At 38.0% G+C, this 72089-nt stretch overlaps 5 protein-coding genes across 15 annotated transcripts; 4 read left to right on the forward strand and 1 right to left on the reverse strand.

Moving 5' to 3' along the window:
- The first annotated feature begins 371 nt into the window (after positions 1-371).
- On the forward strand, positions 372-8826 carry LOC117902950 (inhibin beta chain). Its single transcript, XM_034814572.1, has 6 exons — positions 372-525; positions 1494-2630; positions 4281-5291; positions 7364-7620; positions 7683-8328; positions 8392-8826. Exons 2-5 carry the CDS (start codon positions 1607-1609, stop codon positions 8325-8327), a joined length of 2937 nt encoding a protein of 978 aa, XP_034670463.1. The 5' UTR covers positions 372-525; positions 1494-1606; the 3' UTR covers position 8328; positions 8392-8826.
- A 7507-nt stretch (positions 8827-16333) lies between these two features.
- On the forward strand, positions 16334-28962 carry LOC117902971 (apolipophorins). 2 transcript variants are annotated; one of them, XM_034814628.1, is made up of 8 exons: positions 16334-16432; positions 16573-16678; positions 18613-18638; positions 18705-25882; positions 25950-26170; positions 26233-28351; positions 28417-28537; positions 28597-28962. In XM_034814628.1, the coding sequence occupies exons 2-8, from the start codon at positions 16599-16601 to the stop codon at positions 28917-28919; spliced, it is 10068 nt and encodes a 3355-aa protein (XP_034670519.1). In that variant the 5' UTR covers positions 16334-16432; positions 16573-16598; the 3' UTR covers positions 28920-28962. The 2 variants fall into 2 exon arrangements, with proteins under 2 accessions (XP_034670519.1, XP_034670520.1); XM_034814629.1 differs by having other exon boundaries at positions 16573-16674; positions 18609-18638.
- A 12590-nt stretch (positions 28963-41552) lies between these two features.
- LOC117902942 (lipoma-preferred partner homolog) lies at positions 41553-49521 on the forward strand. Of its 4 annotated transcripts, none has more exons than XM_034814552.1 (8): positions 41553-41727; positions 43427-43668; positions 45420-45858; positions 45917-46209; positions 47880-48183; positions 48243-48591; positions 48656-48776; positions 48842-49521. In XM_034814552.1, exons 2-8 carry the CDS (start codon positions 43447-43449, stop codon positions 48971-48973), a joined length of 1860 nt encoding a protein of 619 aa, XP_034670443.1. In that variant the 5' UTR covers positions 41553-41727; positions 43427-43446; the 3' UTR covers positions 48974-49521. The 4 variants fall into 4 exon arrangements, with proteins under 4 accessions (XP_034670443.1, XP_034670442.1, XP_034670444.1 ...); XM_034814551.1 differs by having other exon boundaries at positions 41553-41723; XM_034814553.1 differs by having other exon boundaries at positions 41553-41723; positions 45471-45858.
- A 1576-nt stretch (positions 49522-51097) lies between these two features.
- LOC117902927 (calcium/calmodulin-dependent protein kinase type II alpha chain) lies at positions 51098-63996 on the forward strand. 7 transcript variants are annotated; one of them, XM_034814510.1, is made up of 16 exons: positions 51098-51380; positions 53596-53785; positions 53844-53938; positions 54035-54094; positions 54158-54212; positions 54574-54899; positions 55005-55099; positions 55159-55281; positions 55335-55461; positions 56059-56151; positions 57427-57483; positions 60159-60224; positions 62631-62709; positions 62782-62876; positions 62934-63048; positions 63106-63996. In XM_034814510.1, exons 2-16 carry the CDS (start codon positions 53721-53723, stop codon positions 63248-63250), a joined length of 1596 nt encoding a protein of 531 aa, XP_034670401.1. In that variant the 5' UTR covers positions 51098-51380; positions 53596-53720; the 3' UTR covers positions 63251-63996. The 7 variants fall into 7 exon arrangements, with proteins under 7 accessions (XP_034670401.1, XP_034670402.1, XP_034670404.1 ...); XM_034814511.1 differs by having other exon boundaries at positions 51099-51380; positions 62634-62709; XM_034814513.1 differs by lacking the exon at positions 60159-60224 and having other exon boundaries at positions 51099-51380.
- A 2520-nt stretch (positions 63997-66516) lies between these two features.
- Positions 66517-68944, reverse strand: LOC117902939 (ATP synthase subunit beta, mitochondrial). The gene is made up of 3 exons (XM_034814546.1): positions 68810-68944; positions 67846-68160; positions 66517-67775 (listed from the first exon to the last, which is right to left on the reverse strand). Exons 1-3 carry the CDS (start codon positions 68871-68873, stop codon positions 66634-66636), a joined length of 1521 nt encoding a protein of 506 aa, XP_034670437.1. The 5' UTR covers positions 68874-68944; the 3' UTR covers positions 66517-66633.
- Positions 68945-72089: the final 3145 nt, after the last annotated feature.

Raw genomic sequence — 72089 nt, forward strand, 5'->3', positions numbered from 1 at the left:
TGTTTTTAAATTTTAGTAATTTAATAAATAAATAAATAAATCATGAATCATGAATTAAGAAACTAAGGTATAATACAATAATGTTATTGGGCAATAGGTTTCCGTTTCTCAGAAATTCACAGGCATGGCATAAACAGTGATTTTTTACATTAACGGCCGCTTATAACCTTTGGAAACGTTTCTACAGTGACAAGTTAGTCTATGATTTCAGATTATTATTAAGTCTCTTAAATATCGAATATATGTATATCGAGTATTCGAATTGACACTCTGACAAAAGCTCGCAGTCATGAAACGTTCATTGTCATATACCCCGCAAAGTATGCAATGTCATTTAGTCGCAATAAAGTCGCGTGAAATGTTACTTGTACGCAAGAATATTAATTTCAATTTCTTTGCTCTCTTACTTTTTCTCTACTAAATAATAAATATAAATATTTGTGATCGTAGGATATGAGTAAAAACTAAAACTGGAATTGTATTACAGTGTGTGTGGCTATGGCTTTTCCACAAACCCCAATAAAGGTGCAAGCTGATAATTTTAAAAAATTTAATAAGCATTAATATTTCTCTGTGCTCGACTTGAATGAAAATAAATGCAATTAAATTTCGTAGCTACGTAACGATTCCTTGCCGTCGCCGATGTATTTTTTACTTACTCTTTCCGCTGACACTTATACTGGCGTCGCCAATGTGTCTGGGGCTTCAAAAGCTCTTTATTGTGTCTGGGTGATTGTCTGCGAGCGCTGTCTGTCTGCTTGAGCTTCCATGAGACACGTAATAAAAGGATAAATAATGCAAGGAAGGAGACTGTCTGCTTCGGGAATAAAGCTGTTCAATTTGAGAGTATACGTATTGAATTTAAATATGTTTACTATGGGCGGGAAAATACACATGTACATATGTATGTATGCATGAATGTATAGATTAATAAAATAATATGATGTAGTGGAAACATTTCTGAATACGCAGTTTAGATTCTGATAAAAAACGAACCTAAAATGTTGATATAGTGTCCAACATATCATGTCCCTCTGATCTTTTAATGGATAATTAATGAATGATAAAGTTGATAGAACCGCAAAACTGTTTCAGTAGTCGGCTCTATTAATTAATAAGGGGTTTGCCTATCGTAAATTTTTCTGAAAATATGAGAAACAAAGATTTATAAGTTGTTTGAGTGTCTTCAAAACCTGTTTTTGCAGCGATCTTTTAAACCTACTTATGTGCATACATACATACATACATATGTATGTACATAAATATGTCTGTACTTACATACAAATATTCCAAATATTTATGTATAGTTTTGTAAATGAGCTCAAATAAAAGCACACTGACAGGCGCGCATGGAATGGCATCACATTGCATACTGCAGGGGCATAAAAAAAGTAGATTCCTACATACATATATACATACATATGTACATAAACATACATACATACATACATACATTTATATTATTATTATTTTTATTTTATTATTTTCTTCAGACCCAGAATGGAAATTCTTTTCGATGGAATGGTAGATGTTTACCAGAAACATAAAAGTATCGATGGTTATAAACTAATATAAGGGAAACCGCTCCATAAGTAACCAAACTAAAATGAGGTTTGTCCTTGAGCCACAGCATTCGCAGTCAGGGCGATTAATAAATATCAACAGATGCTTCTACAATTGCCCATGCCTTTGCTGCCGCCAGGGATGCTGTGTCATTGTTGTAGGCTGCTGTTGCTGCTGCGTCAACATCAACAACTCCTGCAACAAATGCAGCTCGAGGACCAGCTACTGTTCACCGCCACTAGCGCGTAAAAAAGCTTGTGGTCCTGGTGGTTTGGTCGTATCCATTGTAGTGGGTACAATTATTGCGCTCGCTCGTTGGACTACGGCTATAGCAACACTTATATCAAGCTGCGTGTTACTAGAGCTCTGCGGAAGTGGAAGCTGTGCAAACAACAAGCCCGTTCCGGTTCCCGTTACAGTTCCTACTGCAGCCAGCGCCACTACCAGCAGCAACACGGATGCCAAGCTTAAGTCCCTATATGGCCATAGTTCATACGATATCACTAATGATCAGCAACTGAAATCGAAGAACCTTTGCAAAATGTTTTGCAATAGTCGCAATCGCAAGCGACAGCGAAGAAGGCGACGACGACGTAGGCGGCGTAGTAGGCACAGCCATAACGGTAGAAGAACGAGTAGCAATAAACAGCAGCAGCAACAACAACACCAAACGCAACAGCATGAAATTATATTCCGGCAAAGACTTACTCATAGCCTTAGCGCTGAGACATGCGCTTCCATAGATGCATTAAAAGCGATTAACGCAACTGTATCAAAATCGAATCGTCTACGAAGCACGCCAGCAAGAAACGTTCGAGTATCCTCTTTAAAGGCTATTATTTCGTCGTGGCCATCGGCGAACAGCAGCACAATTCGTCACTGTTCCAAGATTAAACGTAATCGAGCCAATCTCATCTGGCTGCTCATTGGACTTGTCTGGTTTGAGGTAAAACTAATTAACTGCAATGCTATCGGAAGCAGCAGTAGCTATGTCTCAAATTTTGTGACTCATAAGGGATGCACCATATGTCATGAGGAAAGCAAAGCCAATTTCTACAGCGATAAAGGTAGGTATCTGACCCTAAAAATGCGTTTTTATTGAAATTTCCACTTTATCGTTTCCATTGATATCTACCACTGAAACGAAACTTAAAGTATGGGGATTTAATTAGGAAAAGGCGAAAAAATGCCATAGACAAAACAAAACAAAAAATTAAAAAATTGTAATGCCCCAAATCTTCTATTGAACGTTTGTGTGGTTCCTTGAGGGAAAAAAGTTCGATTTTGTCGAGAAGTGTTATTAGTGTAATGGAACAAATAGGCAATAAGACATAAGACGTCTCACAGACGGTCATTTGAAATAAACTTACGTAACTTTTGATTCAAAACCAAAACGCTTGCTTAAAGTTGTACTAAAAAATTCGAATAAAATATTACCACTCGGATATTGACGTAATTTGTTGTAAGGTTTTGTCGTTATATCTGAAAAGTTTAACTAATTTAAGTCTCTTTTGCAATCCTTTAAATTATTTCTCTCCATTAAACTCTTATACATACCTACATAGATTACACCAATACTTACTTTTAAGAATATGTAGTAAGAAACATAAACTGCTAACTAGATTTTACTCTAGAACCAGTATTATAATATTTTTGCAGATAAATTGTTAATGGCAGTTACAAGTCACCTAATTATATCCGGTACTCGAAGAGTACATACAATACAATATACCCGTATTTGTGCGGAATAACGGTTGTATGCAACGCACAGAAGGAAACGTTTCCGACCCCATAAAGTGAATATATTCTTGATCAGCATCAATAGCCGAGTCGATTGAGCCATGTCTGTCTGTCCGTCCGTCCGTCTTTCCTTCCTGATGAGCGTCTAGTACTCAGAGACCATAAAAGCTAGAGTCCCCAAATATTGCATCCAGACTTCTGTATGCTCGCACTGTTACAAGTGTATTTCAAAAACGAGCCCCGCCCCCGCAAATGGGCGAAAACCTCCTAAAGCTACAATTTTGAAGATAAAAGTGGCTAAAGTCACCTCGTCCCGCAGCTTTTATTTGTTTTTTGCACATTCTCTTATTCTATGCAGTGCGTCAAGGAGAGGAGGTGAGCTAAAGGAGCGTGTTAGCGTGAGAAGTGTTGTAGATGTAGATGACAGATGAATAAAAAATTTAAAATTTTATAAAAACCGCTAGGGTACAGATGTTGAACTGAGTACCGGGTACAAAAGTTGCGACGCGTAAAAAGCGCCTCACACGTCCCTTCTCGTTTTATTTTTCTTTTTATTTTTTATAAAAAATTGTATTTAGAAAGTCAAAATTGTCTTACGACGACATGTTCTTTGACAGATATACATATTTGTACATACATACATATGTACATGTATGAAAAGTGATCAGTATGATCCGATTGGGAACACTCGATACTTAGATTACGTTTATGTATGAAACGGCCTGTTTCTGCGATTGGTCTACGCAAACCATTTTGGCGATGAGGTCCGAACCTTATGTAGGTCCAAACCGTGCAGCTGTGAGCTGAAATTTAACGATCGCCTGCACGTAGCTAGCCTAGCCTACCCCTTGTTAGCTGTTTGAGTATCGACATATTGACTTGAAATATTGTTTATATCATACACCCCATTCAGTACTCATAAAACAAAAAAACTTTTGTAACTTACATAACACTTTACAATTATCACATTTACACAGATAATCCACACACAGACTACAACAGCTACAACAAGTACAATAACAACAATTATTTCTACAAAAAAACTAATCGCCCCCATAACAATATTGCACCAAGCGACAGGGTTCGCTTAGAGTCAATAAAACGGCAAATTTTGACGAAGCTTGGCCTTACCCATAAGCCAAACGTATCGCACCCTTTACCCAAGCAATTTATTTGGGAAACAATTTATCGGGCGGACGGTGGAAGGATGGTTTCTAACGATGCATTTGACAGCAGCAGTAGCGATTTCGGTCAGCGTTCACGATTGCAGGAACTATCCCCATCCGAAATAAATAGGTTCAATGAACGAGACGGGACGGTTTTTGCCACTAGTGATCCAGATCCTCATCAGGATCGATATCGCTCTCCGGTTGCAAATAATTTTAACATCAGTAGAAGCCCTAAATATGAAAAATTCATGAGAGATCGAACAGCGATCCGAGCCATTCAAAAGAATCACGAAGACGATGTGAAAAGTATAACCTTTAAAAATTGGCCAGATATACGCCAGTTTAAAATGAACTCTCGCAGTGGTTATATGTCTACACACCAGCCAAAGAATATCCATACCACTACCATTGCCACTAAACAGCGGAGAAATGGCCATGGCAGTGACAGCAGGAATAGCAATGGAGTCGGTGACAGAAAAGGCACTTCGAATGCTTTCAGCAAATCTACATATCTGATAGATATAAATCGTAGTAGTGATAGTAGGGCCAATACTGGCATGAACGGCGGGATCAAACCAAATGATCATGTTTATTTTAACGATTACAGTGTTCAGGTCCATGACAAAAGCCAGTATGAGTCCCTCCATGGAAGCAGCTACAGAAATGGACAGCATCCAATAAACATCGACTTTTCCAGCGGTAATAGCGAGGATGAAAAACATAAGCGGAACGATGACTCGGTCATGTCAGACCAGGAAAACTTTGATCGTGAAGACTTCTTTGGGAACACTCAGGAAATAATTACGTTTGCTGAAGAAGGTAAGTGAACAGAAAATTTCTAACGGGCTTGTACTCGAGAAAACGAGTCACTTTTTCTCCTCCAAAAGCTCACCAATCGTGAAACCTTTCACAGCTGTGTCTACAATTAGTCTACAATCTACACCAATAGCTGGTCTTGTCAGCAAAATTTCATTTTATCATTCATTACACTGTCCGACATTCATTTTGTATGTTGTATCTATTCTTAACAAAATAATCTACTACTAAAGGTAACATTTAATTATTAATTCAACCTAATTTTATATTGAACCAAATATGCTTGTTCTGACATTTTTGAATTTAACGTGTGGCAATGTTTGCTAGCTGATAAAATATGGTTGCTCTAATAAAAAAAATTCGTACCTTCAGCATTCTTTGAAACATTTTAATGATTAGTAGCTAATTTTGGTCAGAATGGATGCCATTAACAAGCTCACGTCTAAGATAATGACCATGCCATCCAAAAAAATATTTTAAAACAATTGTCAGCGTTGAAGAGACGTTAACGTTAATAGAAAGACATCAATATTGAGTTGGCATATATTCAAGTGAATATATCCATTCTATTACCACGAACCAAAAATCCTGTAGCAGGTTTGGTAAATAAATATAAAAGCGAGAACAGTCACCGAATCGCGGTTTTATGATTTCTTCAGAAGATCTAGGAGGTATATTGCTAATTCTAAGTATGAGGAATTAAGCTACTCCTCGAGGCCTACAACCTAATGTCTCGGGCAAAGTACATTCAAAAAGTTCCCATTTGTCATTTATTTATTATATTGGGCAGCCTCTAGCTAGCTACATATATATGTATGTATATGAGCCCCTTCTTAAAACTCTAAGTAACATACTTATTCATAGACCCTATAACCGTCGCCAACATTATGCGAAAACATACTGGCATATGTGTACATACATATGCTTATATGTATGTATGTATGTATGTATGTTTCTTTCATGGGAAGTACATACGCATATGTGTGTATGTTTGTATGTATTGGAAGTACATACGCATAAATACATATACATATGTATACTCTGTCCCCATGCTCATTTCAATGTAATATCAAATGTCAGTTTGTCGCCTCTTATGTAAGAACGTCTGCATACTGACTAACACCGTGACAACCCTTAAAACACTTACGCCGTCTAAGTACTTAGTTATTGCAGGCAGAGACAGTGTCTGTTGTATGATGTTTGGTGAAGTACTTTTACAATTGTTTTAAGAAGTGAAAGGAAAACCATTCCATCAGACAATTAGGCTTCATAAAATTTTGCGAGAAAGTAGAAAATGATGGTATATATGTACATATTTACATATGTATGTACATATGTACATGTGTTCATATACTTATTGGGCGCTTAAATGGAAAAATTATACAAAGATATAAGTTATTAATAAGGTAATATAATTTATTTGTTAAAAAGCTCACCCGGTATACCCGGTACTCGAAGAGTAATTAGGGTATAATGTATTTGTGCACAAAATTTGATGTACATATGTAACACACAGAAGGAAACGTTTCCGACCCCATAAAGTATATATTCTTGATCAACGTCAATAGCCGAGTCGATATAGCCATGTCTGTCTGTCCGTCTGCCCATCCGTCCGTCCGTCTTGATTGTCGGCTAGTTCTCAGAGACCATAAGAGCTAGAGCCACCGAATTTTGCCTCCAGACTGCTGTATGCTCACACTGATACACGTGTATTTCCCCTTCCGCCCCCATAAAACGTAAAAATCTCCGCAGCCAAAATTTTGAAGATAAAAGAAAACTTCCGTAGAGGGACTATGTATATCTATCAGATCACCGAATGGGGATCAGATTTTATTATTATTATAGCCAGAATGAAGAAATTAATTTGCAGTGGCTAAACCCACCCCGTCCAAAGAGCGTCTTGGCGTGAGAAGTTAGGTAGATGTAGATAACAGATGTAGAAAAAATGTAAAATGTCAAATGAAAAATTTAAAAAAGAAAAACAATAAGGTACAGATATACTGACTGAGTACCGGGTATAAAAGTTGGGACGCCTAAGAAGCCTCTCACACGTTCCTTCTCGTTTTATTTTTTAGGAACGCAATATAGACAATATCGAATATTGGAATTTTCTCCACAAAAAGAGCGTGTCCCTAGCCAGAAACTATACATACGCAGTGCTCAGATACACATACGCATCGATAAGCCACCCAGTTACTGGGATGCAAAATCTGAGCAAGATTTACATATTGAACATTTGGCAAATACTAAACGGAAGTGGCAAGCAAGCTCACACCATAGAATCAAAATCTGGGTGTTTCAACTGACAGCAGGAATTAATATTACTGAGAAAGTAAGTTTAAAATACACTATAAATATGCACATCAGATACAACACAACACTTACCAATTTCAGGGAATCGACCAGGCGTTCCTGTTCCGTGCATCGTTTAATGTTGACACCAAGCGCCTGGGATGGCAGAAATTCGATCTTACTGAGACCATCCGCAAATGGTATAGCCAAAACAGAGAAGAGAATCTACGACTTTTAATTGACTGTACCGGCTGCGGGCGCCGATACTCACTTCAATTATTTCGAATTTCGATGCCAAGTTCTAACTCTAAAATTGATAATTCAGCCCATATAAATCCTAATCCAAATCGACCATTTCTCGTGCTTCATACTGAATCAACCAGGAACCGACGCGTAAGGAGACGAGCAGTGGATTGTGGGGGTGCTTTAAGTGGTCAGTGCTGCAAAGAGTCATTCTATGTATCCTTTAAGGCACTGGGCTGGGATGACTGGATCATAGCGCCAAGAGGATACTTTGCAAATTATTGCAGAGGTGATTGTACGGGACCGTTTAGGACACCCGATACCTTTCAGACATTTCATGCCCATTTTATAGAAGAGTATCGAAAAATGGGACTACTAAATGGCATGCGACCCTGTTGCGCCCCTGTCAAGTTCTCCAGCATGTCGTTAATATATTATGGAGATGATGGTATTATCAAACGTGATTTACCGAAAATGGTCGTCGATGAATGTGGCTGCCCATAACGTAAGTACCTATACAATACTGCTATTTACAAACGTTAAATGGATAACATCTTCTTGTACATAGCTTGCAACGATATTTGCCTTCAATTACTCGATTTTCCGTCCGGTAAATTTTGGAGCTTTCTGTCGAATTTTATGGCAATTAATAAAATCATGTGTGCTCCTATATTATATTCTTAAATCAGAACAATCGTATTGTTATTCAAATAGATTAGACTCAATTGAATTGTATTGTAAGTTAGAATAATGATGACAATATATGTATGTATTATGTATATATTTAATATCTTATTCGAAATTACAAAAGTGCCTAAATTAACAACAAACAAAATAACTAGAAGTGCATGCAAATTTATATTCAAAGAATTTACTGAGTTTGGTGAAAACGCTATCTTGGCACTGAGAAGTTTACTCTTATATCTATAACACATTGGAGTCTTAATAGAATACTGACAAAAAATACTATTAAACAGCATACACAATAAATTAACACAAACAAATAGCCGGATTTTTTTAACGTCTACATAGAGTCTACAAATGACACTCTTTTACCTATCCTTATCTATAAATGGCAGCAATTTGCCCACTATGCGTTGCACTTTTCCTTTCATTTTTAATGTTGAACATAATTACTCATTTCTTGCCGCAGTATTATAAACTTTTTATCTTGCTCCGTAGATTATCTTGAATGTACAAATGGTATTTAAGAAGAATTTGGATCCTAGATCTGTGCCGGTGACCGTTAAATACTTAGTTCGGGTGGTGTTTCAAATTTAGGCATTTTGTTTTTTCCTGATACCCATCATACTTAGTGCTGTAAGTACTTTTCTTTGTAGGTGTTATTTACATATGTATATACCGTCGCTGTTGTCTTCGTTCCAGTTTTCTATGATGATTTTATTTACTTCATATTTACTTCACTAACTATTTCCTTAGGGCATATTTTTCCATTCGCCAAAGCATCCTGCATCCTGTATCTTGCATATTTCCGCCGCGAAGTCAAACAGAACGGAAAAAAATTTGTATAATCATCGGTTTTCTTGGCGTATAATTTAAATGTCAAGTTTTTGTAATACAATGGCTTCATGGCATATCTCAGGTGTTTTCTCAGAAAAATATTATTTGTGATCTTTAATATAATTTAAATTAACTTATCATACATATGTATATGATTATTTTACTAAATTTCGTTAGTGCAGTTTATTACGAAAAAACAAGGTGGAATGTTGTGAGACGCATCGTACGCGTCACAACTTCTATACCCGGTACCAAGTAAGTTTATAGATTCATATTGTAAATGTGTTATATGTTTTTCGAATTTTACATTTTACATTTAAAAATTGTTCTTTATCTGTCATCTGCTTTTATATCATTTATTCTTCTTTCAGGCCATAATAATGATCCAATCTGGTCCTAATTCGGGGAATGGTAAATATGGCCGTTCTATACGGAACTGGCTAGGTTTTCTCGAATCTTTAAAATGTAGAAGAATGTATCAGATTTTCTCAATTTTGTATGAGCGGAGGGGGGTGGGGCGAAATTTTGAAATACACTTGTAACAGTGTGATGTCACAGCAGTCTGAATGAAACACTTGGTTGGTCTATGGTCTGAGAATTAGCCCACTCGGCTATTAGTTCTGGTCAAGAGTATATGTATGTATGTATATACTTTATGGAGTCGGAAACGCTTCCATCTGTGCGTTACATACATCCACATCGAGCACACATAAAATATATCCTATTTACTCTTCGAGTACCGGGTATAAAAATATATATATAAATTAACTAGGTGCAAGCCCCCTCTCGCTTACCAAACGCCATTCTTTTTTTAGATATCATATACTGATGAAATGGTATATTCATCAAAAAATAAATACAAATAAATAAAAATAAAAGCAAAAAAATGCATTTCGGCTAATTATTCATATCATAATAAGCAAAACTATTTTATATCGATCAAATACATTCAAACATAAAAATGATGTAGGTTTACATAAACAACGAGGAGGGACGTGTGAGACGCACGGTACTCAGTCAGTAAATCTGTACCTAAGTGGATTTCTAATTCTAAATTTTAAAATTGTTTAACACGCTCTTTTATCTCTCCCCCCTCCCCTGAAGCCGAACACTGCACGAAGCAGAGTGTGGAATGAGAGAAAGCCTTTACAAATGAATTTCTTCATTATACCCGGTACTCGAAGAGTAAATAGGGTATATTGTATTTGTGGGGAATAACGGTTGTATGTAACGCATAGAAGGAAACGTTTCCGACCCCATAAAGTATATATATTCTTTATCAGCATCAATAGCCGAGTCGATTGAGCCATGTCTGTCTGTCCGTCCGTCCGTCCTTATGAGCGCCTGGATCTCAGAGACCATAAGAGCTAGAGCCACCAAATTTTGCATCCAGACTTCTGTATGCTCACACTGTTACAAGTGTATTTCGAAAATGAGCCCAGCCCCCTTCCGGTCTCGCAAAAGGGCGTAAACCTCCCAAACCTACAATTGTGAAGATAAAAGAAAACTAAAAACGCCATTCCGTAGGGAATGACCATATCTATCAGATCACCAAATTGGAATTCGATTGGACCAATATTATAGCCAGATTGAGGAAATTAATTTGCAGTGGCTAAACCCACCCCGTCCCGCAGCTTATATTTGTTTTTTAACCATTCTCTCATTCACACTCTGCTTCGCCCAGTGTCCGCACACTGGCCGCCGGCCGCTGGCTCTGCCTCTGCCGTGAGTTTGCAGTGTATTGCTCTAGGGGAGGGTGGCGAGCTAAAGAGGCGTTGGCGTGAGTAGTGTTGTAGAGGTAGATGACAAATAACCTCTAAGGTGCAGATTTAGTACTGAGTGCCGGGTATAAAAGTTGTGACGCGTAAGAAGCGTCTCACACGTCTCTTCTCGTTTTAGCTATAACAATGATCACATCTTATCTCAATTCGGCGATCTGATATATATGATCATTCCTTGCAGAATTGTAGATTTCTCTTATCTTCAAAATTGTTAATACAGCAGATTTTCGCCCTTTGTAGGGGCGGGGCTTATTATACCCGGTACTCGAAGAGTAAATAGGGTATATTGTATTTGTGCACAAAGTGAATGTATGTAAGGCACAGAAGGAAACGTCACCGACCCCATAAAGTATATATATTCTTGATCAGCATCAATAGCCGAGTCGATTGAGCCATGTCTGTCTGTCCGTCCGTCTTGTTGAGCGCCTGGATCTCAGAGACCATAAAAGCTAGAGCCACCAAATGTTGCATCCATACTTCTGTGTGCTCACACTGTTACAAGTGTATTTCAAAAATGAGCCACGCCCCCTTCCGACTCCGCAAAAGGGAAAAAAACTCCCAAATCTACAATTTTGAAGATAGCAGAAAACTAAAAACGCCATTCCGTAGGGAATGACCATATCTATCAGATCACCAAATTGGGGCATTATTGGAGCTTTATTATAGCCACAACCCACCCCGTCCCGCAGCTTATTTTTGTTTTTTGCACGTTCTCTCATTCACACTCTGCTTCGCGCAGTGGCCGCACACTGGCCGTCTGCCGCTGGCTCTGCCTCTGCCGCTGGCTCTGCCTCTGCCGTGAGTCTGCAGTGTGGGGGTCTAGGGAAGGGGGGCGAGCTAAAGGAGCGTGTTGGTGTGAGAAGTGTTGTAGATGTAGATGACAGATGAAGAAAAAATTTAAAATTTGACAAATAACCGCTAATGTACAGATGTAGTACTGAGTGCCGGGTATAAAAGTTGTGACGCGTAAGAAGCGTCTCACACGTCCCTTCTCGTTTTTTAAATACACTTGTATCAGTGTGAGCATACAGCAGTCTGGAGGCAAAATTCGGTGGCTCTAGCTCTTATGGTCTCTGAGAACCAGCCGACAAACAAGACGGACAGACAGACATGGCTATATCGACTCGGCTATTGACGCTAATCAATAATACATATACTTTATGGGGTCGGAAACATTTCCTACTGTGCGTTATTCATCGTGCTCCAAGCTATATATTTCATTCATAAAATGTAAAATGTATATATATTTTTTAATTGATAACACTACTTGACACGATTTTGTCGCTTTGATCCAGACTAACTTTTTCTGAATGATATGGGGCTTAGAAATGGATTCATGATATATTTTTTTTCTGTCAGAATTTGTAGAAGAATTATTCAAAATCTGGTATTTTTTCTTAACGCTTTAGGTAAAATTTGAACAGTTTTAGCTCATCCGTCTTTCCATAGATTTTGATGAGCAACACCTTAAGCGCTCAATTAATGCACCTGTACATAAACAAATAGAGGACACTTTTCCGAGTTTTTAAAGTCAAAATGTCGTAAAAAATACCTATCAAAAATCAAAATTTTTGCACTTTAAAGTTTTATATTTCGTAAACGGTAAGCTAAACCCGAAAAGGGTATACATTATAGGGTATACATAATAGATGCATTTATCAGCTTTATAGAATGGCTAAGGGCACTACAACCAGATGTAAGATACTCAAGTTGTGTAAAAAAAAGAAGCGCTATCCCTAAAAAAAAACATTAAAATGTCTGGCATAGAAACAAAAAATTATTATCAAACTTTTTCTAAGCCCCATAGTTTTCATAAAAAGCTGGTCTGGATCGCAGCGGCAAAATCGTGTCGAATAGTGTTGTTGTCTAAAATAGCATAATTAACACATCTACATAAAGAAATAATAGAAAATAAATTATAATAATAAATATAAATATAAACGGAAATAATAATGTAAATAAATAAAAATGTGAGAATAAGCTAAAACTATTGTCTAAACTAACATAATTAACACATCAACAAAAAGAAGTAAGACTGTACTGTTATCATCATAGACTATGAAAATAGATTTTGTGTTTCCTAACAAAGTTTGTCATCTTCATGTTATCTTATAATCTAATTTGAATGTATCCATCTTGAAATATTTTCCAGAAGTCCCACATTCTAGTCATAATTCCAAATTACATTCTTCTGAGCCGAAAATGTGCATTATTAACCTTCATTTCAAAGAGAAATTGATTGAACAATATTTTTTGTCATTCCGTCGTTTAAATTCAATTGCCACGTCGTTTCATTCGTGGTTAAAAAACATTTTCTCCTATAAACTTTCTATGCAAAATGGTTGCTTCGATCATATTTTTCAAAAATTTTTGTTTTCCCAATCTTGTGCCATTATTTAGCCGTGGTTGGTTAAAATTTCCAATTAAAATAACCTAGTTAAACTGACTCAGTTCTCAAAAAATTTAAAAACAGGCAAATATAGGATTTCAAACACATATGTATGTACATACATACATATATACATACATATGTAGTTGTCACAAAAAGTACTAATAAGTAAAGCAAATCATTTCGCAAATGTTGTAACTTTTTCACGAAAAAGTGACATGCCCATATGGATATTTATGTTGCCTTCTTTTATCGGCTGCCCTATCTGTTCGACGGTGCAACCGGAACCTTGCATCTTGCTGGAAATGCTTACACAAACAAATAAAACTAAATTAAACAATTAAAAAAGAGAAGGGACGTGTGAGACGCTTCTTACGCGTCACAACTTTTATACTTGGCACTCAGTACTACATCTGCACCTTAGCGGTTATTTGTCAAATGTTACACTTATTCTTCATCTGTCATCTACATCAAAACCACTACTCACGCCAACACGCTCCTTTAGCTCGCCACCCTCCACTAGAGTCACACACTGCAGAGTAAGGGCAGAGACGCGGCAGAGGCAGAGGCCACAAACTGCGCGAAGTAGAGTGTGAAAGAGAGAATGTGTAAAAAACAAATGTAAGCTGCGGGACAGGGTGGGTTTAGCCACTGCAAATTAATTTCTTCATTGTGGCTATAATAATGATCCATAATGATCGGATCCCAATTTAGTGATCTGGTCATTCCCTACGGAATGGCGTTTTTAGTTTTCTTTTATCTTCAAAATTGTAGATTTGGGATGTTTCCGCCCTTTTGCGGGGGCGGAAGGGGGCGGGGCTCATTTTTGAAATACACTTGTAACAGTGTGAGCATACATAAGTATGGATGCAAAATTTGGTGGCTCTAACTTTTATAGTCTCTGAGATCCAGGCGCTCAACAAGACGTACGGACGGACGGACAGACAGACATGACTCAATCGACTCGGCTATTGATACTGATCAAGAATATAAACGGAAACGTTTCCTTCTATGCGTTACATACATTCACTTTGTGCACAAATACAATATACCCTATTTACTCTTCGAGTACCGGGTATAAAAATACAATATACCCTATTTACTCTTCGAGTACCGGGTACAAAAAGAGATACATACATACTATGTATATACACACAGACGAATATTATTTTATGTCACCTACCTAATATGCAACAAAAAGTTCGAGGACGAGAACTTTAAATATATAAATATTAGTGATTAAAAATTATATCATAAATATAAATATCATTAAATATTAAATGCAAATGTCTTATTTCCGTGCATTTCTTCCATCTTGGTATCAAAACTACTTCTGAATCAATATTAATCAAAAATCAACATTCTTTAGATACCGGAAAATTTCAATCTCAATGGTAACACATAGCATGAACATATGCCGGTCTCTAAGAAAAGATAAACATTTCTAAATACTTTAGATAAACAATATTCAGGTGTATTTTTACTCGCACTCGAGTATTTTATTATGACTCTTTTAAGATGTTGTGATTCACATGGTAGAAGGTGCATCAACATATTGTTATCAAAAGTAATGATATTGTAGGTGATATATAAATATACAAAATAAGTACACCATTCTAGAAGTAACATTTTTCCGAACTGTAATTTTTTCTGTCAGGTACACACACTCGGTCATTTTGCGGGCTTATCGAGCAGCATTTTGCTTTCAAGCTACTTTTAATTAAAGATTAAAGTTTCTTATCAGGCAATAACTGCAATTCATGTACATATGTATGTATGTACAAACAAACATCACATAAAAGCGATCCCAAACAGTACATATGTATGTATGTACACTAAATAAGAGAATTTGTCCAGCACAAAGGCTCAAAATCGGGGACATATGTATGTATATATGTATGTATGTATGTTCGCCTATGTAGTACATATGCACGATATATATTTTATAAATTTAAAGTATTTGGATATATTTATTTTGCACACAACGTAATTATTCGGAAAGTTAATCTTTGATGTGCTTTAAAATTACTTGTTTTAAAACCACAAAAATAGCTTGGGTAAGACAACACTGGTGTCTAACTTCTTACATACAATTTTCATAATGCAGTTTTGACATTTTTTAAACAAAATTTTCAACAATTTAAAAAATTCATGTATTGGTATGTTTGAAGACAATATACATACATCATATTTTTATATATGTATGTATGTATGTATGTACATATGTATGAACAAGTTCATTTATATTTCTTTAAAATTATTACAATCCTTTTACTGGTAAAACGCCTTCGTACATTCAAACATCTATGTACATATGTACATTACGAATGAGATTGATGAAAATATAAATAACACTTATCGGTTTTAATAAAACAATAATATAATTTCAAAAAGTACAATTATACAGCCTTATCTATTAACTTTATAGAAGATAGAATAAATGTAAAGGTACTAAGCTAGGGTCGAGTATCGAAGTCCGACTATTTTGAGATAATAGAAAGTAATCGCCCTTTTCTGGTGATAAAGTCATTTTTCTGTGCCTTAGAGCTACATACATACATACATACATTTGTATGTACATATAGTGTCTATTCGCAGCCGCATGAGACTGCTCGGATCGAGTGGGGAGAATTACCCACCCAGAGCGCACACCAACTGTGCTCATCTTTCCATTCTCTGTACATATGTACATATGTACATGCTATTCATTTAGCCTACGCATGTGAGCGTACTCTCATTATGTACATATTTCTCCGGATGTGTGAGCTCTCGATTTGAGGTATTTAAAGTGAGTGTTTTCAAGAAATCCGGCTTAATTCGAAGTCAGTCGCCATCGGATCCGTACAGAGTCCATAACGGGGTCGTGTGTACATGTGTTTATCAATTTAAAAAGAAAAGTGCAAGTTTAATTGGTGCTTAAGGTATTGAAGTGAGATTGTCAGCTGGATCTGACTAAGATATTCTCGTTTTGTGATCCTAACAAAAAGACAGTTAACAAAAGTTGAGAAGTCTCCACATTCGTATGTCAATAGTGCTCACAGACATTTCCACTTCCTCCAGGAAATCCCTAAGGGGCTCCACACGATGGCCAGGACCACATATGTGTGGCGTTTGATTGCAGTCCTTCTAGCTCTGCTATTAACAGTAGCTGCAACAGATGGTAAGTACTTTTGAGAAACCCTGTCTGAATGCAAGAAAATATACTAAACACACATACAAATGTAGATGATCGAAGGTTAAATGTTATAGGGATTTTTTGATGGGACTTATTTGAATAGTATTTTTATATCTCCTATAGGATATATAGAGATATATATGTATAGAGATATAGAGCCTATAGTTTTAATTTTCTCCTGAGTTTGCAACTTACAGAAGAAAACATCTTTCTTTAAATTCAATGATTAATGTTCAATGTTTGGGTTCAAGAGTATGGATGGGGTCGAAGTTTTTAAAAATAAGATATGAGAATATAAATACATATTCAATTCATTGCATTCATCGCTGTCTCACTTTTAATCCGTTAATCCGTTCACAACTATGGATTTTGTGCTTGCTTTATTCTCAACGTTAATATTAAAAACAAACAACAAAATACTTATGCACATATTTAAAGAATTACATTTAAAAATATGAAAACTGGGAACAATGGGAATTACATATGTATCACAGTCAAATTATCACTGACTCAGTTCTAGAATGTCTCTATAGGCGACATGAATAGAGATGCCGAGCACTTACCGGAAACTATAAAGGTTAACATAGACACATAGATCTTTCTTTAAATTTCCGAATTTCCTATGCGAAGTTTCCCACTGATTGCAGTGTAATTTTAATTTAAAAGTGAATTTCAAAAATGAAATTGAAGTCAGTCTACACTAATAGTGTCTGATATTTATATATACATACATACATACATATGTATGTACATACATATGTGTAAAAGTTCATACACTATTTTGTAGGAAGTTTATTCTTGGTATTTACATATGTATGTATGTATGTATGTAGATTCGGAATTATAAATCATAAGTCCCCCACTTACCGGAAACTATAAAGGTTAACAGATATATACATAGATCTTTCTTTAAATTTCCGAATTTCCCATGCGAAGTTTCCCACTGATTGCAGTGTAATTATACCCGGTACTCGAAGAGTAAATAGGGTATTTTGTATTTGTGCACATAACGGTTGTATGTAACGCACAGAAGGAAACGTTTCCGACCCCATAAAGTATATATATTCTTGATCAGCATCAATAGCCGAGTCTATGTCTGTCTGTCTGTCTGTCCGTCTGTCCGTCTGTCCATCTGTCCGTCCGTCCATCTTGTTTGTCGGCTAGTTTTTAGAGACTATAAGAGCTAGAGCCACCAAATTTTGGCACCAGACTGCTGTATGCTCACACTGAAACCAGTGTATTTCAAAAATGAGCCACGCCCCCTTCCGCCTCCGCAAAAGGGCGAAAACCTCCCAAATCTACAATTTTGAAGATAGCAGAAAACTAAAAACGCCATTCCGTAGGGACCTTATCTATCAGATCACCAAATTGGGATCCGATTGGATCATTATTATAGCCACAATGAAGAAATTAATTTGCAGTAGCCAAACCCACCCCGTCCCGCAGCATTCACACTCTGCTTCGCGCTGTTTATGGCCTGGCCCCTGACACGTCACTGCCTCTGCCTCTGCCGCTGCCTCTGCCGCGACTCTGCAGTGTGTGTTTCTAGGGGAGGGTGGCGAGCTAAAGGAGCGTGTTGGCGTGAGTAATGTTGTTGATGTAGATGACAGATGAAGAAAAAATTTAAAATTTGACAAATAACCGCTAAAGTGCAGATGTAGTACTGAGTGCCGGGTATAAAAGTTGTGACGCGTAAGAAGCGTCTCACACGTCCCTTCTCGTTTTAATTTAAAATTGAATTTCAAAAATTAAATTGAAGTCAGACAAGTCTACACTTATAGTGTCTGATATTAATACATATATACATACAAACATATGTGTAGGAATATGTATTGTAGGAAGTTTATTCTTAGTATTTACATATGTACATATGTATGTAGATTCGGAATTATAAATCCCATGTTTGCTTGAACTTTCAGGTAGCAGTTGCAAAAAAGGATGCCCAAAATGTAAGTAGTTTTCTTTACAATTTCTAAACGAACATTTAAACATATTTTTGTGATCATTTTTAATAGCTGACAATGGCCTATTGAAGTATACACCCGGAAATTATTATGAATATGCATTCGATAGCATTTTAACGGTTGGATTAAGTTCCGGTGCAGTTAGTGAAGCCGATGACACCAGCCTCAAGGTGACAGGGTCGGCGAAGATATTTGCGGAGGGAAACTGTGGGTACACGCTTCAGGTCGGCTCTGTGAAAGTTACCAACACCAAGGAGTCCGTAGAAAAAAAGATACTGAGCAGCATTCAAAAGCCAATTTACTTCACCCTCGTTAGTGGCCACTTGGAACCGGAAATTTGTTCAGACCCTAATGATGCTGCTTACTCTCTGAATATTAAGCGAGCCATTATTTCACTTCTGCAATCGGGAACCGATTCGGATTATGAAATTGATGTATTTGGCCAGTGCCAAACGCACACATCATCTTCCAAAGCGGGTAATGCGGAAATTATCACAAAGGTACGCAATTTGAACAGCTGCGCCTACCGTGAGCAGATAAACAGCGGACTGGTCTCGGGAGTTGTCAATGCGAAAGCTGGCATAACGTCAAGCTTGCTTTTGGATGCCAATTACATTAAAGAATTGAAGATTGGAGGAGGCGTTATTGAAAATGTACAACTGGTGGAGACATATAAATTTATTGCTTCTGCTAGAGGAAACTCTGAGATCAGTGCCAAAGCTATTACCAGCCTTAAACTGAAAAATCCTGCCGGTACAAAGGCTAATGCACCGGCGACTGGAGCAACTGCAAGAAGCTTACTATACCAAAAGCCCGAAACATACGCATCCAAGAACATAAATTCACTAAAAGCCATACTATCGGATCTTGTAGACTCAACCACCGACTATGTTAAAAAGGACAGCGCCAAAAAGTTTGTTGAGTTTATTAGATTGCTCCGTCAATCGGACAGTGATACCCTGCTAGAACTTGCCGCATTTCCCCACCCGAACAAGGTATTGGCTCGCAAGGTTTACCTAGATGGACTTTTCCGCACCAATACCGCTGAGTCTGCTGTGGCGATTCTTAAACAGCTCTCAAAATTGGGTGAAAAGGAGCAAGCTATAGCCATACTATCATTAAACTTGGTAGGGTCTGTTGACAAAAATACTCTTAATCAAGCTGCTTCTCAATTGTCACCCAGTGCTCCTAAGGAGTTATACTTATCAGTTGGTACTTTGGTGGCCAAGTACTGCGCCCAACACGGCTGTCAGGCAGGAGAAATCGACCTTATATCCAAAAAATTTACAGATAGTCTTAAGCAGTGTAAACCAAATACCAAGAAGGAAGAAGAACGCTTTGTATATATATTGAAAGGCATCGGTAATGCACAAATCCTGCCTGGCAGCACTGCAGCCGCTCTAAGTGAATGCGCGTCGACAGGGCGACCGAATCGTATTCGTGTTGCAGCTTTGCAAGCATTTTCAGCTGTCACCTGCGACCCAACGCTGCAAAATAAATCCTTGGAGCTGCTAAAAGACCGCAATGAAGATTCAGAGCTACGCATTGAAGCCTACTTGTCTGCAATTTCGTGCCCTAATCCTGAAGTGGCTAACGAAATATCACAAATTGTGAACTCCGAAAATGTATATCAAGTCGGTGGCTTCATTTCGTCTAATTTAAAGGCGATTCGAGATTCCACAGATCCCACTCGGGAGCAACAAAGATACCATTTAGCCAACATTCGTGTGACTAAGACATTTCCAAGAAACTACAGGCGATATAGTTTTAACAATGAGGTTTCCTACAAACTGGATGCACTAGGCTTAAGCGCTAGTTCTGACTACAAGCTAATATATTCGCAGCATGGATTTCTCCCTCGCTCATCCCGCATAAATGTGACTACAGAAATCTTTGGGACTAGTTTCAATGTGTTCGAGGCGAGCGTGCGTCAAGAAAATTTAGAAACCATTTTGGAGTACTATTTAGGGCCCAAGGGTTTGCTTAACAAAGATTTCGATGAAATTGTAAAGCTCATTGAAGTTACTGGAGCTGGAGCCGGAGCCGGAGCTGGAGGACGTGCCAAGCGTTCAATTGTTGATGATGCTGCTAAGACGTCGAAAAAATATAAAACATATGGCAGTAAAAATAAGCAAGATCTTAATTTAGATCTCTCGCTGAAATTTTTCGGATCGGAGTTGGCGTTCCTGAGTTTAGGCGACAACATGCCAAGTACAATGGACGATATCATTAAGCATTTCTCTGAGGCGTTTGATAAGGCTAAGAATGACTTGTCTTCCTTCGAAAAGCAATTTGCTAGTCACCATCTATTCCTCGACACAGAGTTTTCGTACCCAACCGGCGTAGGCGTGCCTCTTGAACTTACAGCTCAGGGATTCGCTGCTAACAAAATCGATTTCGCCGTCAATGTTGATGTAAACGCTATTTTGGAGCAAAACTGGCAGAGGGCCAAGTACCGTCTAAAGTTTGTACCCAGCATTGATATTAATGTTAATATTCAAATAGGGTTCAATGCTCATGTACTGTCCACTGGACTTCGCGTAGCATCTACAGCCCACTCGGCTACGGGAAATGATGTTACACTATCGTTTATTAACGACGGGGAGGGATTTAATGTTGACGTAGAACTGCCAAGAGAGAAACTAGAACTAATTGATATTAAAATAAACACTGAATTCTTTGTAGCTGAACAAGACAAGCAAAAGTCAGTTTTACTGAAGACTACCAAAAAAAAAAAGAATTCACAGCCCAGCGAGCTATGCTTTAATCAATTGGAAGTCGTTGGCTTGAACGTGTGCATCGAAAGCTCGACTAGTCTCAGCGAAATTCAAGCGGGATCTGGTAGTGGTTCCGAAAAGGGTCAGACCCTTTTTGACCAATTCTATTTATCACGACCATTAAGCTTTGCAATCTATTTATCGTCAGAGCGAAAGTTGAATTTTAAGGGTGTGCACTCAGTAAAACCCTCCGGAAGCCAGCAGTGGAAACTGGACTACAGTACTCCCGGCTCTAAAGTTTCCCACGATACCACCGTATCCTTCGAGCTAGGCTCAAAGCCACGTATATATGGGCGGTTAGGTTTTGATAATTCTCAATACCACTTTGGAGTAGAAACTGGAATAACCAATGACAATAACGAATTGGTGGTCTATGGACAGTATGAGCAGGATAAGGATATACAAAAAAGCAAAATCGGGTTTAGCAAGAACGGAAACGAATACAAGCCTTTGATTGAAATACATGACAAGACTGGCGTCACGAACAGCATTAACGGATACCGGGCCGACGGAAAAATCGTCGTTCAGAAAACCAATGACAAGCAGGCTCGGTATAACTTCGAAAATTTTCAAGTATCAAATTCCAATAACGAACGGATCACTGTAAATGGATGGACTGATGTTGGCCCAAGTTCAGTTAATGCCGAACTGCACATTGCTTCGGGGCAGCAGTCCCACCTAGTAAAGAGTAATTTCAAGCTGGAAAATGGGTTTTACGCAGCGGGTCTCTTCGTAAACGACGAAAGCTCGCCGGAAAATGTATATGGAAGCTCCGCACAATTGACAGTTAAGGATCAGGCATATGCTCTTACAATAGCTGTAAAAGCTGCAGCATGGAGCATCGACAGCGATACCGGGGTTGAGTTCGAAAAAGTTGACAACTCAAATTCCGTACGTACTGGCACATTTTCACAAAAACTATCGGTCGATCACAAGAAAAAACCAGTCGGTTCAGTTAGCGTAAAGTCCACTTTTGACGTGAATAAATTCGATTTCACTGCTGAAGTTTCCGGTGATCACAAGGTGGGATCGGTGACCGTCAAATATCAGAGCAACCAGCGATCCGTAAGTGATTATGCCCTCGAGGTAAATGGAAAGCTGAACAAGCATTCCGTTGATCTTGTATCGAAGTGCGAACTGAATGGAAACATTTACGTTGTGGACAATGTTGTCACTACTAGTTGGGGTACTTCTCTGACTGCGAAGGGTGAACTTGGCCAACGCTACACGCTCCAAGACGTCCGCATTGATCTTCAAGGTAACGTTCAGTTTAGTGGAAAAGACAAGCCTACTCAATGGACACTTAAAGTAATCGGCACGCCAGACAAAACCAACAGCGAGTTTCGGGTTAGCCGAGAAGCCGCTGAGCTGCTCAAATTGACTGCCGAGTCCCAGCATCCTCTGGATAAGATTTCTGCAGCTAAGGTCAACTTGATTGTAAAGAATCTCTTGACCGCCAAAAGCGAGTTCAAGATTGCAAAAAATGGTAAGGGGGAGTTAACAGCCATTATTGATACCCAAAAGACTGAACCCAAGCACAAGCTAGAGCTCGAGTCCAAGTTCCATATTCAGGCTCCTAAGTATGATATCGACACAAGCTTCACACTAGATGGCGACAAAAAAATGCACTTCAAATCGGAAAATAACCTGGATAAGCTCAAGTTCTCCACTAAAAATACAGCAGAAGCGAGCGACAAGAAACTCTTATTTGAGGCCAATGGCAATGTTAAGGGTGACTGGCGAGCAAATGGTGAAGTTCAGGGTGGATTTGCCTTAACTACTCCCGATGGTCGAGTAGTCGACGGTGGCATCCATCGCAAGGTTACAGCCAACGTCAAGACAGGAATTACCCAAGGAAGTATGGACGCCCATATTAATGACCAGCCATCTGGCAGTAATAATAAACGTTCGGTGACATTAAAGGGAAAGCTGGATCGCCTAAACATCCGGACTAAAGAATTTTCTGTTAATAGCCAAATTGTATACACATCATTGGATGGGCAAAAGTCGGAACTAAGCTATAAGATCAAGCAACAACCAAAGGGGGAGGGCAAGAGTCTCGACATAACTCTTTCTGCACATGGTAGTTCTCTGAGCCAGCCCATAGAGATCTCGGTTGTTGCGGATGAGTACAGTACTCACCAAGCTACTGGTCGCATTAATTGTAAATATGGCGAGCTTCTGTTGCTAAATCTGAACGGCAATTATCATTGCGCACAGAACAATATACCAACTACATATGAGTTCCAGGCTGATATTCAAGTCCCAAAATCAAGCCTCAAGTCATTGACTATTAACAGCCATGGAAAGCTGTTAAAGACAGGTACCGCTAATAGTGCCTTCAATGTTGAGTTCTTCACAGATGCGAAGACAGGTGATGGACAATTCGTTCGCGTCAATACCGACTGGAAGGGCACACCAGAAGAGGGAAGTTACGCTCTCGAGGCACAAAGCACCCACATGGGCTCTCCCTTAAAAATCAATGGTGACTACCATCGCGAAAAATCTGGCAGCTTGAAGGATGGCGACGCCAGGGGCAAGCTAAAGTACGGATTCAATGCACTATATGGAGACAAGTATGTAAAAAGCGACGCCGCCCTTGCCTATAGCTCTGAGACAGCAACACTGTCTTATACATTAGATTCAAGCTACGAATCGGCCAAGAACATCGAAATAAATATTCGTAGTCAGAAGTCTGTAGAGGAATCTTACGTTGTGGCCGTGCAAGCCAAGCAGGCGGGTAAGTCCTATGGATTAGACACGAAATTGTATCGGTCTGCGCACAAGAAAGGAGTTGATATTCGTGTTGACTTGTCGAATGGCCAGCCGATTGTTCTAACAAGCATTGCTGAAGTGTTGGGTGAGCGGAAGGGTAAAGTGAGCCTGGAAATAGAAAACCTAGCCGACCTAGATTTAAAATTGAGCAGCGAAGCTTCGTATGTTAGCGTTGACGACTTCTATATTGTTGGAAGCTGGAGCTCCAAGAAATTAAAACTTGACGGCTACGAATTGGATATACGAGCCCAGGGCAAAAGCATTAAAGCACAACTGAAGAATATACAAGGTCTGGTATTCTTAGGCACAGCCACCTATACCCTTAAAAAGGAACAGAGCAAGGCCATCATTGAGGGTCAAGGCCAAGTTCAGTATCAAGGAAAATCACATTCGGGAAATTTTAAGCTCGCCCGTCAGCAATTTAATTTAGACACTGATAAGGAAATTGGCTTTTCTTACACCTTTAATGGGAATTTTGGACCCAAAAATAGCGTGTCTACGCTGAAGATAACCAATAAGGAATTTAACACAAAATTGTCTCTATGCGAGGAAAAGAAACAGTGCACAAATGTACAACTTCAGTCCATTGTAAATATAGACGAGCAACAACTGGATTCTGTACAACACTCCACTCTCATTCTTGTGGATCTACGTGAGTTGGGCTACCCATATGAATTTGAATTAAAGTCGCAGAGCACACGCCAAGCATTTAAGTATCAATATCATCTAGACAGTTTCATTATTTCGGGAAACAATCTAAAGTACCAACTTACCGCAAGCGTCCAACCCACATCATCCACCATCAAGCTAGCATTTCCCAAGCGTCAGATTTTGTTCGAAACCTCGCAAAAGACTCCTGAAGGTAGCATTTTTGGTCATTATGAACAATCAGCTGCATTCTACATCGATAAGCTTGAACGCCCCGAGAATGTCGTTCGCGTTTCAGCTATTCTAGACGTATCAGGGGTCGAGCAAGTCGCTTTTAATGCCAAGGGTCACCTTAAAGTTGAGCATCCCACTATTCGTCCACTCAGTATTTCGGGACACGTTGATGCCAATCGCGAGCATCAAATCGCAAGTGCTGAACTCGTATTTGACATATTCCGGTTGCCAGAACAAAAGATCATTGCATCCAGCGTCATTAAAAATACAAGAGCACAACAGGGTTTCAACATTACAACCACACAACAGGTTAATTCCAATGGACTAAAGTTCCAGTATGAACTAAATGGTCACACAGCCGTCAACACCGAAGCCCAAGAGTTCAGTTTTGGAGTAGACCTTCACAGCGGCAACGGTAATGTAAAGGTCGGAGCGTATGCATTGGCCAATAAAGAAAAACTGGAGATTTCTGTAGACGCATTAAACGAAACGATTCTTCGAATCATTGGCGACTTCAACAAGCAAAAACGTTCTGCCAAATTCAACTCAAAGCTTCAAGTTTTTGATAAAATTCCAATTGAAATTGCTAGTGAGATCCAACCCACTTTTGCCAGAGTTTCACTTAAGCGCCAGGATCTAATTGATGCAAATACAGAAATAAAATTGGGAAAGGAGTTAAAATTCGATATTTCTGGTCGTGGAAAATCGCTTTTGAATGGACGAGTAGCTTTAGACGCTGCAAACTTCCTTCAAACCACATACAAGTCAAATGATGATGATGTGAAAGCCTTCTTGGTAAGAACAAGTTTATTTACACACTCGTATAAGTTTCAATGATATATTTAAATATTGTTTGATACAGCTGATTGTTGAAGCGGAAGTTAAAAAGGACACAAAAGACATTACTGAGAAGCTAAAGCAGCGCTTCGAAAAGTTAAGACAAGAATCCGAACAGATCTTAAAAACTGCTAAGGAAGCCCAACCAGATTTCTCGAAACTGAAGACTAAAATTGACGAAAATCTTAAAACAATTGTTCAAGAGCTGGAAATCGACCCCTCCTTAGCACCTATCATCGATGGCATGTAAGTTCCATACAGAGCAAGACCTGATAAAAGTTATTTATTATTTTTGCACTTTTTTCTAGACGCACCGTGGTAACAAAAATCGCAGCTATTACTAATGACTTGGCCAAGACGACATCAGTGTTTTACGAGAAAGTTCAGAAGGCATTGACTGAGATTTATGAAAAGTTGCAGGCCCTTTGGAATGACTCACTTTCGAAGGCATGGGAGGAATTTATAATAACTGCCACTGAAGTGATTGGTCAGCTGCGGGTTGAGATAGTCAAAGTTTACACTAAAGCATTCCAGGATCTGCTGGGTCTCCTCGAAAAGTATGGACCAGCACTGAAAAACTATGGCAAAGCAGTCAACGAATTTCTGAAACCAATCAACGAGGCAGCTCAAGAATTCATTAAGGTGCTAGTGCATTCGACTGAAGAAGTCATTGAAGAGCTTAAACAGTATGCTTCCAAATTCCCTACGTTCGAGAGCATACGCGCAGAGTTCAACGAAAAAATGCAAGCTTTGAAACTGGTCGAAAAGACGTTGGAGATCGTTAACAATCTGTTTGATCAATTGCACATTTTACCACAAACACAAGAAACATCAGAATTTCTACAGAAGTTACACGATTATTTAGAAGCAAAACTAAAGCAGCAATCTGTCAATGATGAAAAATTGCTAGAAGAATTAAGCAAGCTTTTAATTAAGGCCGTCCGCTCAATTTGGGCCTCGATCGAAAACAGCGCTCCAGGTGCTGCCGCTCCAGTGGGTGATTTGCAGACATGGTTTGCTTCACTTCCTCACTCTGTAGACCAGCTATTCAAACTTCCAGTCTTACTTTCATTCCGTTCCAGTTCTATAAACTATTTGCTAAACGAGAACTGGGAACAAATTTTCACAAAAGACGTATTAAAATCATGGGTGTTCTTCAAGGACTTTGAATTAAGAGGGCATGTCGTGGATGGGCAACACGTGTTTACTTTCGATGGACAGCATTATACGTACCCTGGCAACTGCAAATATATATTGGCACAAGACAGTGTGGACAATAATTTTACCGTCATTGGGCAGCTTACCAATGGAAAACTTAAGGGCATAACAGTTGTAGATAGGGATGGAAACTACGTCGAGGTCGCTGATACTGTTGCGCTAAAGGTAAATGGTAAACCAGTAGAATACCCGCAACATTTGCCCGGAATTCACATATGGCGCCGATTCTATACTATACACTTATTTTCTGAATATGGCGTAAATGTTGTGTGCACCACAGACCTGAAAATTTGTCACGTTAACGTGAACGGTTTCTATACTGGAAAAACACGAGGTCTGCTCGGCAATGGGAACGCTGAGCCATACGACGACTATTTACAAGTTGATGGTACCCTAGCAGCCAACTCTGCTTTGTTAGGCAACGATTATGGCGTTGGAAAATGCTCAGCTGTTCTATTTAACAATGAACAAATAGATAGCAAAAAACGAGATGAAATATGTGAAGAGATATTCGGAATAGAGTCCCCCTTGGCGCTCAATTATTTGACATTGGACTCTAAACCATACCGAAAGGCGTGCGATATTGCGCTCGAGAAAACTGCCGAAAAGGATAAGGAGGCAGCTGCGTGCACTTTTGCTTTGGCATACGGCTCCGCAATCAAACAAATTAACAAGTGGGTATTATTACCACCACGCTGCCTCAAGTGTACAGGTGCACCTGGCCAACGTGACCTCGGTGATGAGTTCACAGTCAAGTTGCCAAATATCAAGGCCGACGTCGTGTTTGTCGTTGACATAAATGTAACGCCGGCAGTTCTAGGCAATCTGATATCACCGGCCATCACAGAGATTCGCGAGTCACTCAAGAGCCGCGGCTTTACTGATGTGCAAATTGGCGTTATTATATTTGACGAGTCAAAACGATACCCAGCCCTGCTTACAAGCGATAACGGAAAAATTAACTACAAAGGAAATGTTGCTAATGTTCAGCTCAACGGACCAAAACGATTCTGTGACAATTGTGTGGAGCAAATAATTACTGAAAAGAAAGTTCTTGACATTTACAATGCACTAGAACGTCTGGTGAAGAATCTTGTTCCTCAGTCGGATGAAAAGGCCTTCCATCTGGCCTTAGACTATCCATTCCGAGCTGGCGCTGCGAAGAGCATTATTGGAGTGCGGAGTGACTCTCTACAATATAAAAATTGGGTAAGCATTGTTTTTCTTAATTTCAAAATATGTTAATGGAAACATGCATGCTTCTCTGCCCACAGTGGAAGTTAGTACGAGCTCAAATAACTGAAGGAGTTACCAAGTTTGATGGCGCCCTGCTCCATCTCGTAGCACCAGTAAAATCGCTTGCATTGGAGGGAGTACCAGACGAAAAATTAGTTGGTAAATATATTTAAGCTACCTCATCATGAAACATATTCACAATGTTCTGTTTATTACAGGCTTTAATTCTCGCTTAGTTGCAACTTTAGATGGTAAAGATAACAAGAAGCGTACTAAGCTCCAATTTGAAAGTGACATGGGCATTGATTTTGTTCTCAACAATGGTGGATGGGTGTTTGCAACTCAAAACTTTGACAATTTAAAGGCACCAGAGCAAAGGAAATTCCTAAACCAAATCACATCGTCTATCGCAGATACTCTCTTCAAGACCGACGTCATTAGTGATTGTCGCTGCCTTCCGGTTCATGGACTACACGGCCAGCATAAATGTGTCATCAAATCGTCGAGCTTTATCCCAAATAAGAAGCCAAAGACCGCCTAAAATTTCGACTTCGCGTTCACCCATAAATACGTTTGTAATTTTTGTACGTAATATGTAGAATGTAAATAAAATAAAAAATAAATTATTAAAAATGTAATTAGTAAGGCTTTTATTTTTTAAAGAAAATAAAAGAAAGTCTTTAAAGGAGAAGTTGTCTTAGCGTCTAAGACCAATAACTAAGAATAAGAATAAGATAACTATACTTTATGGGGTCGGAAACGTTTCCTCCTGTGCGTTACTTTGTCCACTAATACAATATACCCTATTTACTCTTCAAGGACCGGGTATAAAAATGTTAGAGTATTGAAACGTCAAGTTCGTCAAACATATCGTCTTCTGCAGCTGAACTTAAGTAAGTCAGATTGATCTCCTATCTTCTTTGGCCATTCTGCTCGTACTTCATTATTATGACAAACAGCTGATTCCCAGGAAAGCTACCCAGGTCATGTGTATCCATATAGTTTACCAAGCATGAACGGCATTTTCTACCCTTTATTAAATGAAAGCTCCCTACTTCATGATCTTCAATTAGTTAAGCCGGTATATTCACCGGGCCCTGAAGGAGTTCCCGGCTGTGTACTCAGGTACTGTGCCGAGTCACTGTGCGGACTCTTGCCTAAACCTTTCACTCTATCCATCCATTCTTCTTGCTTTCCCCCCAATCTGAAAGGATTCTTTTATAATTCCTCTCCATAAGAAAGGTGGCAAGTCTGACGCAAAAAACTATAGAGGGATATCTAAGTTATCCGCTATTCCTAAAATGTTTGAGAAAATTTTAACTCCGTACTTGCAACATCTCTGGAAACCACTTATATCTCCAGCTCAGCACGGATTTATAAGGCGGTGATCAACAACCGCTAATCTTTTAGAATTCACCTCCTTTGCCAATAAAGGCTTCCAAATTAACTTGCAGACGTATGTTATTTACACTGATTTCAGTTAGGCATTCGATTCTGTAATCCATTCTATTCTTGCACAAAAGCTCGACCTTCTACGGTTTCCGCCTAATCTTTTGAGATGGATTTCTGGCTACCTGTGTTCCAGTGCTCTTCAAAAACTCCTTATCTTTACCTGTTATGGTTACTTCTGGAGTACCACAGGGTAGCCATTTAGGAAATCAGATCTCAAAAACTTTCAGTCATGGTGTTGTGTTATATGTTACACCTTAACGCCTCGAAATGCAAAGTAATGACTTTTCATCGCTCCAGCCCCTCACTGGCTCCTTACACCCTCTGCGGTAGTTCTACTGAGAGAAATTCATTGTTTGATGATCTTGGTGTTAGACTAGATCCAAAGTTAAAGTTTTCTGAACCCATTTCTACCATGGTGAATAAAGCCATGGGTGTGCTTGGGTTTATAAAGAGGTGGTCAAAGGAATTTGTTGACCCCTATATAACGAAGACTCTCTATATCTCGCTTGTTCGTCCGATTTTAGAATACGGCTCATGTGTATGGTGCCCTCAGTACAACATACATCAGGACCGTATTGAATCAGTGCAGAACAACTTTTTACTTTTTTCCCTGCGTGGTCTCAACTGTAGTAGACTCCTTCTAATAAACCTTCCATCTTTAGTTAATCGTAGAAAAATGCTTGGTGTAATTTTTATGCATAACTTGATCAAGGGGGATGTAGACTGCCCTGACTTGTTGAGCCGCGTAAACTTTACGATTCCCATTAGACCCACTAGAAACTATATTCCTTTGTTCCTTCCACTGTGTAAATCGAATTATGCCTTGCACGAACCCTTTAGGGTTTTATGCTCGGATTATATTTCCCTCTCTCACATTATATCCTCGACTGACTCCCTTCCTCTTCTTAAATCTCTTATACTAGCCTACCTCTCCCGTAGTTATTTTAATTTTAGCTTTGTCTTGTTTCTGACTTTGATAAATTTGCTTTATTAGCAATAGTTGCTCTAGTTTAGTTGTGTTTAGATCTAATTTTCCACGAATATAAGCCTAACACCTATCTTTCCTGCATGCTCGCGACGGTTCCCTCGGTCGGAGGGCTGCGTTCAGCTGGGTTCCGCGCGTAACAGGCTTTGGCTTGGTGTCGCATGGGCCACTTGATGGTGCAGTCATTGCATATCAACGTCCAGACAGAAAAGGAGAAGCGCATTACTTTAATATGTAAAGCGAAATTAGAACACCGAGAAAATTATATTTAAGCCTTTAAAAATAAATTTAAAAAGCACTTACCCACATACATATGTACACATGTATGTATGTACATACATATGTATATGTATGTATTAACTCTAAAAATAACATATATAATGAAATATTACAATTTAGAATGCATGCATTGATTGTTTTTCTTCGACGAAATTAAGAAGTGAAGTTTTTAATTTTGGTGTCAATTAACAAACAACAAAATTAATTACATTGGTTGATGATCTAGCTAGACCCCAAGTTAAAGTTTTCTGAACACATTTCTCCCATGGTAAATAAAGCCGTGGGGTTGCTTGGGTTTACAGAGAGGTGGTCAAAGGAATTTGATGACCCCTATCTAACGACGACTCTCTATATCTCGCTTGTTCGTCCTATTTTAGAATACGGCTCATGTGTATGGGTCCCTCAGTACAACATACATCAGGACCGCATTGAATTATAAACTAGAAACTTTTTTCCTTTGTTGCTTCTCGTTTGTAGATCGAATCATGCCTTACGCGAACTGTTCTGCTCGGATTATAATTCCTTCTATCACATTATATCTTCCACAAACTTCCTTCCTCTTCTTAAATCTTTTATACTAGCCTACCTCTGCCGTAGTTAGTTTCATCTTATTTTTGTTTTGTTCCTAATTTTGGTAATTTGGCTTGCTTAGCTCTTTTAGTTATGTTTAGCTCTAATTTTCCTCGAATATTAGCCTAACATCTATCTTTCCTGCATGTTCGCGACCGGTTCGTATTATAATTATAACTATAGTCGGATATATATATATATATCGGATTATAATTCCCTCTATCACATTATATCCTCGACTAACTCCCTTCCTCTTCTTAAATCTCTTATACTAGCCTACCTAGCCTAGTTAGTTTAATTTTTGTTTGTTTTTTTTCTGACTTTGATGATTTTGCTTGCTTAGCTATAGTTGCTGTAGTTAAGTTGTTTTTAGTTCTAATTTTCCTTGAATATTAGCCTATCATTTATCTTTCCTGCATGCTCGCGACCGGTTCGGATAATCGCGCCGCGCGTCATGCGGCAGCGCCCCTCGGTCGGTTGGGCGGGAGGAGGGCTGCGTTCTGCTGGGTTCCGCGCGTAACAGGCTTTGGCTTGGTGTCGCATGGGCCACTTGACGGTGCAGTCATTGCATATCAACGTCCAGACATAATCAAAAGAAGTTGCGTGCGGAAGAATATAATCACTTGCGAGTCGCTAAAGCCTAGTATTCAGATCCGAAAACACGTTTGATAGCAAACTGTGCAATTTATTTTGCTAGCAGCATAGTGTGACCAGATGTGAAAACCGCATTCCGTACGGTTACACTTCTCAGGAAGCCGTTAGGCTTTGTTTACTTTTTGAAAATGTGTGAAAAGTGAATAAAAGGTTAATAAAACAAAGAAAGCAAAATGGATCCATGCAGGAAATTACTTTTAGTGGAATTGACGGCTCTTGCGTTACCGGAAGAGGAGGAAAATCAACGAAATAAGCGCCGAAAACTTTGATTAAACCCATATCTGCAAGAAGGAATCCAGGATGGTCGTTTGTCCCTACATGTGAGTATTATAAATCATATAAATATGTGTAAATGTATGGAAACCCATCGAACAATACCGCTTGCACATTCCGCAGTCTGAAAATATGACATCAGTATTCTTTGAGAATTTGTCATAAGGGTGGGAATAACATTCTGCAGCCTTCTTTGATTGGTGGAGCAGCAAGGTCGCGCCAAGGAATATTTGCGCCCGTGCCGATGTTGTAAAACGGCGCCTCCAAGTACCCTAACTAATCAAAATTGGATAGTTTCTAGTCCAAATCGTCGCAATCGCCCCTTGGCACGACCCTGTGGAGCAGTACTTGGTCCCAAAAGGAAAACATCTTAAAACATTTGGTTAAAGCCTAGTGCTCAGATCGAAAAAATGGGGTCGTATGGAACCGATAAGAAAATGTTGTGCGCACAAGTTACTTTCTAGCGGCTGTACTCAGATCGACAAAAAAAACAGGACGAACAAATCTAGAAAGTCAGACGATAGTATTTTGTGGTAGCGATAATAAATAAATAAATTCAATATAGTCTCATTAATCTATAATAATTGTTTCTTTTTTTGCCGTTTGATGGCCTTAAGCTCGTTTAGAAGAACGGTGGTCATATCTCTTTCAACTTCAGCGGCATTGTTGCCTCCATTTGATTGAGACTTTACTCTCTGTTTGCTAGGTACCCTCTCGGAAATTAAAATAGATCTATATTTTTCGAGCTGCTAGCAACATATCAACGAATACCACACAAATACTATCAATATCACAAAATACTATTGTCGATCTGAGTAATGCCTGGCGTACAGCCGCTAGAAAGTAACTAGAAAAATTCTAATCGGTTCCACACGAATATCATCCCTGATTTTTTTAGCGACCCCTTTTTTTCGATCTGAGTAGTAGGCTTAAACGCCAAAAATACTATCGATAAATCAAAAGAGCATTTAATTTAATCGAGTTTTATACTATCACTGACGAAATATTTCACAATATTTGGCTGTCAATTTGACGCTAATTATGAAGTTCCAGCATAAGCCATAGGGACCAATCTGACTTACATAAGTTCAGCTGCAGAAGACGAAATGTTTGACGAACTTTATAAGTTTTCAAAAGTACTAGATTAAATAGATAAAAATAAAGTTTCAATACTTTAGCGTTTTTTTAGCTGTCATCAAAATTTTCTGGCTTTTACTACTGTTGGAAGCTGCCGAGCTTTTTCGGCAACTCTGACTCCACATTTACGACAATTATTCTCCGTATTTAGTTTTTAATATTTATGTATATTATTCGACGATTTTATTTAATTTAAAGGGGCGTGGCCGTGAACTGCGATTCGGTGTGTTAAACTTTACAATAGTTGAGAGCTCGATTAAAGTAACGGGTTCGCGTTGGACATATGTATGTGGAAATAATTTGGACTGCTCGGCGACGCGCGGCGATCAACAATATTTTAGACTGCAACTATAAAAGGGCAAAGCACTGCAATATAAACAGTACGAAGGGTGCGCTTCTATGCACTGTAAGAGGGAGCGATGAGCGCGACAATAGCAAACTAGTATAAGAGCGTATAAAGAGAGTATACATGTAAACAAGGCGAGCTGCTCTTAGTAATTATGTAGCTGCTGCTGCTCCGAACATACTCCCCCCCGTTGAAAGACCAGGGCTTTTAACAGGATCCTCAACGGGTAGGACGCACAGCTTGTTGACAGCTCGTCGAGTGGTTCCGGATGGTGTCCGCAGGACGGCGACTCGCACAGTCCCATCAGCTCCAGCGATGACCTCGATCACCCTGGCCAAAGGCCTCTTCAACGGCGGCAGGTTCTCATCCTTGATGCAGACGACGTCGTTGACTTGAATGGAAGGCTGCGGTGTGCGCCATTTGGCACGTTGTTGGAGTAGAGTCAAGTACTCCTCACTCCAACGCTTCCAAAAGATCTGCTGTGCACAGGCGACTCGTTGCCAGCAATCCAATCTATTGAAGTTTAGACCCGTTACGTCTGGCTCGGGAAACTCCATCAGCGGACGACCAATTAGAAAATGTTCTGGTGTGAGGACGCCAAGATCTTCAGGGTTTTCTGAAATAGCAATAAGAGGTCGAGAATTGATTACTGCCTGGATTTGGTAAACCAGGGTCCGCAGCTCATCGAAGGTAAAGAGGGAAGATCCCATGGAGCGATACAAATGCTTCTTGGCCATCTTCACTGCTGCCTCCCATAAGCCACCGAAATGGGGCGAGCGAGGTGGTATACATTTCCAATCAAAGCCGTTGTTGATGCAGTGATTGTGCACTTCATCACGATGCTTCTCGCTCAAAAATAGCTGCCGAAGGTCCTCCAACTCTTTCCTTGCTCCCACAAAGTTTGTGGCATTGTCCGACCAAATACACCGGGGAATGCCGCGAGTGGCAACGAACCGTTTGAGGGCACTCAAGAAAGCAGCAGTTGTCAAGTCCTTCACGAGTTCTAACCAGACGGCCTTTGTTGCAAAGCAGATAAAGACGCTGATGTAGCATTTCATCAGCGATCGACTGCGCCCTTCTGGCTTATAGTAGAAGGGACCGCAGTAGTCAATTCCACAAACGCTAAATGCAGGCGAATCCTGCACTCGATCCTTTGGTAGGTCAGCCATGATGTGTTCAACTAGACGAGGTCTGGATCTACAGCAAATAATGCATTTCCGCAAGGCTCGAGATACGGTTTTCATGCCGCCGATGGGCCAGAACTGCAGACGAATCGCTCCAAGTAGCGACTGTGGACCAGCATGATGATGTTTTCGATGAAAATGATTTATTATGGCGAACGTCAAAGGATGATCCCTGGGCAAAATGATTGGGTGACGAGCATCGAAGTTGAGAGTTGAGTGTTGTAGACGGCCACCAACGCGAATGAGACCAAAGTCATCTATAAACGGCGACAGCGATGATATACTGCTAGTGGACTCCACGCAACTCCCCTTTCGAAGAGCACGGTATTCAGGGTAAAGATGGGCGTGTTGAACGATCCGACATAGCAGATGTGCTCCATTTCGAAGGTCTTCAGAAGTGAGGTCCGGTGACTTCTTTCCTCTGATGAACTTGTGGACGTAACCAAAGATGCGCATCATGACTCCGAATGAGTTGATGTGCTTAAACGAACGCGAGATGTCGAACCGCTCAGATGACAGCAATACCCGATGTCGAATTTCCGGAAGGTTGACTTCTGGCGAGCACCTTTCGGGCCAACAACTTCTTTCGCCTTGCAAGAAGGATGGTCCATGCATCCACAAACTCGATTGCAAGAGCTCCTGAGGTGCTGCTCCCTTTGATAGAATGTCAGCCGGGTTCATTTCAGTTGGTACATAGCGCCACTCCATGCCCCTAGTAAGTTGTTGTATGGCAGAGATCTTATTCGACACAAAGACGTTGAATTTGGAAGACTCTTCTCGCATCCAAGACAAGACTACAGTGGAGTCCGACCAACAATGGATTGGGCAATCGAAGGTGCTCATTTTTCTTATTTCGCGAAGTAAATTGGCTAATACGAACGCTGCACATAATTCAAGTTTAGGCACTGTGAGGGTCTTTAATGGAGCAACCCTAGCCTTCGAGCAAAGTAAATGAACCTCAACGGCAGTATCCGTAAAGGATCGAGCATAGATACAGGCTCCATAGGCTTGGAGGCTTGCATCACAGAAGGCATGTAGTTCGAACCTTGATTTAGGTAGAAGTATGTAACGTGGGAATGAAGCGTGTCCTACAGTAGCGAAGTCCGAGCAAAAATCCGCCCAAGCCGATTCCAAAGGCTGAGGAAGACTTTCATCCCAATGCAGCTTGTCTCTCCACATGCGCTGCATGATGATTTTCGCTTTTGTCAATGTAGGCCCGACTAAACCCATAGGATCATAGCATCGCGCAATTGTTGATAGCACCGAACGCTTAGTGTGCTTGCCAACACCGATTTGAGGAGCAAATGTAAATAAAAAATTGTCCTTATGTGGCTCCCAAATGAGTCCAAGGGCTTTGGTTACATCGCTTCCATCATCCAACTTCAAAAAACTTTCCTTTTCGGAATCTGGGACCATACGAAGAACATCAGGGGAGTTGGAACACCATTTCCGCAATTGAAAATTGCCTCGAGCGAAAAGATCCTTGGTTTGAGTCATAATTTCCAACACTTCCTCGACCGAATTGCCTCCAGAAATCATGTCATCCACGTAGAAGTCTTGTAGGATGGTTTGCGATCCTAATGGGTACGACGAAGACTCATCCATGGCTAGCTGATGCATAGCTCGAATAGCTAAAAACGATGCAGGCTTAGTACCATAGGTGACTGTGTTTAATTTGAAGACCTGTATGACGTCGTCCAGAGAGTCCCTCCACAATATGCATTGGAGCATGGTATCAGGCATAGAGACACGCACACACCTATACATTTTCGATATATCACCAGTAAGAGCAATAGGAAATGCACGAAAACGGATAAGGGTGTGAAACAGCTTGACTTGAATGGTGGGACCTGACATAAGCAGATCGTTTAGCGAAAGACCAGATGTGGTAGCTGCAGAGCCATCGAATACGACTCTCAGCTTTGTTGTGGAGCTGTCCCTTTGATGACGCAGTGATGATTGGCGCTTTTGCCTATCTTCGCTGGGCACCAGAGACATACATATGGCCGAGGGACAAACTCCTTCCGCTCCAAAAAGCTTCGTTTAGCTTTGGGAATCACCCAAGGACTCCAGACTTCGCTTCATAGGCAAGCGAACAGAATATTCCCCGGAGGGTAGACGAGTGTGATGGTTGACGAAGTGTTCCTCGCAGTGCAGCTCCTCCTTTGTTGCCCTAGCGATTGGCTCAAAGATGTGCTCCACTTCCCAAAATTAACGAACCAGCTCATCAAGCCGAATGCTGTGATTGGTGTCATCCGAAGATTGGGCTGCGATAACCGACGATGTGTTGGGGGCCAAATGCCCGCCCGAGTGCCCGCAATCCGAAGATTGGGCTGCTATAAGCGACGATAGAATGGGGACGACGAAGACAGGTTGGGGCCGAGTGCCCGCCACCAGATATGATCCATCCGAGATGTGTCTTCTGCAGCAACGGAAGTCCAGGCGCCAGCTGAATTTGTCCCACACACAGCAACTCGAAGAACAGTCCAGCTCCGATGAGCAGGTCAATCCGTTGCGGCTTGTGGAACGAAGGGTCAGCAAGCTGTATATTAGACGGGATATTCCAATTAGAGGCGCTAATTGGGATGCTAGGTTGATTGTCCGTGATCTTCTGGGCAACGACGGAAGTGATGTTAGTGGTGAACTCTGAAATCCGCGATTTCAGAACGAGATCCACCGAGATACCTTCAGTTGAGAAGCTAGCATCTCCTATGCCAGAGACCGCGGTAAGCGATTTGGTTTTTCTAAGTTTTAGCTGATTAGCTAGACGACTTGTGACGAAATGTAATTTGCGATCCTGAGTCCAAAAGTTCCGCGACATTTTTACTAAAACGACGACGGTTCCAACATTGCACAGCATCAGAATGACTTTGGGATATTAGGGCTTGAGGCAATGAGGACGACATGGCAACCATAGCGCTATGACTTGGTTGTTGTTGCGAGGCTTAACTCGTAGAAGCAGATTGAAATGTCTCTGTTGGACGAACGAAATGCAAAAGGGTGTGGTGCTTCGATCGGCAAGTGCGGCAGGGACCGGATTTGCAATCCTTCACATGATGGCCCTTTCGTAGGCAATTAAGGCATAATAAGAGCCGCTTTGCTTCCACCTGACGATCATTCGGCGACAAAGGTGCAAACCGTGGACAATTGGCAATCATATGGTTCGTGCCCCCGCATAACACACAAGAAACGGGGGCGCTCGATGCGACGAAATGATTTTCCATGATGCGTACTCACGGTTTTTCCGGACTTGCCAAACTGATCTTGCCCTTGCGTCGATTGATCCGCATTTTCAAGCGTTCGACATCTTTTTTCCAAAAATCCAGACAATTTTTCCCATGACGGCAGCTCTTGATTCGACGAAGTTTCCTCCCATCTGCTCTGAGTGGCCTTGTCCAGCTTCTGAAGTACTGTCTGTACAAGAATACAGTCTGCTACTTCTTCCTTACTAGCCAGCGATTCCATTGCACGAATATGTGAGGTGACTCTGTCAGTCAGTTCCCTCAGATTGCCCACCGATGCGTCAGCCTTCTCCAACCCAAAATATCCCTCTGATGTGTGCCTGCAAAATAAAACGTTTTTTATCAAAGCGACGCTTTAAAATATCTAATGCCACGATATAATTAGCCTCATTTATCTCCAATGAGCTGATGGTATTGAGGGCTGCGCCACTCAAACAGGAACGTAGATGCTGCAGCTTTTCGATAGGGGTCAGCTCGGACTCCTTGTCAATGATCGCGGTGAACATTGAGAAGAAATTGGCCCACTCCGTGTAAATTCCACTAAACTTTGGCAGCTCCAGCTGAGGTAACCGAGATCGATTGGCCATAACGACGATTGATTGGGATGCACTTGAGTTGGGGTTGATTGTCGAACAATGCTTGGTGCTGGACCGACTTCCAAGCTCGCGCTGAAGAATGGTCCGCAGTGATAATATGGACGAGTCGAATTTGGCAGGTACTTCACTGGACATGGACTCAAAAATCCATTTCCTCTAAGCTGTTGTGCGCCACGGCAAAATTCGATTTAAGTACCGTCAACGATTACAGCAGTCCGCAGATCATATTCATCCATTTGGCACAGCTTCTCAATATCCATATCCGTGCGTATTGATTCTAGCCTATCAAAAATATATCTAGTTTTCAACTTCAAATATGTAATCCGAGACGCAGGGATTTGTGTGCTGTGTGCTGCGTTGGCACTGAAACTTCCACCACTTGGAGCAGCGCCAAATGCCACCGACTCGCTATGTGTTTCACCAGCCTCATTTGCCATAGCAAACGATCCACTTTTTCTATTATTTTTTCTATTTCCCATTTTCGGCTCTAGATAGTTGACGCGGAGTGTATTGGTCGAAGTTAAATTCGATTTTTCAACAAGCGATACAAGCTCAAACGTTTGTGTGTTCACTTTTGCGGCACTTTTTATGTGCGCGAGAGAACGATCGAGAGAGTGCACTGATTTCGAGTTCGAATTCCAAAGAGAGTTATTGCAGCCGGTCACGGAGATGGCTGAAGCAAACGACGAAAGAGTAGACGAAAAAAGCTAACGGACCTCGCTTAGAACTCTATGCAGCCGGTCTCGACAGTGCGTTGCGCAGGCTGAAGCAGACGGTGAAAGAGAAAACGAAAACGAATAGCGGGCCGCTAGCACTGCCACGGTCGGCCACAACGACTTTTGTTCGCTCTTTTTCTTAGCAAATGTTGAGTTATATGTATGTTTAAAATTCGAAGAATTAAATGTTTAAACACTTTAACGCACTATAAGTTCACGGAAATCACGTCGGGGTCACCAAAATGTTGGAAGCTGCCGAGCTTTTTCGGCAACTCTGACTCCACATTTACGACAATTATTCTCCGTATTTAGTTTTTAATATTTCTGTATATTATTCGACGATTTTATTTAATTTAAAGGGGCGTGGCCGTGAACTGCGATTCGGTGTGTTAAACTTTACAATAGTTGAGAGCTCGATTAAAGTAACGGGTTCGCGTTGGACATATGTATGTGGAAATAATTTGGACTGCTCGGCGACGCGCGGCGATCAACAATATTTTAGACTGCAACTATAAAAGGGCAAAGCACTGCAATATAAACAGTACGAAGGGTGCATACATATGCGTGCGCTTCTATGCACTGTAAGAGGGAGCGACGAGCGCGACAATAGCAAACTAGTATAAGAGCGTATAAAGAGAGTATATGTACATGTAAACAAGGCGAGCTGCTCTTGGTAATTATGTAGCTGCTGCTGCTCCGAACAACTCCTTTTTTCAAAGTCCAGTTAAGCTTTTTTAAGACACAGAGTGTTGGCAACACTGCGCGTAATGTCTGCTGATAAGTTTTCGGTCGACCGAAATACAGGCATTTATTTTTATCGTTTCCGTACGAATATCCCTCCTTGGATTAGTCCACGGAAAATGTATGGCATATAAGTAATAGTATGACAGCTAGTTATAACTTTATACAAATAAAACGAGAAGGGACGTGTGAGACGCTTCTTACGCGTCACAACTTTTATACCCGGCACTCAGTACTATATCTGCAACTTAGCGGTTATTTGTCAAATTTTACATTTTTTCTTCATCTGTCTTTTACATCAACAACACTGCTCACGCCAACACGCACCTTTAGCTCGCCACCCTCCCCTATAGACACACACTGCAGAGTCGCGGCAGAGGCAGAGACGTGTCAGAGGCAGAGGCCATAAATAGCGCGAAGCAGAGTGTGAATGAGAGAATGTGAAAAAAACAAATATAAGCTGCGGGACGGGGTGGGTTTGGCCACTGCAAATTAATTTCTTCATTGTGGCTACAATAATGATCCAATCGGATCCCAATTTGGTGATCTGATAGATATGGTCATTCCCTACGGAATTGCCACCCCTTTTGTGGGGGGCGGAAGGGGGCGGGGCTCATTTTTTAAATACACTGGTTTCAGTGTGAGCATACAGCAGTCTGTTGCCAAAATTTGGTGGCTCTAGCTCGTATAGTCTCTGAGAACTAGCCGACAATCAAGACGGACGGACGGACAGACGGACGGACGGACAGACAGACATGGCTCAATCGACTCGGCTATTGATGCTGATCAAGAATATATATCCTTTATGGGGTCGGAAACGTTTCCTTCTGTGCGTTACATACAACCGTTATCCGCACAAATACAAAATACCCTATTTACTCTTCGAGTACCGGGTATAAAAAAAACACGTGACTACCCTAAACAGTGCTTTTCTCTGTCTTGTATATACAGACTGAAGGTCGATAACGCTTATCGAGTATTTGTACTATTGATATTTTCCAGTCTCTACTTCTGCCGCCGCGAAACAAATAACAGAAATATTATGTCGAATTTATTTTTAATTTAAAATGGGATGGAAAAATACATTAAGATATTCAGAGTGAAAGTTTTGACATTTAAATTACTTTAAAAATTAATAAAATTCATACATGAATACATTTGCAAATAAATGTAGGTTAGAACAGAACTGTTTATTCGATTTACATACATATGTACATATGTATGTACATAAAATGTGTTCGTTGTTTGAGTGGATTATTTTTTACGTTTCTAAATTTAATTCTGTCCATTAATGATTCTTACAAATAGAAAACCTACAACTTAAACATTCAAATAAAGAAAAGTACATGTTTTATAAGGGTCCTGGTCCTAAAAGTCATAAAACACGGCAATTCAGAATCCAATAATAGTACGCAGAACAATAAATATTCGAGAATAGTGTTTTCTGATACTTAAAGTAAAAGTCTCAGTCGCAAAGAAGCGAAGAATCTTACGCAAATTAAATGCGTTTTACGGCGAAAATGTTCTGGATCGAATCTCCACATCAAATGACTAGGAGTCCTTTTTGATCCCAAGCTATGTATGTTTTAATAGCCACATTGCTTCAACGCTGAACAAAGCTAAGGGAGTCCTAGCGTATTAAGCGTTGGTCAAAAGAGTTTGACAATCCGTTTACACATATGTATGTAACTATAACACTGTACGTATCGTTGGTACGTCCGATATTGGATTATTGTTCTTATGTGTGGAGTCCTCAATACAAGGAGCAAGAAATTCTTGTTGAATCCGTTCAAAAACAATTTTTAATATTCGCCATTAGAAATCTGAACTAGGACTCTAACAGACTCTTACCACAGATCTATGCTAAAACTAGTGAACCTACCCTCTTTACATCATCGCTAAATTTGCAATGGAGTGGTATTCATGCACAAGCTCATACTCGGGATGGTGGATCTATCAAACAGATGGATTTCGCAGTTCCCTCCAGACCAACCCGTACTTTCCGTCCTATCCTATTACCCATATGAAGATCTAATTCCGCCCAACAAGAACTTATCCGGGTTGTTTGATGCAATAATTATAATTACTTGTACCATATAATATCCACCGAAATATCCCTTGAAATAATTATACTTAACATTTACCATCACCTTAGTTTAGCAAATTTGTAAATTGTATCTTTCCTTCCTCTCCTATACTTATATATAATTTATATTTATTTATATTCCATCATTAGCAGATAATTGTTAATTTCAGGGACCGTAATCAATTTGAGCTTTATTTTAAAAATCATTCAATAATTATTTTGTTTTAAGTTTTTAGCACAATCAGTATTGATAAGAATTATTATTAATAATTATGAATAATAATTGTTTGAGTAAAAAAAATAAAACTCAAAAATAATGATTAAATTGAAAAATTGAATGAAAAAATAAAACTCAAATTTTAATTATTATTTTTGAGTTTAATTTTTTTAGTCAAACATAATTTTTATTTATAATTATTAAAAATAATTATCAATTATACTTATGCTAAAAACTTAAAATTTAAACATTTTGGAGGATTTGCATAGTTTATCCTTAGAGCAGTCTATTGCTCCATTTAATTTTTCTGAACGACTTATTTAAATGGATGATTGGAATAATAATCATTATTTACGGTCCCTGGATAATTGAAATAAGTAAATAAACTAGTGTTGCACAGTCTTACTCCTGCTTTTTCCATCTAGGATTCCTTAAAATTCTAGAGTTTTCCTCATGAAAAGTCGGTTATACATACATTTTAACATCCCAGGTTTAGTATTGCGTGTTATACGCACTATTTACTGTTCCAAAATTAACACGTACATATTGTTATTATTACTTTTTTTACAGATTAACATCAATGTGTCAGCATGGAATCCTTAGACAAGCAACTTAAGGAACTGTCGGTATTGAACGATAAGCCGTTGCCGCCGAAAGGGTATGCCGTCGATTACGGAAGACATGGGACAGTCGCAAAATTAGTTGAAAATTTACAGAAAAATTCGTACACGGTGCAAGATGATACTCTCTATAAGAAAATGGCTCCATCTGTTCCACCGAAGCCGCCGAAAAAACTAAATGAGATGCCTCAGGTATGTGTTCAATAAGAATGAAACCTAATTTTGTATCGAACAAATTTTATTTTTTTTTGCCAAGGGGTGATACATATGGGTATGTACTATCATTCTCTCATTTGTCGACGAATAGGCAGTGCAGTAACAACAAAAATGGAGGTGGGCAAGCGAGAAAGCGAAAGTCAGCTAGAACAAATTCAATAATGATGACAAATTTAATCTAATTAAGGCCTTCGAAAAAATACTGATTATATGGATTTTATTTAATACTATTTGACCCAGCAAATCATACTGCGACAGTATTGTGAACTATTTACATATTTGTTGATCCGATTGATGCCATTTGGAAGCGTGAATTAAGTGTTCACACGGACTTCAGGAAGAGGTTTGAATTCCAACCCGGTTCAATGGTTCTGATGGTTTCTCAATTTCTGACAGTTGCACTTTTCCTGATGCGTAGCACATACAATCTGATTAAGGTTTGAATTTAAGCGCATGAAAATTCCGACATCCATAGCACTGCTGTCCATAGTACTTATCAGCACTATCAGCCTTATCAGGATGTATGTTACGCAGAGAAGGAAACATGTCCCACCCCATAAAATATATACATTCTTGATCAGCATCAAGAGCCGAGTCGATTAAACCATGTTTTTAGATTTCTTTTATCTTCAAAACTGGCTGGCGGAAGGGGCGGGGCGAAATTTTGAAACACACTTGTAAAAGTGAGATCATACAGCTATCTGGATACAAAATTTGGTGGCTCTAGCTTTTATAGTCTCTGAGAACCAGGCGCTCACCAAGACTCGGCTATTGATGCTAATCAAGAATATAGATACTTTGTGGGGTCGGAAACGCTTCTTTCTGTGTGTTGCATTTCCGCACCAATACAATATACCCTATTTACTCCTCGAGTACCGAGTATAAACGAGAAGGGACGTGTGAGACGCTTCTTACGCGTCACAACTTTTTATGAATGAGAGAATGTGCAAAAAACAAATATAAGCTGCGGGACGGGGTGGGTTTGGCCACTGCTAATTAATTTCTTTATTGTGGCTATAATAATGCTCCAATCGGATCCCAACTTGGTGATAGATATGATCATTCCCTACGGAATGGCGTTTTTAGTTTTCTTTTATCTTCTAAATTGTAGATTTGGGAGGCTTTCGCCCTTTTGCGGAGGCGGAAGGGGGCGTGGCTCTTTTTTGAAATACACTTGTAACAGTGTGAGCACACAGAAGTATGGATGCAAAATTTGGTGGCTCTAGCTTTTATAGTCTCTGAGATCCAGGCGCTCAACAAGACGGACGGACGGACGTACAGACGGAGAGACAGACATGGCTCTATCGACTCGTCTATTGATGCTGATCAAGAATATATATATACTTTATGGGGTCGGAAACGTTTCCTTCTGTGCGTTACATACTACATACAACCGTTATTCCCCACAAATACAATATACCCTATTTACTCTTCGAGTACCGGGTATAAAAAACTACTAAGGTACAGATGTCCTACTGAGTACCCGGTATAAAAAATGTGACGCTTAAGAAACGTCGCACACGTCCCTTCTCGTCTTTTTTTTTGCTTTTAATTAACTAAGTACATACATATTATGTAGATAGATATTGACTGAGTACCGGGTATAAAAGCTGTGAAGCGTTCTAGCGCGTCTCACAAGGTTCCTCCTTCTTTTGTTTTGTGTTTATATTATGTAATCTAACTGTCAACTTTATTCTAAAGTAATTTGAGTGTGAAACAAATTGAAGGTTCCATTAAGTAAGCAAGTTACTTGTTCACGGGAACCGCTTTATTCACAGCCCCTACTTGGCTCGGAGAAACCATTTGGAACGTCCGTTCTTTTTCGTAAGAACCAAAAATTTGAATGCGAAGTTTCCGGAAATGCCAGCAATAGAAAATCAACTTTGGACAACCCGGCTGTATTGGAACAGCAATTAGAAGCTCTAGCGTATCACAAACTTCAAATGGAAAAGAAAGGCCTTTTAGGAATACAGATACAATCCACAAAATCTACCACAAGTATTCCAAAGTTGTCATCTAACTCTTTGGGAAACAGTATAATCTACAGCAACTTAAAAATGCCATCTGAAAGTAAACTACAATCAGAAAATATACCGCAAACTGAATCAATATTTGGTTATCCGTCTTCTGAACCCCCCACAATATACTCCAACGTAAACTTAACAGGTAAAAGGCTTTTGCCTAAATAGAATAATGACTGTACTTACTGAATTCATAATTTCAGATGCAAGCACTGATGCCACCGTGTCAACCCTGCGTTCCTTACCTGGAATGCTTTCGGTCTGTACTCACTCAGTGTTGGAGAAGGAACGAGAGGAAGATATGCTGCCACCTCCTAGCCCTGTAAGTGCTGTTAGCTCTTCCTATAGTGAGCTACGACGTGCCACCAATTTGTTCAGCAAGCCAACGGAAATGGCGGAAGCTGAGCTAAAACTTCTGCCACCGCCTAAAACATACATCAATGCAGCAAACAACTGTTCAAGTCAACATTTGATGCAACATAACGCAATGATTAAGGTAAATTTAGAAAAAAAGAAGGGACGTGTGAGACGCTTCGTACGCGTCACAATTTTTATACCCGGTACTCAGTAGTAGTAGTTTTACATTTTTTCTTCATATGACCTCTACATCTAAATCACATCTCATGCCAACACGCTCTTTTACCTCGCCCCTCTACTCTAGAGCCCCACACTGCACGAAGCAGAGTGTAGAATGAGAGAATGTGCAAAAAAAAAAAAAGCAAATCTGCTGGACGGGGTGGGGATAGCTGATGATCCAATCTAATCCCAACTCGATGATCTGATAGATTCCTCTTATCTTTAAAATTGTGGATACTGCAGATTTCGCCTTTTGTGGTGGCGGAATTGGGGCGGGGCTAATTTTTTAAATACACTTGATTCTGTGTTGTTTCACAACCGTCTGGAGCACAGCAGTCCGGATTGGGAAATAGCCAGAATGAAGAAATTAATTTGCAGTGGCTAGACCCACCCCGTCCAGCAGCTTTTGTTGTTTTTTTCACATTCTCTCATTCACACTCTGCTTCGCGCAGTCTGCTTCTGCCGCGTCTCTGCCGCTGCCGTGACTCTGAAGTGTGTGGTTCTAGGGAAGGGGAGCGAGCTAAAATAGCGTGTTGGCGTGAGAAGTGTTGTAGATGTAGATGACAGATGAAGAAAAAATTAAAAATTTGACAAAAAACCGCTAAGGTACAGATGTAGTACTGAGTACCGGGTCTAAAAGTTGTGACGCGTAAGAAGCGTCTCACACGTCCCTTCTCGTTAGAAGTGTCATTACAAGCTACTTCTAAAACCCTGTTCTAAAAGTCCTATTTCACACAATATAAAAGATATGATATATAAAAGATATTTTAATTTATATTGTTCAATATGAACACTTGAAGTTATTTTCATTCATAATCATATAGATCCATATAAAAAACACGTTTTTCATCAGTGCCGATGAGCAACCTGTTTAATGTTACTGTTTTGACAATAAGGACATTCTTTGTCCATACCACCGATCAACACTTTCTGATGAGTAGAATTGTCCTATTTTGCTCGAATTCGAATACCATACGAAGGAAGGGAACGGATATTTACCGGTTACCGGTTTTTTTTTGTTATTACCGGTTATATTTGTAAAATATTTACCTGTGCCGTTTTCTCCGTTAGAATTGTCTGTGGTGCTTTCGTTAATTTCAAACTCCTGTGATTAAAATTCATGCAATTGCGACATACCCACCTGTACTTTTTGTTACCTTGGTCGGCTCTATATCCAGTTCTTTCTGCTTTACTACGGGACCCCCTGCGTCTTGCTGGCCTTGTCCATTGTAACACAGACACACACTGATTGACCAAAATCACAAAAAAGTAACAAACACACTTATATTAGATTATGTCAGAAAATTTATGGATAAATAAATCAAACATTAATCGATACAAAAATACTAAAAACGCAATTAGGAAATTGTTGAGCTGAGCTTCTTCAGCAGGGCCGTGCCAAGGCAGAATTGCACCAAGGGCGAAGTTGGAAAACGGCGCCTCCAATCACACTTTATATTCAAATTTTGATAGTTTCCAGTCCAAATCAAAGCGGCAAACTCTCCCTTGGCAGGGCCCTGTTCTGATTTAGCGTTACTACTTCATTTGTCTGTATGAATGTGTACATTACGGTTTATTCTTTTTTTTCAGAGTTCATCGACTTATGATTCAATCTATGAGCCTATAAATCCTCGTCCCCCTGGCGATATGCTATCACATGCATGTTACAATATGTATGATACATACGTAAATGATAACAATAATGCGAATAGATCATGTGAAGCCAATTCTTTGATAGCAATTGATTCGAACAAGCCACTATATGTCGGAGGCGGTGTCATGGCAGAATGTTACGATGAGCAAAACACTTATCAAAATAGAAATAAGAATGAAGGTGGTATAGGACTCTATGCTAGCGATCCAACTCACCAAACACATGACTTTGAAAACTATGGTACGTGAAACATGTTGAAATGCTTATTTGAAACTAATAAATATGTATTCTCCGGATAGGTCGGTGCGTCAAATGCAATAAGCGAGTGCTGGGAGAAAGTAGTGGTTGTACGGCCATGGACCAAATTTACCATATATCCTGTTTCACATGCTCAGATTGTCAAATAAATCTTCAAGGTAAACCATTTTATGCCCTGGAGGGTAAACCATACTGCGAATATGACTATTTGCAAACTCTTGAAAAATGCTCAGTTTGCATGGAGCCCATTTTGGAAAGAATTCTCAGAGCTACTGGAAAGCCGTACCATCCGCAATGCTTTACATGTGTTGTATGTGGGAAAAGTTTGGATGGTTTATTGTTCACCGTTGATGCAACTAATCAGAATTATTGCATTTCCGATTTTCATAAGTAAGAGATTTGATTAAAGGACAGTATTTCCGTTACTGCATGTTTTTTTTATTGCTAAATATAGAAAATTTGCACCACGTTGCTGCGTCTGCAAGGAACCAATAATGCCTGAGCCAGGGCAAGAAGAGACAGTACGAGTGGTGGCCTTGGACCGTAGCTTTCACTTAGAATGCTATAAATGCGAGGTAAAATATTGAATTGATATACTTTCGTAATTAATTATTACTAATGTGTATATTTTTTAAACAAGGACTGTGGGCTCTTATTATCGTCCGAAGCTGATGGTCGGGGGTGCTACCCTTTAGATGATCATATACTTTGTAAGAGCTGCAATGCACAACGTGTCCAAGCTTTAACGAATCGTATGACAACGGAGCATTAAGTCGAGCTACTTAAGTATTATAAAAGACTATACAATACCAAGATGTTGCATGAGCGATCAAAAAGCTGTTCTTTGGTGTGATGTTGCGCCCCTCGGACAGAAGCTGAGCGCGGGGTCTCAAATCTCTTTTCGCCTATGCTTCTGAACGAGACCCTTCTGTCGAAGAGCAGAACCCAGGCAGAAGTCTCGACTCTCGAGGCCCGTCTCACAGTGGGCAATTTCAGCTTTCTAAATTAATAAGTGAATGAGAGTTCAATAGAGTTTTTTGCAAACTGAAACAATTTTTTACTTTAAGTACTCTTATCTCCTAAACTAAAATTATCTTGAAAATTCAATATTTTAAAAATATCTTGGTATTGTACCTTGTGCATCGATACACGAATAATCGAATTTGCATTCCATACACAGTACTTATTCGATATTATTTTATCGCAAAGCTATGAAACCAAAAATATTCGTACTTATTTTTAAATCCATACACCTATTAGTTGAACCTGCCACGACATTGTCCATGTGCAATTATTAAAATAAATATAACTACTTCTTAAGTTATAACGTTTTTTACTGTATTAACTTAAGGTGGTGAGGAAAGGATTACATGGCTAGAAGATATTCCCATCACCAACTGCACGGTTATCATAGCGCTTCAGCACTGGAAAGTATCTTTACGAGTTTGCTCCGGCTAGACGGCCTTCAAAGATAGGAGTACCACAGGACCATAAAACGCCACCTAGAAACATCTACCACCATGAATTTTGGGTTATTATATTATTTTCCTAATGCTTCGAATATTTTTGATTTTGTCAACGAATTCGCTGTGGAGGCTCCGGATCACACATGGGATCACCACTTGCCTGTACTTTGACGGTTTCAAGCAGCTATTCACCCCTTCTTGGCTCTCAAATTGGCTCATAGTTCAAGTTATCATAAACTATTTAAAATCGTTGAGTGTTAGCTACGAGTCTGATGAGTCGAGTAAGGCGAATTCCTGGTGTTGTTCACGCCTGAACTCGATTGCGACACCTTGCCTTGCGTTACTAAGAAATACAAACATTTATATGTACATACATACATACATACTTACATAAATAAAATAAAAAATAAAATAAGTGGTTTTTTTCGCCGAAAGGCGAAATGTATATAGGGAACACTTTCGACTACAAAATATTAATAGATATTTTATATATATAGATAATATTTTATAGCCATATGAAACTTGTCAATCATGTTTTGAGCGAGGCTTTTATTTAGTTTAGTCGGTTATTTTTTACTGTGAGAACAGAATTATTTTTGACTTAGTCGGAATCCATACGAACAGAGTAAGCCCATCGCTAAAAAAAATTGTGAGAGCCCTCAAACGATCTAATTTTCAAGAATGTTCGGGTGTACCAGCAAGGTTCCCCCGAATCTGCGTCAGTTTCAGCTCAAAATGTGTTAGTATTTCGTATTGAGATTCTTTTGTCGTTAGTATAGCCATTCCCATTCGAGCTTTGACTGCCACCACTTTGACTTTCCACCACTAGATAGATTTCCTGCATGTGCGCAGTTTGGCCAATGCGGTTTGGACTTCGGTACTCTATGAGTCTGCGCCCTGTAATACATATATATTGCAGATATCGATATTTTGCCTAGGATCCGCGCGTAAAAATCATTTTGTCTCTTTAACCTTTTAATGAGGCTGTCACCGTCCAATCAAATTTAAAATTAGATCCTTTGTAACGTTAATATACTGCACTTATGCTGTTTTAGGAAAAAATTGTTTTTAGCATATATGAAGACCCATTATAAAAATACATATATGCTTTATGTTTAATCATGATGCAGAGGCTGACTGATGACCTGGCCGCATCTTGTTTCTGTATGATCCAAAAATTAGCTCTTGACAAATTTAAAATTGTTAGTATAAAGCGACTGCTTTCGACGTAAAGAAAGTTCTGAAAACGGACACTTCACTGCGCATACTCCTAGCATTGTACTACATACGTCTGCACGCAACTATGGCCTTCGTAGCCGTAAGTTTTAATTTTGCTTTACGAAAGTCAGGGAACAAAAATTCAGCACAAAGCTTTTCTGCTCGGCACTTCTACTTTAATCGAACCAAAAGAGACAGTAAAGTCTCGTCATTCAGTATTGAATTCGATTTTCAAGCAAACGGACGTTCTCAAAATTTCTATATCTATTTATACGCGTCGTGTATTCTCAGTGCGCTATATCTATACATACTTGTACATAGATATACATACATATGTACATATGTTCGCATATCGGAACTTTTATTTTCCGTATTGACATTTAAACTTTTATTATTTTGTCACAATTAACAATTTATGATTCCACTGATTACTGATAAATGTATTCGTAATACATTGTTTTAAGTGAAACAGCCTAATTCATTTAATTTCATAAGGTATACATTTAAAGTAATATTCATACAGTTTTTACATATTCTTAAGTGTTTTACCGACATATATGTACACATGTATGTATGTACATGTACATATGTACATGGATATGTATGTATACGTACACATATGTATGAATGTATGCATGTAGCTCTCAGGCTCGGGAGAAATTAAATATTATATGTACATAATTATACATACGTAAATATGTACACATGCATTCATTTTTATTATTTTAGGTTAAAATATACTTGCATACATATGTATATATTTATGGTGTATACATACGTACGTGTACGGACAAGGTACATATATGTATGTATGTATAAAAGTTTTTGCTCTCCTTGCTACAATTAGGTTGACACAAGTCCACTTGCCTCGCCCTATGTTTTAAGGGACAAAAGTACCTTTATATATATGTACTTATGTATTCATGTATACATACATATGTACATAAGTACAAGTTTTATCGCATAGTTCATACATACATATTAAGTTAAATAAGGACTATTAACATTATAACAGTGCTACAGATACGTACATATGTCTGATTGCATAGAAATGCAAATGCAAAGAAAGGCAGTTGAAAAACTTGGAATATTCATGCGCAAGCAATGTGGACAGTGTGTCACAAGGAAACAGCAATATATTCATAAGTATACTTGTGCGTGTGGTGTATGTATGTATCTACATCTTTACATCATCTAAAAATATGTACACTTGCACACACATTAAATCAACGGTGACGTATTCTGAAACATGAATATAGTCTTAAAATACCGTATTGGTAAAAACTTGTATTAAACAAAATTTAAATGAATCGCAACAAGTTTTACTTGATGTCCTCAAAGACACCCTTGCAGGATCCTTATTGGATGGGCGTCTTAAAATTAAGCTCAATCGAAAGCTCCCTTGAAAAAAAATCAGGATACATAGAAAAGGATACATAAACTTGTTCTTTGACTCTTTGCCAGTATGTACATGTGTACATTGCCATTAACTGAATTGTAAGTATTGATTCGATGAGGTACTCTTTTTCAATAATGAAATGCTCAGAAACACCTGTCGCTTTCAGTGGTAAATTTGATTTAGTCAATAAATGTGTATATCATATAAAAATAATGCATATGTACATACATATGTTCTACAGATATATTTTTTATTTACATTTTCTGATACTTAAATATTGATTTCAAGGTGCAAGAAAGCTGTACATATAATATGTACATACATATGTATGAATTTTACGAACTTTACACGTGGCTTATGTATGCTAGCAGAAAACATAGGACTCTTCTTGTTGTATAACAGTTTTTGTTTATGTATCATCTAAAATTTGGTTAGTAATTTTACTCATTCCTTATTAACATGCATTCTAGTCTATTCTTGAATCCGCATATTGATTTTGACCAAAAGCTCTCAATGCACCTTAGAACAGAACCCCATATGTAGTCTTATGTAAATACGAATGTAGTTAAATAGTTATGTATGTACATGGCGTTTAATTCATATCGAAGACTATTTCAATAAATATCTAAAAGATATGTACATGTATGTAATTGAATGTATGTACATACATACATATGTATGTAGCCATAACTAACGCCATTCATCAAAAGATTTTAACATACATTTTTATAAAAATACATACATATATATAGAAAAATGCAATAAATGTATTCAAACAAAAACATTTTCATTTTGTTTTTGAAAAACAATAGATCGAAATTCATTTACATATTTCATTTGTTTTGCGTATGTGTGTATATACATGCTGTGTTACTTCGAAAATGAATAGGGATGGGAGTAAATATTGTATATTGCCGATAACAATAACAAGTCACTACATTAAAAATGTCATATTGAATTGAGTAATGGAATGGAATAATGTCAAATATCGAATATCAAAAAGTTAAAAAATCATCTAAATTATTTGCTTTCCACTGTTCTGTTATTCCGGTAGCCGGTGCAGTACGTACATACATATGTACATACTTATGTATGTATGTATGTACATACATATGTTCGTCATAGAGCGAAACACAAAACAACAACCAGATCTTTGCCGGTAGAGTAACCTGTCTTATTATTGTAAAGGTGTTTGTGCAAGCACATAACACATATGTACATATGTATGTATGTAGACTATGTTAAAAAATATGAACTTTCTTTGCTCCATTAAACTCGAACTTTTATTCCATTGTCTTAATACTTAAAAAGCTAAATTAACAACCTTGGAAGTGGAAATATAGGCACACTGCCAATCACAGAGATAAAGGCAAATTTATACAACGCCTTGCTGACAATTTATTGCCGAAATAGATTTTCTTAAGTGTGCCATCGCGATGGCTGCTCCAGCAGCCTGTACGCGTTTTTCGGACAATTATGACATCAAAGAAGAACTAGGAAAGTATGTTTAATGACCATTTTATTATTTCAAATTCACCCAAAATGGTCCGATTTTTCAGAGGTGCCTTCTCAATAGTAAAAAGATGTGTCCAAAAATCAACTGGATTTGAATTTGCTGCAAAGATTATAAATACCAAAAAGTTGACAGCAAGAGGTAAGGATATTTGCATTTGCTCCATCAACCATGTGTAGACTAGGCTATGTATACAGAGTTAATGCATATTTCATATATAATTAATTTTGTTTTAAGATTTTCAAAAACTAGAGCGTGAAGCTAGGATCTGCCGAAAATTACACCATCCAAACATTGGTATGTATTGGTATTACAATGAGTCTAGGTTGTGCATCAGAATAATTCAACTATATATTTCAGTGAGATTGCATGACAGTATCCAGGAGGAGAACTATCATTATCTTGTTTTTGATCTGTAAGCATTAAAGAATAATCTGAAATATCTTCGAAACTTTTGTAGCGTTGTCTATTACCGAAAAATATTTTATTGTAACATTTTTCATATAATATGTAGATGTTTTCGGATCTCTCAAGAAATGACTTGACTATTGTTTATTGAGATTCATACTTCATCCTTTCCCCTCCGAGTTCTACGTTCATTTATGTATGAATATGTATGTGTTCTGCATAAAACGTGAACGCAAAACAAATATTAATGTAGGAGCTTAAAGCTCTTTTAATTCGTATGAGTAATTTAATTAAAATTCAAAAATAATATAGTATTTCAATCTAGCCAAGAAATCAACAAAATTGACTGTGCATACATACATTTTCAGTGTAACTGGTGGTGAACTTTTCGAAGACATTGTTGCACGCGAATTTTATTCAGAGGCTGATGCATCACATTGTATTCAACAAATATTGGAGTCGGTCAATCACTGTCACCAAAACGGTGTGGTGCATCGAGATCTGAAACCTGAGAATTTACTATTAGCTAGTAAGGCAAAGGGTGCAGCTGTGAAACTCGCTGACTTTGGTCTAGCCATTGAAGTACAAGGCGACCATCAAGCCTGGTTTGGATTTGCTGGTACACCGGGCTACCTGTCACCGGAGGTATTAAAAAAGGAGCCGTACGGAAAATCAGTAGATATATGGGCATGTGGTAAGCAATGGAATTTTTCTGAAGTGCATTGCGCATGCATCATACAAAAAGAACAAAAATTAACAAAATTCACGCTGTCCTGTAAATTTTTTTTTTTAATCTCAGGAGTTATTCTTTACATACTTTTGGTGGGCTATCCACCATTTTGGGATGAAGACCAACATAGATTATACTCCCAGATCAAAGCAGGAGCCTACGATGTATGTCTATAGCTTTACTCATCTCATGACAAAATTTTAATTATTGTTAAACTCTTTAGTATCCATCGCCAGAATGGGATACAGTAACACCAGAAGCTAAAAATCTTATCAATCAAATGCTAACTGTGAATCCAAATAAACGAATAACCGCATCCGAGGCTTTGAAGCACCCATGGATTTGTGTAAGTAACGGCCAATACGTATCGTATACATCAAATCATCATTGTATTTTCAGCAAAGGGAACGTGTGGCTTCTGTTGTGCATCGTCAAGAAACCGTGGACTGTCTCAAGAAATTTAATGCACGTCGCAAGCTTAAAGGAGCTATACTTACGACAATGTTGGCTACTAGGAATTTTTCCAGTAAGTAATTTAAAAAAAACGAGAAGGGACGCTTCTTACGCGTCACAACTTTTATACCCGGTACTCAGTAGAACATCTGTACCTTAGTGGTTTTTTTTTCAAATTTTAAATTTTACATTTTTTCTACATATGTCATCTACATCACTTCTCACGCCATCACGCTTTTCTAGCTTCCTTTCGACTCGGCTATTGATGCTGATCAAGAATATATGTATGTATATACTTTATGGGGTTGGAAACGCTTCCTTCTATGTGTTAAATTTTTTCCCCACAAATACAATATACCCTATTTACTCTTCGAGTACCGGGTATAAAAATAAAACAATACCGAGAACAGTTACGTCGCGTCATTGGCGATAAAATTAGTTATTAAAAATGTGCTACATTATGGACAGAAACAGTTTTAAAAGCTTTGTAGCCGTTAAATCTTCACGTAAACCAGGTGGAATTAGTAAAGGTCCACTTTATCATAGTGTCAGAGTGGCTCACTGTCTCAGAAAATCTAGAGACTCTGCGGGAGTCAAAAAGGTCAAACTAAAGACTGCAGGGCTGCTTCTAAATAATGAATATTATTATTATTATTTTTGTGTTTTACAGGCAGAAGTATGATCACCAAGAAAGGTGACGGATCTCAAGTCAAGGAATCGACTGATTCGTCTAGCACCACCCTTGAGGACGACGACATAAAGGGTAAATATTAAAACTTACGTATATTTCTGTTTATACCAACAACGCGATCAATGTTCTGAATAAAAGACACATACATAGATATCTCGTTTTAGTAGGATAGGCTTTGCTCAATCGCTAGTGCATTATTCAGTGCATCAACATAGTGTGAACTATAGATAAGCAAAATAAACTTCAAGTCTCTAACATTGAATGTCTTACACATAAAAATTACACTACTCGACCAAATTGAACTTTTTTTTTCCTCAAGGAACCAAAACCGACTTTTTCTGATAGATATCTGGCATTAAAATTTCTTTAATAAATTATGGTTTTTTTTCTGTGGCAGAACTTTTTTTTTTTTTAAATTTAAAGGTTAAAATTAAAAAGGTCTGGTATTTTTTGTGTACCTCTGGCTTAAAAAAACAACACATTTTAAAAATTCTTAGAAAAAAAGGTCTGCCATAAAAAAAAAAATATCAGCAGATATTCTAGGCCTCACATCTTTCATAAAAAGTGGGTTTGGTTCCTTGAGGTAAAATCGTGTAGGGTAGTGTTATAAGTATGAAAGGACATACAAAAGAAGTGTTTGGTGCAGAACCTGATAAAAGTGTATATCCATTTTCATTTTTTATTTTTTAAGTGTTACCAAAATTAGATAATATGTATGGATTGGTGTGTTTTTTTGTTGTTGTATATTTTCGCAAAATTTAAATGATTCTATTTTGTTGTTATTTTTATTTTATATCAATAGAACACCATTTTTTAAAACGATTTCAGTATATTTTAAAAGACATTTTTCAGTACCCTAAATACTAAGGGGTATTCCTAATTGATATTCAAAACGACTAACTCTCAGAATATCAGAAAACACCAATGTAAAAATTATTTTGTCTTCCTATTAAACTATGCAGAACCGATCGTTTTTATTTTTACTACGCATGCATTTTCATAAATTATTCTTTATTTTCAAATAATTACTTTAACTTTAAAATTTCTGTCACTATTTGCTATGATCAAATCTTTGCAAAAGTTTTTTTAAACTCTAAGATTTGTTTACAAAAAAAAAAAACGCTTTATGCTCAATGAGTGTCAATCTAAGATTTATTTGAAATTAATCTATTTACATTTGATTAAGTAGTGCTTTTCATCGAATATAGAATCGACTTATAATAGCCAGTATTAATCACATTAATCTCTGAAATACTCACTCGTTCATATACAGTACATAATATTGGAACAAATCAAGTCGCATTTTCAAATATGAAATTTGTTCGTTTTTTTTTTTGTTTTTCCTAGAAGATAAAAAAGGAATCGTTGATCGCAGTACCACAGTCATATCTAAAGAGCCCGAAGGTAAATGTAAACACACATTGTTTGGGTTTTCCAATTATTTTCAACAATTTTGACACAAACATGTACAAGTAATATTTTAACCGTTAGGTTCATTTTTCATTAATCAAGGCTTAGGCTTAGGCTAATATGTTAGGAAACCGTGCATCGTCATTTCTCGTAGAGCTTTCACTACTTGTATGTATTGTCAATTGGGGAAGAATAAGTATTTAATGTTGAAGATCCTTTCTTGCCAGAGTATAATTTTACTGTAGAGTGAAATCATACTTGATCTATATCTACTACATTTGCTTACATTTTTTTACAGATGTACATATGTATGTACATATTTTATTTAGATTCAAACGCAAGCATTTTTTATCAATCCAAAATGGTCTGATCTTGATTTTTATTTCAGCCATGTATCTTCTGCATTTGGATTGAAGTTTGAATGCAACTAAATACAAGCATATCTTATCACACGTGTTAAATAACTACATAGATAAGTGCCAAATCGGTTAGCCTTTTACTTAGATATGTATATCAGAGATACTTGAGTCAGTTATGATTAATGTAGTCGTACCTATACGTGAGTACTTCAATCCAAATAATTTAACTGAGCGGTACTGTTTTATGCAGAATTGACTATTTTGGACTTAATACTAAGGATAGAAAACCAAAACACTAAAAACTATCATATAAACATACTTGTGCTCTTTGTAATTATATTGGCTTGCCGAACTATATTTTCGGTCCTTTCATTAACGTCTACATACGAATTACCTTCTTTCGCGTGTCCACCCGTAATATGTTACCCCGTACAATCTTAAATTATTTTTATTGTATATGAAACTTCACCAAGCAATCTGTCAACAACTTCATGCATATGTATTCCGCAACAATATTTAAAAAATACTATAAAATATTATATAAAATTAAATTTGTATAACATTGCAGATATTCAAGAGTCGAAAGCCAAAACATATCGAAGCACTTTGTGTTTGAAACTTATCAAAATGGCACCATCTCGAATACTTCAGTCATTTGTAAATATCAGTTTTAATATAAAGAACAAAATCAACTTCTACGATTCTACCACTAAACCTCGTTGAAGGCTAGCCAAGTGCTTGGTCATTCCGCAATCAGTTTAAATCGGTCTATCGTGTTAAAATACTCCGATTTACACATGTTTTACACTTTTTATCTAATTATTCGATTTCCCTGTTATGGCTGTTATAGATTTTTTATCACAGGAACGGGTATATGCATGTATATATGTATCTTAAAATATTTAGACGTAGGTGTATATAGGTTTCCCTTTAGAAAAGGATCGATGGGAGCGACTGGTTGGTCTTGGAATGCTGATGGTACGAACCTACGCTGCGGAACTTACGGTCCTCTCTGACCGATGTACGGACGACCAGACAGATCCGATTTTATGCACAGAAAATAATTTGGAAGAGATTGGAAAAAGTATATATTTGTATGGATATTTAAATCGAAATTTGATGTGATTAGTCCAATTTTGTGATAAATTATTACTTTGACATAAACATATTTTATATGCATAGGCGTTCGTTGTTACTATTCGTACAATAAAGTGAAAGAGGAAAGTAAAAGCTTTAAAACGGACATCGGAGATCGATGAATACAAAAAATGTAAATGAGTAATTACAAAATTTCAAAGAAATTAATGCTCACACATATGTATGTAGGTACATATGTATATATGTATATTCCACCAGCCTGTAAGCTAAGGCAGTAAGAAATCGATAGACAGTGTGAGCGAGAAACTTGATCCAAATATATGTATATAGATGCAGGCATATGTGCATACATGTACATACATATGTACGTGTGTACATACATACATACATACATATGTACATATTTGCTATATTGTCCAAACTAAAAAAAATATTTCCGCAGACTGGTTTAAAAAACAGATATATAAGCTCTGATACACATATGTATGTATATACTGCGTTCACAAATGAGGACGAAATAGCCAGGTTTACATACATACATATGTATGTATAAGCCTCTTATAGGTTCTAATAAATGCATTGAATTTGGGCCTAGCCCCATTTCCACCATGTTCCATTTTACACCATATGTCAACCGATAAACAATGACGAACACCGAAAGCAAACAATATGTAAGTTAAAAACTACTTTCGGATAGACCAGGTCGAAACTATACTTATTAGTCCACGCAGCCCAAACTCTGCGTCTAGTTAATACGGATAATAGTGTATTTTATTTCGCTAAACGTCGACGCTAAAACTAGAAACAATGCAATGGTCAAACCAAAATTTTTGTTACCCATTTCTGTTGAATCAGGTGGCCGGGCACTTCTGATTGTTTACTTACTACTTACGAGTGTTTTCATTTGTTATTTTCTTTACCAGGAGTCAAATTTATTTAAAAGTAGGACACAGCCACTGTAGTTTATTCAAATTAAGATATAAACTCACATTAAACTGTAACTTACATCCATATATCATAAAAACACTGGTAGGTGGTACAATTTACGTTCCTCTATTAGGCTATTCCTCTTACAGTTTTTATACACAAATCATTGTTAAGAAACGACACCCTAACTAAACTTTTTATGATTTCGTTTTCTAAAAATTAATATGTTCTGAAATATTGATTTTTACTTGTTTCACGGAAACAATACAAATGTGTGTGTTTTAGAAATAAGGATAGTGTGTCCTGCTAAAACTTGCCAGCAAATTTCTGGAAACTCACAGTGCTCCTCAGGTACGTACATAGTATGTATGCCCAAAATATTAAAGCCAGCCATCACTCGCTTTTTCTATGAGTACGTAAGATGACGACTACAAATATTCTGTAAAAACAAAAAATGACAGCTTATACGAACTTTTTAATAGGCAATTTACATAAATGCTTGTATAAATGCATGTGAATAAACTATCCGATTTTGGTTTAAAGAAAAACGTAGCCAGGATGAGTGGAATACAATGAGCATATCTGATCCAAAATTAAAACAGGAACAACTAAACTCTCCCATAATACTACAGTTTTCTAGACCAGTCTTGATGATCTGATTCAGTGCTAACCGTACACTTTTAGTGTATCTTCAACAAAAAACTCTTTTCCCCATAACACTTTGTTATGATCATTGTACATACACACATATGTATGTATGTATGTACATAGTAGTCGAAACAATGGCAACCATTTTAGTATTATGAAGAAAAATATTACCGTGTAAAATATTTCAGTAGATGTCATAATTGAGGGCAATTTATAATCTTTTGCTACTCTCGAGGATTTTCACTCCTGTGTTTTGTCTAGAGGTTTTATTTTGTTTACCCTTATGTCGGGCTGTGAGTGCTCGAACATTACTAAGCCATTCGGTTCAGAAATAATTTCGAACCAAACAAGATGTCTGCATGAAGACTTCAAGTTAGAAAAGGCCAGACATTTAATTGTAAGCTTCAAGATATAGCCGCAGCGAGATAGCTTCAACATTTTATCAAAAAAGCCTAAATGCGCTTTCAAAAAAAAACCCAAGGATCTTATTATTGTTATGAAGAAGGGTCTTCCGACAATATTAATACCACTGCCGTTAATTAAAACGGCCTACTTTACATATGCATTTAACAGGTATAATGAACGATACCGTTTAGGTTATTTAAAGATCATATGTATGTATGTACATATGTACATATGTACAAATGTAGTTAATGCCATACAAAAGATGAATCAATAGCAGACAGTGAATTTAGTACACTCAAATACATTTTTGTTTTTCCATATGGTTTTGGTATGTTTTTTTCTAGAGAAAAGCTTATTAAACTAGATAAACATAATAAATTTCCCACCAACAGATTAAACTCTGTATTTCTGTTCTTACGTTATGAACGTTGAACAGTATTTAAAAAATTAGTTTAATATTTGCTTGTACCTCCTCTAAGTATTATAGCTAGTTTTATGCGTGAATCCACATGATTGCAGAGTGTTACAGAATTTTTCATTTCTCTGCTTTTGGTATATGCAAAAGAACTAAGATCGGAACAACTTTTCGTCCAGAACATTGTTCCAGTTCCCATCTTCCCAACCCATACTTTACATACTCTACATTTTTATAAGTATGCGGAAAGTGCTCTTTATTAGTGTTAAAGTCCGGTATAGTGTTTTCCTTTGACATTTTTTTTAACTTGACCGCGTTTACCGATATGATGTATAAAGGATACATTGCTAAACAGCTACTGAAAGTGTTTATACAATAAAAATGTTTTCCCATTAACCTAAAACTTTTCGTACGACCCATCAATTTAAAGTGAGTTAACATGAGTGTCCATATTTCACAGTCCGCTGCTGTCGCTCATGAAACTCCAAAAAGGCAGACAATACTACATACTATAGATCATATAGAATAGTTTAAACTGAGTGTGTCTATGAACTATTTGGGTTTTTTATTTTTGGTTAGGTATTGCATGCGTAAAGTAATCAAATTGTTTCGATATAACTATATGGATAACAAACCATTTTAAAGGCAATGCATGAATAATACATGTATCGTAGGCCTTTACTTCACATCGGTTCATCCATTCGTATAGCCCATAATGGACCATAATGGACTATCATTGTGAGAATCTTATATTATCCCACTATTTCGTAGGTTTAGAAAATCTATATCTAATAGTTTTTACAAAGAAATGCAGTGGATTATGGCAAAGCAAAAAACGGTTGTTTATTATCAATTATTCCTAATAATGCTTCATTTTTCGTTTAGGTCGAGCCTAACTTTAAATCTTCCCTAAAATTAACCTCTGCACCATTAATTGAAAAAGTTTCTATGGCTTTAGTTATATATATATATTTTTTTTGATAAAAATATCATTATTAAAAGATATGATATACACTTTTAAAGCAATCCATTTCTAATTTCATCGAATCGAAAATCTATAATGTACATAGAAAGCATAGAAAACAATCTTAAGATTACGGAACATAATCAAGAGTCAGTCAAGTCAGTCAGTCAAGTCAGTCAGTCAAGTCAGTCAGTCAAGTCAGTCAGTCAAGTCAGTCAGTTTACAGGTCATTACAATTATTCTTGTAAATATATTTATCAAAAATAAAATGAAAAAATGTATGATACTGACTAATTGCAATTTTACCTTTCCACAATATACAAAGCAGCTAGACGACAAGAGATAATAAAGATCACTGAACAGCTGATTGAAGCAATAAATAGTGGTGACTTTGATGGATACACGTAAGTTTTTGTTTTAAATTTAGCAATTGCGTTTGATAACCATGAATATTTTTGTTTGTAAACTATATTTAGTAAAATTTGTGACCCCCATCTAACCGCCTTTGAGCCAGAAGCTTTAGGTAACCTAGTCGAAGGAATTGATTTCCACAAATTTTACTTTGAAAATGGTAAGCATAATTAGGAGTACATTTTAATATTGATCATGACGCCTTTTTTACTTTTAGTTCTTGGTAAGAATTGCAAAGCCATTAACACAACTATATTGAATCCCCATGTACACTTATTGGGTGAGGAAGCCGCTTGCATCGCCTACGTCAGGCTAACACAGTACATTGATAAGTAAGTATAGTTGAGTATTCACAGGATAATGTTATTTGTATGCAACTTTAATGTCAGGCAAGGACATGCTCATACCCATCAGTCAGAGGAGACGCGCGTCTGGCATAAACGCGATAACAAATGGCAAAATGTTCACTTTCACAGAAGTGCATCAGGCAAGATTAGTGGAGCTACTACATTCGATTTTATACCACAGAAATAGGTTGCGTCAATCAATGGATTGTATTCATCACACCAAAGATATAAAGTCTAGTTATGCAGTTAAAGCAGTTGAATATGATGCATTCATTTGCAGTTGACACATATATAGTGTCTTACCTATAAAAAAGTTTTTTGTAAATTTGATTACTTGTCTACATTACATTTAATATTTATTTATATATGTTTTATGTTTATCTTTGTAATATTATAAATAAATTTAAATCTATGAAAAACTCATGAAAAAGGCCAGTCAAATTCAAGGCTCATAAGTTCCACAGAAATTATGAAAAAATTATAGATTCAAGATACAAGTCAGTTTTGATACTACATACGAGTATATAATAAAAACTACGTTTCGTAGCCAACATATCTGTGGGAGTAAAATATGTAACTGTAACCTTTGTGCATCTTAATGTGGGAATATGTTTCTTTAATGTGCTGATTTTCCGATTCAAATTCGTAGTGACCATCATAGAATTTGTTAAATAGATTAATTTGTATCTTAGAGAAAGCAAAAAAAAAAAAAAAAAAAAAAAAAACGAAAACTATAAAGCCTAATAAAACTTTACTCTTTTAAAAATGCCTGCAAACATTGTTAATGTATGTATCTGAATACTTATAATCATTTGTTTATCTGCATAAGCACTGAATTATCCACGTTCGTAAAATACATAAACACAAAAATATATAGCATACATACAATACGTACGAGTATATGTAATCGCAAAGTAAATGTGTGAATAAAACAAGAAATTAATAACGCAATTTAAAATAAAATGTATCACGAAAGTGTAAAGCATTAGATAATTACAAAATAGCATTTACAAATTTAAAAAACAAACATACATAAATTTAAAACCAAATAAATTAGCTAATTGTTATACAAAATTTAGATGGCAATGATTTGGCGATTCTTTTCATTATAAGTGATGCATTGCATCACCGTTACATGCATTACACATCACCTGTCTGTCCACATCTTAGCCATTTCATATGTACATATGTAACTTATGCATATATGCAGAAATGATTGATGCGTTTGTGAATGCAGTGCATTTTCGACATGACAGGAAGTCAAATATACTTTTTATTATTACATAAATGTATTAGTATTATGATTTATTGACATATTGTATAACTGTTTCATTATCATGAAAAAAACAACAAAAATGTTATATTCAATTGAAAAACCAGACGACGAGATTATTTATTTATAATATAAGATGATTTGCATATTTTTCCCAGCTCGTAACTTACATCAAATTAAGTGTTTTAGGTTAAGCCTCTAACTATGTATGTATGTATGTATGTATGTATAGTGTAATGTTTATTGTGAGCAGGACAGGAGTACGAATATTAAAATTGTATGACTGCATCCACGTATAAAGAGACAGTTTATTTTCCCTGATCGGGTCCTCCTAACTTCTTGGAAAGTAACCAGCTATTCTATTGTGTCTTATTTTTATGAACACAATCATACTTGCCACAATAATTCGTGACGGATACTTTGGATATACAATGTACATATGTATTCGCGACGGATACTTTGGATATATGTATGTACATACATATGTACTCGAAATCAAACACACTCGTCTAGATTTAAATATTTATGGCTAAATGCTTTTAAAAGACAGCAGTAATTTGTATTAAAATATTTTATTTGTGAGTACAAAAATTTCGAAAGTACTTACTTCTATTCACATTTTTTTCGATTGATTTTACATCATGGATGTTACTACTACCTATTTCTCCCAAAAATCATACATGGTTATCAGTTTTAAACAAAACATTTAACAACATTTAGCAAATAAATGCTGTTTGTATGATCAAATTTTCCAGGACTTAAACGTCTTCTTAAATAATAAATAATATATATAGCATACTTATATGAAAGGAAAATAATTCTTGAAATTTTAAATTTATCGAAAAGCTCTTAAGGTAACCAAGTAATAATTACAAATTACAGCCCGATGATAAGAGATAAAATGATAAATAAAAATTGCCTTTTTACATTTTTGCGGATGTTGATGTCCCCAATATTTAAAAACTATTAAAGCCAACCATAATGAAAATTTAACCGTAATAATTATTAATATTAATAAATTATTCCATAATTATGATTTATAAAATAAACATGCATACTTAATAAAAATTATACCAAATACATTAATGGCTTCTTAAATTAAAGACATAACGCGACATATTTGTTTACCCGGTACTCGAAGAGTAAATAGGGTATACTTATTGTACTTGTGCACAAAGTGGATGTACATATGTAACGCAGAGAAGGAAGCGTTTCCGACCCCATAAAGTATAAATATTATTGATCAGCATCAATAGCCAAGTCGATTGAGCCATGTCTGTCTGTCCGTCCGTCATGTTGATCGCCTGGATCTCAGACACTATTAAAGCTAGAGCCACCAAATTTTCCATCCAGATGGCTGTAGGCTCACACTGTTACAAGAGTATTTCAAACTTTCGAGCCCGTCCCCTTCCGCCACCGCAAAGGACAAAAATCTGCGGTATCCACAATTAGAAGATAGGAGAAAACTAAAAACGCCATTCTGTTGGGAAGGACCATATCTTTTAGATCACTAAATTAGGATGCGATTGGATCATTATTATAGCCAGAATGAAGAAATTAATTTGCATTGGCTAACCCCACTCCGTCCAGCAGCTTTTTTTATTTTGTTTCCACACATTTCTCTCATTCCACACTCTGCTTCGTGCAGTGTGCGGATCTAGGGGAGGGGTGCCAGCTAGAAAAGCGTGAGAAGTGATGTAGATGTCATATGTAGAAAAAATGTAAAATTTCAAAAAACCACTAAGGTACAGATATCCTACTGAGTACCGGGTATAAAAGTTGTGACGCGTAAGAAGCGTCTCACACGTCCCTTCTCGTTTTCATTAGACTATTTGACTTTGCCAAAAGCTAGATCCGTCGAAAAAAAAGTATGATTTGGCAACACTGGTTACTGCATCCACCACAAGAGGGGAAGGTACTGTTAATGGGAATACGAGCAGGTAACGGTTAAACTAGCCATCACTCCCAGCAGTAGCAATTATACCCAGAGACTCAGAGACCAGGTATTGGTGCCGGCCATCTTACCTAGTTGTCCGTTAAAATGTACCAAACTTTTGAGGAATTAAATTCGGAGCAATATGGGCTTTCTAATTCTATTCAACTTAAGAACCCCTATGGTGTGCTGTAAACAACTGACCAAAATTATATGAACGTGCAACAAAATAGTATATGAAACTGACTAGGATTTAAATACGTTTTATTGAGTTCTTCTCGTATATAGAATTAAGGTTGATGTTAGTGTCTATTACAACTTCAATGCATAATTCACTTTAATATTCGTATTCCAGTGTAATTACTTAGGCAGCTTCCTTTGCGAGACGGTCAGCCTTCTCAACTACTTCTTCAATTGGGCCAACCATGTAGAAAGCAACTTCTGGTAGATGATCATATTCGCCAGCCAGAATCTGTGAGAAGCCCTTAATGGTTTGCTCCAATGGAACCAGTTTACCAGCATGTCCGGTAAAGACTTCAGCGACCTGGAATGGCTGCGACAAAAAGCGCTGGATCTTACGTGCACGCGCGACTGTTAGTTTGTCTTCCTCAGAAAGTTCATCCATGCCCAAGATAGCAATAATATCCTGAAGAGATTTATAATCTTGCAAGATCTTTTGCACACCACGAGCAACGTTGTAGTGTTCTTGCCCAATGATGTTAGGGTCCATAATACGAGAAGTGGAATCAAGGGGATCCACTGCAGGATAAATACCCAATTCAGCAATAGCACGCGACAGTACAGTGGTGGCGTCCAAATGAGCGAAAGTTGTAGCTGGAGCCGGATCTGTTAAATCATCAGCAGGCACATAAATAGCCTGCACAGAGGTGATAGATCCCTTCTTAGTGGTGGTAATACGCTCCTGCATAGAACCCATGTCAGTAGCCAAAGTGGGTTGGTAGCCGACTGCCGATGGAATACGACCCAATAAGGCGGACACTTCAGAGCCAGCTTGAGTAAACCGGAAAATGTTGTCAATAAAAAGCAATACATCCTGTCCCTCCTGGTCACGGAAATACTCGGCCACAGTTAGACCAGTAAGAGCCACACGAGCACGGGCGCCTGGGGGCTCGTTCATCTGACCATAGACAAGAGCCACCTTAGATGTCTTATCCTTAAGGGAAATGACACCACCTTCAATCATTTCATTGTACAAATCATTTCCTTCGCGAGTACGCTCGCCTACACCGGCGAAAACAGAGTAGCCGCCGTGAGCTTTGGCTACGTTGTTGATCAGCTCCATAATTAGCACAGTCTTGCCGACTCCAGCGCCACCAAATAGACCAATTTTACCGCCCTTGGCATAGGGTGCCAGAAGATCGACTACTTTGATGCCGGTGACAAGAATCTCCTGCTCAACGGACATTTCAATAAATTCGGGGGCCTCTGCGTGAATCGGTGCGGTCTTATCCGTGGGAATCGGACCACGTTCATCGATGGGTTCCCCTAAAATAAAGACACATTTAAGATTAATTTGTATTAAATAAACCAAGGGTGAATCATTCGAAAAACATACCAATAACGTTCATAATGCGACCCAAAGTTTCGGCACCAACTGGTATACGGATGGGGTAGCCAGTATCGAGAACCTTCTGTCCTCGAACCAAACCCTCAGTACCATCCATGGCAATGGTACGCACAGTGTTTTCGCCCAAGTGCTGAGCCACTTCGAGTACCAAACGTGGGGAGCGGTTGTCAACCTCCAACGCATTCAAAATTGGAGGCAAGTCATCATCGAACTGAACATCAACGACAGCTCCAATTACCGCAACAATTTTTCCGTTGGCAACAGCAGCTGCCTTGACAGCTGCCTTGGCGGCATGGCTGCGAGCTAAGAAAAATGTTGCCAAAAATTAAGTTTTCGGGAGAATATGCACATATTGATTATACATTTAACAGTTTTAAAACGATAGTACTCTATGCTGAAGATATTGACAAGGAATTCACAAGTGATTTATTCCGTGTGCAAAGGTACATAAATACGTACAATCAAATTTGAGATTACGTCACGAATTTTTTTTCAAGAATGATTAAATTAAAATAAAACGTAATGAAATCATAATTATTTCATTTTGATATTGCTATGAAGCAAATTGTCTTCCAATTCGATGAACATACATACATACTAATGTATGCTCATATGTGCATACAATGTTCAATGAACCCAAAATTGAATAAACTTCATATTTGTATTTACGTGTGTTCAGTCCACCTACATAACGCTAAAATAATGTAAGGATTCCTTTAATCAAAATTATGAACATTCTCTCTAAGAAAACATTTCAAACAAATTAAGTTATGCAATCATTTTTCTTTCACCGTAAGAGCAAAAACGCACATTAAGGTTATGTGCATATCGCACTAAAGTTACGTTATGTTACACCACACTCAACATTCGTCTTTCATGTTGTCCTCCCCATCACCATTCTATCCCGATCTAAGTTTTGTACATATTATCCATGATTATAATAAGTACTTACACAATTGCCCCAAAAATGGAAGCAAATTCTTATCGGCTTTGGCGGCAGCACGTAACGCGAACATTTTTCGGGCGAGTTGTGAAAAATTGTGGAGGAACCTCTTATCAGCAGTGTGACCAGTGTGACCGCTGAATTATCGATAAAATATACCGACAGAACCTCGGAAATATACCGTGTCCCGTAAATATACCGTGAATGTTAATTTATTTTCGTCGACTTTGATATTCTATTTGATATTACCAGCTTGCAAAGACTTTTAACGCTGAAACAATAATTGAATCCTTTTGAAGAATCAATTTGACGTATTTTAAATACTAATCTTTATTGCTTGTATACCTTATGACCTTATATTTTAAAAATTCAAACATTCAAATCACCACGTCTGGAAGCAAGGGAGCTTTGTGTACAGTATGTAAATATGTGTAAATTATTAAAAGACAAACTGATAACATTGAAAAATTTGAAAAAAAAACGCGCTCAACAAAAGAGAAAAAGAAATTCTTGAAAGGAAAAGGGCACATAAGTAAATATTATAGCTTGGATTGGTTTGGGGCTAGACTCTGATATATACATTGTAATTATTCCTATCTTTTACTAAGGAACACCGGATAATGATGAAAAAACATCATTACCGTCTAACTAATCACCGATTTCTTTGATTTTATTTATTTTCTTTTATTTTTATATACTCTCACCTACAACAGATGGACTCATTTTCTACTCCCAGAGGCCAACCTTCACCGATGGATGCCCATCCGTCGCGGCGGAGGCTCCCGCCTTTCTCACGCCTAACACACGGTAGTTACCTCAAAAATCCACACCCTGTCAATCTAACTTCGGACGGACTCAGTTGCCAGTGATGCCATCCACAACAGCATCCAGCATCCAGTTTCAAATTATTGCCCAGTTCTGTTAAATTGAATGGGGTGGATCTGCAGCTTCTTCCAGCTCCTCAGCTCCCGTACTGACACTTTTAAGAGTAGCTCCACCAGCTCGCTTTTCTGGAGTACCACTCTGTGCGGTGGTCCCCCGCAAAGCAATGTTTGCCTATCGTCTTATTCCCGAAACCACACCTGATGACGTCAAACTACATCTAAGCACTTATCTCAGATCGCCGCCTGATGAATTTATTATAACTAAATTTAATTTTACACATAAGCGTAATATCTCTATATTTAAAATTCTTTTTTTCCGATTCTCTTGTATCCAAAGTTTTGAAACCGTCTGCGTGACCTGAGCACACTATTATGAATTCAACCTGTTTGTGAACGACCTGCCTGAAGTTATTTTGCACTCAGTTGCATTAATTTATGCTGATGACGTTAAAATATGTTTTTCCTTTTCCGACTGGTACTTGCATACTCGCCTACAACTTCACCTTGATGAATGAAGGTGTCGAATAACATAATTTTCTTGAACCATTCTAACATTCAACCTTTTGACCTTTCACATCCACATTTTTTTCTCCAATTCTCTAGGACACCATGTTCTGGTAACGTATGTATGTTGCTAACGGCAATTCCCGTAAGAGGAAATGGAATTCAACGTAATTGGGGATGGAATAAAGACTCATTGCTGCGATGAAAATTAGCATGTTCCGAGAGAGCAACATCCCTCAAGAGAGAGAGAGAGAGGAAAATTCCCTACGGAAAAGAATATCCCTTAAAAATCAAATTTAATAGACGGATGAAATTTATTAAAAATATACCAATATATACCCATATACCGTAAATACACAATGAACTCAATTTCGTACTCATATCAGCAGTGTGAGCACGGATTTATCGATCAAATATACAAATATTTTATTTTCAAAATATACTAAACAAATTCCGTAATCTTATATAATTTTCCTCGATTTTAACATTGTATTTAATATTACATCATTTTTGGTGTCCGTTCGGCAAACAAATCTTTTTTGAGTTCGAAATTTTCAGTAAAATATTTTCTTTTTCTAATATGCCCCCAACATAAACTGAAGTACCTGGTTAAATACCAAAATAAAAAATGTAATGTTACCAGCAGTACTGTGAGCCATGAAACTATTTTTTATCCGATTAAGGAATCAATTCTGCATAATTTTGGTTTGTTTCCATGACCTTTTTATTTTTTTTATAAATAAATACTTTTTTTTTATATTTTATAAATAGGGTAAATTTTATTCGTGCACAAAGTGGATGTAAGGAACGCAGAGAAGGAAACGTTTCCGACCCCATAAAGTATATATATTCTTGATCAGCATCAATAGCCGAGTTGATATAGCCATGTCTGTCTGTCCGTCCGTCTGTCCGTGCAGCCGTCCGTCTTCTTGAGCGCCTGGATCTCAGAGACTGTAAAAGCTAGAGCCACCCAATTTTGCATCCAGATGGCTGTATGCTAACACTGTTTCAAGTGTATTTCAAAATATCCACAATTTTAGCCATTTGGTAGGGGCGGACCATATCTATCAGATCACCAATTGGGATTCGATTGGATCATATTATGAAAAAAAAAAATTTGCAGTTGCAAAAGCCAGCAACTATTTTTTTTTTTTTGCACATTCTCACATTCACACTCTGCTTCGTGTGGTGTGTGTCGTGAGAAGTGATGATGTAGATGACAGATGTAGAAAAAGTGTAAAATTTAAATTTTGAAAAAACCGCAAACATACAGATGTACTACTGAGTATAGTGCTGGTACTGAATAAACTGTGTGAATAAACATAGATAGACACACACGAGACTGCGAACGCGACTTGAAAAGATAAACAAATAAATTCTTTTTCGGCACAGCTGCCATGACTCCACTTATAACTCTGTTTATTCACACAGTGTACGCTGAATACTCTAATGGAAAATATTTGCAACGCCAAGTCAATTGTTGTTATATGTATACATATTTAGATGTTTATAACCGTTTATCCCTTTCGTCCTAAATGTACTTAAGAAATATATGAGCATAGAGGGGATACACAAAATCAATTTTTATTTGGGGCAAGCTGCTTCATAAAGTCGCAAGTTTGAAAGAAAGGGTATGTGATCTCAGAACAACAGAAAAATGCCAAACGTCTCCTCAAACGCTAAAAATTGAAGTCGAGAATGGATACACGCATTGCCATCATGTATGTATGTACATATGTATGTGTCACCGCACACATGAAATTGCGAAGCAGACTTGAAGAGGAAACAAAACTTTGTTTTTGCGAGAGTCGCTTTGGGTTCAATGTTCAAGAGAGCCAACGCCAAATTCTCTCAGCCGAAGGCTCTCTCACCAAGAGCCGAAGCCAATGGGAGCCGATCCA

The sequence above is a fragment of the Drosophila subobscura genome, chromosome dot, assembly GCF_008121235.1.
Source record: "Drosophila subobscura isolate 14011-0131.10 chromosome dot, UCBerk_Dsub_1.0, whole genome shotgun sequence".
Lineage (NCBI taxonomy): Eukaryota > Metazoa > Arthropoda > Insecta > Diptera > Drosophilidae > Drosophila > Drosophila subobscura.

Coding starts and splice junctions, on each gene's coding strand:
- LOC117902971 (XM_034814628.1), top strand. CDS start 16,599: ATGGCCAGGACCACATATGTGTGGCGTTTGATTGCAGTCCTTCTAGCT. Junction 16,679..18,612: donor GTAGCTGCAACAGATGGTAA/GTACTTTTGAGA, acceptor ACTTTCAGGTAG/CAGTTGCAAAAAAGGATGCC. Junction 28,352..28,416: donor CTCTACAATATAAAAATTGG/GTAAGCATTGTT, acceptor CTCTGCCCACAG/TGGAAGTTAGTACGAGCTCA.
- LOC117902927 (XM_034814510.1), top strand. CDS start 53,721: ATGGCTGCTCCAGCAGCCTGTACGCGTTTTTCGGACAATTATGACATC. Junction 53,786..53,843: donor ATCAAAGAAGAACTAGGAAA/GTATGTTTAATG, acceptor CCGATTTTTCAG/AGGTGCCTTCTCAATAGTAA. Junction 55,100..55,158: donor TCAAAGCAGGAGCCTACGAT/GTATGTCTATAG, acceptor TAAACTCTTTAG/TATCCATCGCCAGAATGGGA.
- LOC117902950 (XM_034814572.1), top strand. CDS start 1,607: ATGAGGTTTGTCCTTGAGCCACAGCATTCGCAGTCAGGGCGATTAATA. Junction 2,631..4,280: donor CAATTTCTACAGCGATAAAG/GTAGGTATCTGA, acceptor ACATTTACACAG/ATAATCCACACACAGACTAC. Junction 5,292..7,363: donor AATTACGTTTGCTGAAGAAG/GTAAGTGAACAG, acceptor TTTATTTTTTAG/GAACGCAATATAGACAATAT.
- LOC117902942 (XM_034814552.1), top strand. CDS start 43,447: ATGGAATCCTTAGACAAGCAACTTAAGGAACTGTCGGTATTGAACGAT. Junction 43,669..45,419: donor AACTAAATGAGATGCCTCAG/GTATGTGTTCAA, acceptor AACAAATTGAAG/GTTCCATTAAGTAAGCAAGT. Junction 45,859..45,916: donor CTCCAACGTAAACTTAACAG/GTAAAAGGCTTT, acceptor TCATAATTTCAG/ATGCAAGCACTGATGCCACC.
- LOC117902939 (XM_034814546.1), bottom strand. CDS start 68,873: ATGTTCGCGTTACGTGCTGCCGCCAAAGCCGATAAGAATTTGCTTCCA. Junction 68,161..68,809: donor TCCATTTTTGGGGCAATTGT/GTAAGTACTTAT, acceptor CATTTTTCTTAG/CTCGCAGCCATGCCGCCAAG. Junction 67,776..67,845: donor TCGCATTATGAACGTTATTG/GTATGTTTTTCG, acceptor TCTTTATTTTAG/GGGAACCCATCGATGAACGT.